The sequence below is a fragment of the Dendropsophus ebraccatus genome, chromosome 9 (assembly GCF_027789765.1).
Source record: "Dendropsophus ebraccatus isolate aDenEbr1 chromosome 9, aDenEbr1.pat, whole genome shotgun sequence".
Classification (NCBI taxonomy): Eukaryota; Metazoa; Chordata; class Amphibia; order Anura; family Hylidae; genus Dendropsophus; species Dendropsophus ebraccatus.
Genome location: NC_091462.1, coordinates 111,618,899 through 111,690,987, shown reverse-complemented (window position 1 = coordinate 111,690,987; position 72,089 = coordinate 111,618,899). Strand labels below are relative to the sequence as shown.

The 72,089-nt window shown below is 45.6% G+C and overlaps 1 protein-coding gene across 1 annotated transcript; it reads left to right on the top strand.

Annotated features, from left to right (window-relative positions):
- Window positions 1-21,865: 21,865 nt before the first annotated feature.
- Window positions 21,866-71,124, top strand: LOC138801510 (uncharacterized). Its single transcript, XM_069984419.1, has 13 exons — window positions 21,866-21,999; window positions 40,268-40,597; window positions 42,805-43,101; window positions 43,922-44,206; window positions 44,409-44,504; window positions 45,234-45,659; window positions 48,221-48,520; window positions 49,050-49,400; window positions 50,227-50,511; window positions 63,636-63,722; window positions 66,124-66,414; window positions 68,059-68,166; window positions 69,255-71,124. Exons 1-12 carry the CDS (start codon window positions 21,957-21,959, stop codon window positions 68,130-68,132), a joined length of 2,865 nt encoding a protein of 954 aa, XP_069840520.1. The 5' UTR covers window positions 21,866-21,956; the 3' UTR covers window positions 68,133-68,166; window positions 69,255-71,124.
- The last annotated feature ends 965 nt before the right edge of the window (window positions 71,125-72,089 follow it).

Below are 72,089 nucleotides of genomic sequence, written 5' to 3'. Positions count from 1 at the left end.
GTGTGCGATGCCCGCTGAACACAAGAAGGCGCACACAAGTCCATGGCTCGTATCAGGAGATCTCGGGTGCCAGATGTGGCCCGGCGGCTGGAGCTTCTCCACCCCTGCATAAGGCCTGTCCCATAGACTTTCGTTTGAGAATATCATTGAGTCTATGGGAAAGGCGGAACGGAATACTAGCGGCCTCTGCTTAAAATTTCCACTCATATTCCGTAGTGGGAAAATACCATTAGACAGTCCTGTTAGGCTGGTGTCACAAACTGCAATAATGAGGTGAAGCCAGACGTGGATCCAAACAGAAAGAGGAAAATAAAGGAAGGACGTTGACTTCTCCTTCCTGCTGGATCCACTTCTGGCTTTGGCTAAAATAACTACTGTGTGTCTAAAGTTTTAATTCTTAAAAAATGCTAGAATAATAAGGACAGACATGGAGCTGCTCTGATTTAAAACTGAAGTCTCATATGAGGATTCAGTGACTGTATTTATCCCCGTTGGCAAATATGAATATTAAATGGTGTTCTGTCCATTTCTATCCAGGCGACTGGTTTATAGTTGACAGTGAGAACAGGAAGACTCCTTTGCCTCAAATGTCACAGCAGCAACAGGGCTGACAAGTCATCGAAAAATTAGAAGCCTAAAGCAGGTAAATAGAATGCCAATATTCACTGTGGTCCCATCCATAGTATATACTGTATATAATAGGCTGCTCTTACACAGTGCAGCGCTGCATCAAAAACACAAGCAGTTATTAGTTACACAGTACAGCTAACATAAGAGTAATACACGCCACACTTATTGAGAAAACACAATTTACCCGAAACGTTACAAAACCAGGGGTAGAAGCCTCTGTTCTTAGGCCTCATTCACACGTCTGCAAAATTTGCACATAATTTATAGTCAATATGTTTCTACTTGCCTGTTCACATGTGTGAATGAGGCCTTAAAGAGGTTGTCCAGGGAAAATTAACTTGTCCCCTATCCACAGAAAGGCTATGTTCACACACTGTTGAAATTTAGTGGATGACTGGCATGTAATGGCAAATAACGGACGTTATTTCAAAACAACAGCAGTTGTTTTAAAATAATGGCAATTATTTGCCATTAAATGGCGGCCATTCACAAAATTTTAATAGTGTTTGAACATAGCCTTTCGGTGTTTTCAGTCCACTTCTGGTTTTGACTGCAAAATACTGACCAAAAATACTGAGCAAAAATACTGTGTGGGAACATGGCCGAAAGAGACTGCAGGGGGTCCACAATTTATTTATATAATTTTTTATTTTTTTTAACAGTTGATCTGACTGCAGATTGTTAATTTTGACTTTTTTATTTACTCCAATCTGCGGGGAAGGAGGAGACAGACCGAGTACCGTCTGGAATTCCGGGATTTAGCCTAGGTAATAGGATGTATCCCGGATTTCCAGGTGGTACCCGGGCTGTCTCCTCCTTCCCTGCACAGCATGGAAAAACATGCAAGTGCAAAATAAATTGTTTGGATGATAAGTGTGTCCCTAAGTGTATTTTAATGGGCTGTCTGTAGGATATAACTGATTATAAAAGAATTTTGTCCAAATTGCTTCTTTTTGGCCCGGGTGGTGGTTATAAAGAATTGGATAAAGCCCACATCTCTTCCAATAGAAGAGTGGGAAAACTTGGTTTCTAGAATTTTTTTTTAAAAGGTTTTATTTATTGCTTTTAAGATTTAACAGTAAAAGGCATAAACTAATAGCAACAGAGATAAAACATCCATACTAGTGAGCAAAAGGGTACAGCAGTAGTACATTTCAACCCTCAGATCAAAGGAAAATATGCAGGTCAACTCACTATTATATAGCGGCCTATGCAACAGAGTGTCTAACGAAGAAAGGGGGCCCAGGATGTGGCAGCAAGGTATAAACTAAATCAAAGTCCTCAACAACGTATATTGCCTGTTCTAGAATCTGAGGAAACACATGTACTAGTCATTCGCTCACTCCATTCACACATTGCCCGGGAGTTGTGCCTCATCCCTCAACCCAGCTAAAGTTGTTTTGGCAGATAACCAAGGTTCCCAAATGTGATAGAACCTTTTAGGGATGCCTCTAGCCGAATACGTAACATTATACATTTCCAAATCGTCATCTACCAGTTTCAGCCAGTGGGACAAAGTAGGACGCTTAGGAGGTTTCCAATTCAGTAGAATGGTTTTACGGGCATAATAAAGCAGGAACCTATACAGAATACGGCTATATTTAGTAGGTACCAAATCATTTACCAGACCAAGCAAACTATTTTCAGGTGCGCATACTCCCGGAAGCCCCAACTCCGCATTCAGTAAGTGATGCACTTTGGACCAGAAGTTTTGAATGACTGGACAAAGCCAAATCATATGGATCCATGTACCCTTCCCCCCACCACACCTAGAGCAAGTGTCCACTGAAAGGCTGCCCATCCGCACTAATTTAACTGGGGTAAGGTACACTCTGTGAAGCCACTTAACCTGGATCAGTTGGTCTCTAGCACATATTACAGATTTTTTCCAATAGCTTACCAATTCTTTAAGATGATGGTCTTCAAGAGAGGGAATATCAGCCTGCCATTTGGCAAATGAACTGTCAATCGGGGCACTCTGCATGGACATTAACGTTGAGTATAATGATGATACCGGTTTCTGCAGAGGGTCCCTACGTATCACCCCTTCAATGGGGCCACAATTCAATATAATGGATTCCCCCCCAAACTGTACTCTGCAAGCGTGTCTTAACTGAAAGTATCGGAATAAGGCAGACTGAGGAAGATTAAATCTTTGCTTAAGGTCTGCGAAAGTGGAGAAGACACCTTCTGGGTACAACTGGGCCAAATATTTAAGTCCCCGCTGGGCCCAAAATAGTTGGAAGACTAAATAGTTCTGGGAGATGGCCATTCATCCATAAGGGAATATAGGGCGACCAAGAATACTCCTCACCATTCCTGGGGTAAGGTTCAGCTAGTCTATTCCACACCTGAAGTGTGATGGCCATATTAGTAGTAGGGTACGGAATATACGCAGTGCCCTTTCTGTAAATAAGGTTTGTGAGCGCCTCATATGAACCAGCTAAGGCCGCTTCTAGTACCACTGCAGGGTTATTTGCATCTACTCTGACCCACCATGCTGCATATGACAACTGGGCAGCCATGTAGTATGCATACATATCGGGCAAGGCTAAGCCACCCTTTTCCCATGGGGCCTTCAATGTGGCTCTAGCTAGTCTGGGTGGGCGCCCGCTCCACAGGAATGGTGTCAGGAGTCTGTCCAGGGCTACAAAGTGGGCTTTTGGCAAAGGAATCGGTGTTGCCCTGTAGAGATACAACAACTTGGGTAGCAGAATCATTTTGGAAATATTGATACGACCTATCAGAGATAGTGGGAGAGTATCCCAGGCTTTTAATTTGCATGTGACCACCTGCATTGTAGGGGTGATATTCAGGGAGGCAAATAAATGTACATCTTTGTGTATTAGAATACCAAGATACACAAACTTATCAACCACCATAAGGGAGGAGGATGCTGTGATAGAGGTGGGATCCACAGAGTCCACCGGGTATAGTACAGATTTGGACCAATTCACTCGAAGCCCAGAGTAGGAGCCAAACTCATCAACCGTCTGTAGCAGTGCTTCCAGTGAAGGGCCCGGATCCGCCAAGTACACCAGCATGTCGTCGGCATAGAGAGACAATTTTTCAGTGATGCCAGCAATATTCCAACCCTCAATCGCCATGCTGCTATTGATCAGACTCGACAATGGCTCCATAATTAAAGCAAACAGCAGTGGCGAAAGAGGGCACCCCTGCCTGGTGCCACGACCCAGTGGAAAGGGATTCGACAGGCATCCATTAACCAGCACTTTGGCCCTTGGGCTTTTGTATAATACCTGAAGCCACTTAAGGAAATTTTTAGGAATACCCATCCGCTTCAGTGTTAGCCACATAAACTCCCATTCCACTGAGTCAAAGGCTTTTTCAGTGTCTAGAGAAGCGATCACTCTGTTGCCAGCATTGTCATGGCTCAATTGGAGGTTGGTATAAAGACGCCTAATGTTGATATCAGTCGTTTTGCCTGGCATGAATCCGGATTGGTCTGTTCCCACTATGGACAAGATCACTGCGCCCAATCTTATCGCTAGAACCTTTGCCAAAATTTTGGCATCCAGATTAATAAGAGAGATCGGACGGTATGAGCTGCATTGGTCCGGCGGCTTCCCAGCTTTATAGATCACCACAATAGTGGCCTCGTAGAACGAGTCTGGTAGGGTGGACGTCTCAAGGGCATGGGTGAACAATGTCAACAGTCTAGGGCTGTGTTGCTCCACATATTGTTTATACCACTCTGCCCGGAAGCCGTCCGGACCAGGAGCCTTGTGGGGTGCTAGTTGAGTGATAGCTCTCTGTATCTCTGCCTCTGTGACAGGGGCATTAAGGTCTAACCGGTCAGAAATAGACAGAGAGGGCAGAGCAACCCTGTCCAAGTAGGCAAGCAAGCTCTCCCTCGAGGCTCTAGCGCGCGAGGCATATAGCTGGGAATAATATTGTACAAATTGGTTACATATAACTTGTGGCTCAGTCACAACTGTACCATTTTCCAAGCGTAATGCTGCCACTACTGTTTGTGGTGTCTCGATCCTGGCCAGGAACGCCAACGTTCTCCCATTTTTGTCTCTCCCTGCAAATGCAGATTGTTTGTGTGCTAACAGCCGTTTCTGAGTATACTCAGTAAGGTGGATATTATATGTTTTTTGTGCCTGTAGCCAGTGTGCCTGATTTTCAAACGTGGGGTCCCGAATATATGCTGCCTCTGCTGTCACCAATTTAGATTCAAGTGCGGTGCGTTTAGAAGACAGTTCTTTCCTATGAGTTGCTATTGCATTAATCAGAACACCCCGTATTACAGATTTGAGAGCGTCCCATTCAATGAGTGGATTAGAAGACCCCTCATTGTCTCTCCAGTAATTATCAATTGCTTTGGACGTGTCCTGAGCAATGCGTGTGTCTGCTAACCAAATTGGGTTCAAACGCCAGGACCTGGGCAGGCCTCCATTGGACTGTGTAAGTATAACGAGCAAAGGGGCATGATCAGATATCCCCCGTGGCAAATAATCAACCTTTGACACCTGCGAGAGAAGATCTGTGTTTGCAAAGGCCAGATCGATACGCGAGAGGGAGCCTGCAGTAGCAGAATGGCAGGAATATTGGCGGATACAAGGATTTCGCCATCGCCAGATCTCTGTCAGATTATTGGCAGTAGCCCAATCCAGGAGAGATCTATTATGAGTGGCTGGGGGAACCAAACGGTCAAGAGACCTGTCTAATGTCGCGTTAAAATCACCCAACAGAAGAAAGGGCACAGGTAGGTATTGTGCAACCTTAGCCATGATGGTGTCTAACATGTCCCTTTTAAAGGGAGGGGGCACATAAATTCCTACGAAGATATATTCCTGACCTCTAATCTGCACATGTAGCAAAATATACCTCCCTGAGGGATCCAGATGTGTGGCAAGGGCTTGAAAAGGCAGGGCCCTCGTGGCCAAGACCGAGACACCCCTGGCGCAGTTAAAAAATACAGAATGGTAGGCAGCTCCCACCCAAGGTCTCTTTAAAGCTAGGATTTTCTGTCCTCTAAGATGGGTCTCCTCGAAGGTAGTTAAAAACTAGGGCCCGTTTAATCTTACAATTCAATCCCCTGACATTCCAGGAAATAATCCTACAGATGGCCATTTGTGATAGTAGTGGTAGTATAAAGAAGGAGGAGAGGAGAGGCACAGCTCCGGCAACATTCACACACACACAATCATACAAGGACAACAAATGCAATAACAGTCCCTTCCCACACCCACCCTGCTCAAACCCACCCAACATGGTCGAGCTTCAGCATCCCTAAACCAAAACCAATATAGAAAACACTTTCAAATGGTCAGTCTCTGGGTAAGTAGCAAAACATTGCGCAGTGACGCAATGAAAATATAAAACCAAAAACTCTAAAGTCACATAGTTGCTGTAGTCTGACTCCCGGCTTGGAGACAAAAGAAAAGACTCTTGAGGAGAATGGTACAGAGAAGAAACATCCTCACTCCCATGTCTGTGGGAGAAAAAAAACAATGCAACAGGCAATGAAAGGATAATCAGGCCTCCCGTGGAGACCGCGGACGACCATCTAACCAGACGGAGGCCTCCTCCGGGGTGGTAAAGAAGTGAGTGATGTCGCCAGGGGCGTAACTAGAAATGGCTGGGCCCCATAGCAAACTTTTGATTGGGGCCCCCTGCCCCCCCCCCCCTCTCGATCGACCACTATGCCATCAACACACTCAGCTCTACACAGGTCCTGTACACCATAGAAATTACAGTACAGTTACATCAGGTGACTTACAGGAGACGTCTTCTCTGATCGGAGTTCTTCCCTTTTCATTTTCTTTTCCATCTGTCCTGGGCCGTTATGAGAACTTCTCCGGGCCACGAATCCACAGAATCTGCCAGACAGACATATTAGGCTCCACACTCTGTCACCATCCTCATCTCTAACAACTGCACATCTGTATTGGCCCCTTTACACCCATATTTAGTGGGTAGGCTGACTCTATGTGATCCCATTTTAGTATATGGCCCTCCTCTCTGTCGCCCCTCCTTATAGATAGCTTCCTTATGTTGCCCCCCTCCGCTGTCCCCCTTATAGATGCCCCCCCATGTTGTCTCCTTATAGATGGTCCCCTATGTTGCCCCCCCTATAGATGGCCCCCTCTTCCCTTATATTGTCCCCTTATAGATGGCCCCCTCTCCCTTAATGTTGTACGTTTATATCCCCCTCTCCCCCTATGTTATCCCCCTCTCCCCCTATGTTCTCCCCTTATAGATGGCCTGCTCTCCCCCTATGGTGTCCCCCCCTTATAGATGGCCCTTTCCCCCCCCTTCCTTATAGATGCCCCCCTCCCCCCCCCTTCCTTACAGATGTCCCCCTCCCCCCCTTCCTTATAGATGGTCTCTCTCTCTCCCCCCTCCCTTATAGATGCCCCCCTCTCCCCCCCTTCCTTATAGATGCCCCCCTCTCCCCCCCTTCCTTATAGATGCCCCCCTCTCCCCCTTCCTTATAGATGCCCCCTTCTCCTCTCCCCCCCTTCCTTATAGATGCCCCCTTCTCTTCTCCCCCCCTTCCTTATAGATGCCCCCTCCTCTTCTCCCCCCTTCCTTATAGATGCCCCCTCCTCTTCTCCCCCCTTCCTTATAGATGCCCCCTCCTCTTCTCCCCCCCTTCCTTATAGATGCCCCCTCCTCTTCTCCCCCCCCCTTCCTTATAGATGCCCCCTTCTCTCCCCCCCCCTTCCTTATAGATGCCCCCTTCTCTTCTCCCCCCTTCCTTATAGATGCCCCCTCCTCTTCTCCCCCCTTCCTTATAGATGCCCCCTCCTCTTCTCCCCCCCTTCCTTATAGATGCCCATGCCCCCTTCTCTTCTCCCCTCCCCCCTTCCTTATAGATGCCCCCTCCTCTTCTCCCCCCTTCCTTATAGATGCCCCTTCCCCCCCCCCTTATAGATGCCCCTTCCCCCCCCCCCTTATAGATGCCCCTCCCCCCCCCCCCCTTATAGATGCCCCTTCCCCCCCCCCCCGAGAAAAGCAAGTTTAAAAAAAGAAAAAAACTCACCTAACAACACGCTCCCCCGTCGAGCCTGTTTCCTGTCACCCCCTTTCTGATGCGCGGCTGCCGTCTGATGCCGCGTCCTAGCCCCGGCAGCGCGCGTATCATAGAGTTCTGTGTGGGCCTGTAGCCGCGACTTCCGGCACACGTCTCTGTGCCGGAAGTCGGGGCCGCAGCACAAGCCCACACAGAACTCTATGATACGCGCGCTGCCGGGGCTAGGACGCGGCATCAGACGGCAGCCGCGTATCAGACAGGGGGTGACAGGAGCGCTGTGGACCGGTCCCGTGCTCCTCCTGGCCCAGTGACTCCTTTTCCCTATGGTTGGGGAAAGGAGTCTCCGGGTCGGGAGGAGCACGGGACCGGCCCCCGGCTACAGCACCCGGGAGGCATGCTCAGCCGCCGGGTGCTGCAGGATATGTCAGCTCCAGGGGCCCGCGTCACGGGCCCCTGATGCGGCGGGGCCCCGTAGCAGCCGCTACGGCTGCTACGGCGGTAGTTCCGCCAGTGGATGTCGCCATCTTGCACACGAAGCCTGGTGGGATAGAGCATGGCATATTTAAGTCCCTTCTCACGAAGACGTGCTCTAACTGCTGCAAACTGTCTTCTCTTCTTCTGGACTTCAGTGGTATAGTCAGGGTAGAAGGATAAGCGTGCATTCTCAAACACAACATTCCCTTTTCGGCGTGCCGCAGCCAGGATGGCATCTCTGTCCTTGTAATTAAGGACCTTCATGATGAAAGGTCTTGTGGGGGCACCAGGAGGAGGCGGGCGTGTGGGTATCCGATGTGCTCGCTCTATGATAAAGCAGGGGGATAGCACAGTGGGGTCCAAAACTCTCCTGATCAGATCCTCTGCAAATGCCTGCGGGTTTGTACCCTCAGCACGCTCAGGGAGGCCTAATATGCGCACATTGTTACGCCGATTCCGATTTTCGGCATCTTCGGCCCTTGCCTGAAGCTCCTTGACTTGTTGCTGCAAGGATCTAGACCTCTTTACTCACAAAGGAAAAGTACAGTTCAATAAGCAGCTTTCTTTCCAGGTACAAGTGCTGTCAGTAAGTATAAAGGTAAATCCAGCAGAGGACTCTGGTCAAGAGGTGGTTAATCACTGGTTTCTAGAATTTAAATAAATTAACAATTTTTTTTATTCTAATACTAAGAAAAACAAAAAGTTATATAGCAATTTAAGTAGACCGCAGTGTGGTAAATCCGGACATTGAAAGCCACAAGAACAAGACACATAATTGTTAATTATTGAATAATTTTTTTCTCTCTCTCCTTTTTTCGGGTGTGGGTGGGTATAAGGGGGATAAAAATAAAAATATAATTGGTGATCATTTAAATAGATTGTACACTGTCTCTGTCAATTGTAATGCCAGGTGAATAATGGAGTGTGTTGCTACTAATAAAGAAGAATTTAAAATAAAAAAAAAATATATATATTTTTATCATTTCTAGGTTAAAGTGACATGTTTGTTGATGAGTTCAGTGAAACGCTCAATCATCTACAATTCTAGCATAACTTTTGTTAAAATATAGACCATATAAAATATTTATATAAAAGCATAAATATATTTTTTTTATCGTTTCTAGGTTCCAGTTACATGTTTGTTGATGAGCTGCATGAAATGCTCAATCATCTGTAATGTAATATAACGTCATTCTGCCTTTTATACTGTGAGTATATAACATGTGACTTCCGTGCTCAGTAATATCCTTACTGGATCTTCATCCTTATATAACAAACCTGCGGCTGTACTGAGCCATAACCTGGTACATAACACAGGACCTGCTCCGCCAACCTCACACCGATCATACATGACCTGTGACCCCTGTGCTGAGGGGCTCTGACCGGCAGCTACTGTACTGGGAGGCAGCACTGTGTACTGTAATGTGATTGTAATAACTTTTATGTACATTTATACAATAAATGGTTTTACTGAAGAACATTATTTGTCTTTTTTTATCTTATAATTTGTATAAAAACATATAAATAATCCAAAATTATCCCTTAATCCCAACAGTACAATTTGTAATTACCTCTTAAAAAAAAAAAAAAAGAATAAACATTTAATTAAGTAGAATCTCCTCATACGTCCTTTGTATTTTACAATATCCTGAATAAGCTTATACAGAGAAAAGGAGACTTTTCTCCATTTTTATTTCTCTTTTAAATACCCTTTCTTTTCTCCTTAAAGGGCTTGTCCAGCAAAAATCTTTTTCTTTCAAATCAACTGGTGTCAGAAAGTTATATAGATTTGCAAGTTACTTCTATTAAAAAAATCTCAAGTCTTCCCATACTTATTAGCTGCTGTATGTCCTGCAGGAAATGTTTTATTTTCAGTCTGACACAGTGCTCTCTGCTGACATCTCTGGTCGAGACAGGTACTCTGTCTCGGTTTTCTATGAATCCCCATAGAAAACCTCTCCTGCTCTGGACAGTTCCTGACTCGGACTGAGATGTCAGCAGAGAGCGCTGTGTCAGACTGAAAATAAAACAACATTTCCTGCAGGACATACAGCAGCTGATAAGTATTTTTCGCCGGACAACCCCTTTAAACCCACCCCCACCCAGTAGAGGAGACAGAGGGGGGAATAGGAGTTGAGGAAGATAAAAACACACACACAAACAAAACCTCTTAACATTGTGAGGAGCTATTACCACCCATGGTCTCCATATTCTGCTATGTAAGCTTTTACTTTTCTTGCTTTTGGAGTTACATTTTTTTCTCATTCCACTAGTGGTGGTAGTTTCTCTAAACAATCACCCGGGCCAAAGAAAGCAGCTTGGAGATGAATCTCTTGTGTTCAGTTATATCCACATACAGCCTAATATATTGCACTTTGTAGTATATGGTATCTCTTATATCTATTCCTAGTTTCTATTCTTTCAACTATCCCTTTCCAAACACCCTGTATATTTGGACAGCCCCAGAGAAAATGCAAGTTGTCTGCATCTTCCGACTCACATTTGGGGATTCGATTTCTGTATGGTTTTGTGGAGTAGTGTAGCCTGTTCAGTATGCCTCAATGCCCAGGTCGTTTTAAGACATCAGTTTATGGGATCATAATGATCCAATAAGCTGATGTCCCTATGTCTGCCCCCTGCCACTGTTACAATCTTCTGACAGCGGCAGGGGAGAGAGGGGAGGGGGCAAAGCTCACGAGCGTGCGTCCCACCTTCCCTCCCCCCACCCGCCGGCCCTCCGTAGCCAGGAAACCGAAGCCTAAGGCTTCCGGTTTCCATGGCTACCATTGGGGCTCTGCGATCACTTCACAGAGCCCGATAGACAGCGGACAGTGAATTCGACCTCTGTAGAGGCAGAATTCTCTGTCAGGAGCCCTATAGATGCTGCGGTCGTGCTGACTGCAGTATCTATAGGGTTAACTCTCAGCACCAGAGCTTGCTGAGAGTTGCGGCGGGTCCCCGGTTATCACTGATAGCCAAGACCCGCCGCGGATGACACAGGCACAGCTTCTGCGCCTGTGTTATTCTGCAGCGTAAATTAACGTCACTGCATAGGCATAGGCTGGCATCACGTCAGGCATAGGCTGCATCAATGTTAATTTACTGCCCAGCAGCGGTGGAGGGTTAAACTGCAATATGCTATAACTCATATTAGTTGATGCTGCCCTAATCTTTCTTAGAGCATTCACTCACTCACTGTTTGTTAACTCTTCTATATCCATCTCCCATTTCCCCTTAGTTCCTATTAGGGATGGTCCGAACCTGCCGAGGTTCGGGTTCCTATGAACCCGAACGCTCGGCAGCAGATTCCCGCTGTCTGCCCGCTCCGTGGAGCGGGCGGATCCAGCGGGAGGACCGCCTGGAAAACTGGGATACAGCCTATGGCTATGGCTGTATCCCAGTTTTCCAGGCGGTCCTCCCGCTGGATCCGCCCGCTCCACGGAGCGGGCAGAAAGCGGTAATCATTACAGAGGTTTCGTACGAACCCGAACCGAACTCGGTTCGGACCATCCCTAGTTCCTATGTGTGTTGAGTCCCAAAACTCAGTATCTTTTTATACAGGATCCCAAGTTGTCATTTCTTGTTACCCTTAAAGTGTCACTGTCGTTTTCATCGGTCCGAGTTAGATAAAAGAGTCCGGCTCCATAGAGCTCCATAAGTCTGACTCTTTTTTTCTAAGGCTGCGTTCACACTGTGTTTTTGCAATCTAATTTTACCACCCATTTTTGCATTTGTGTGCATCCATTTTGATCCATTGACTTCCATTATTAAAAAAAAAAAAAAAATCAAGCCTTTGTTTTTTAACGTACACAAAAATAAGGTCGGCTACGTTTTTTGTGTAATTAAAAAGAAACTGATGCATTAATCCTTTTTTTATATAATGGAAGTCAATGAAAAAAACAGATCAAAACGGATGCACACAAATGCAAAAACGGATAGGAAAAAGCAGATTGCAAAAGCACAGTTGGAACGATCACTTCCCGATTGGTGTGGGTCTGAACAATCAGACCCAGACCGATCAAATCTTTTGACATCTATTACATGTCAAAAGTTTTTTGTAACAACAGGTACACTTTAGCCCCTTCCAAATGTACCAAAAAATCGTGTTCCTGTATAATAACGTGATTTGTATCTTGTGACCAAGTAACTGTAATAGTAGATAGTATAATAAGTGCTTCTCATTTAATACATAATTCTGTAAGAAATAATATTAGTCTTTGTCTAAATATAAATTACTTATTATATAATCTCCTTCCTGCTGGATGATCTTCTGCTTTTGGCTCAAAAAACTGAATAGAAAACTGCCACAAAACTGTTATGTGGGACCTGATGGTAATCCATCCCTGCTGGTGTAATGGCATGATGAAGGTCATCGATATTCTAGGATAATGGGGTTGTTGATTGAACCTTCCCCAGTATTATAGGGCAGTAAAAGGTTCCTTTTTTATGTCATAAAAATAAAGTGAATAGTGGGACCGTACTACTAGTGACAACTTTAAACATTCACAGCATCAGGGTTACCCCTCCGTCATGAGAACTAAGGAATTGTGGTGCAGCATTCGAAGATAATATAAGAGAGTATATAAATAATAAGTATATAATATAAAATTCAATGTCCATAAAAATAGTAAAGACTGGCTCCTCACCAAAAACATTCTTCGAGAATGCAGATTAACACTACACAGACTTTGTCACTCCCCATTCTTACGTACAATTATTTGTCTTTTTTTGGGGGAAAAATCGAATATCTAACCACCATGGGTAATAAAATTGCACCAAAACACCCCAACCTTGTCAAAACAGGGCCGTCGTGGCATCGTGCTCCTCTGGATTGATTATACACAATTAATGAAATTCTATGAAAGTTTTAAAGGGGTGATCCAGGATTAGAAAAAGCACAGCTACTTTATTGCAAAAACAGCACCACCCCTGTTCTCGTGCCGTGTGGTTTTACAATTTAGCCACATTTGCCTCAATGGAATTTACCTGCAAAACCCCATGTCAGGAACCGGACAGCAGGACAAGACAAGACAGTGAGCCCTAAGCTCAGCCCCGCCCACTGTCCTCTACCTACTTGCAACAATCCGCCCTAAGATGGCGGCGAGCAACTGGGCGGCGGTCCCTGCACTGGCTAGGTGGGACACAAATACAAGACAGACAGACAAACACAATGAAGAATAGTCCACAATCCGGGTCACAACAGTCGGGCAGCAAAAGTACAAAATCACAATCCTATAAACGTAGTCAAAGTCCAGGCAATATAGTCAAGGGCAGGCGGCAAGCAAGGGAGGTCAAGGAATAAGGCAAAAATCAGGGATAGCAAATACACAGAAGATGCAAGCGGGCAGAGACTAAGTCAATAAACTGAGGTTTGTTATATAGGAGACCAGGGCTCTGATCCAGAACGTAATTGGACCATCCCCCTGATCTCCAAGCACAGACAGCTGAGAACAAGACAGATCCACTGGCAGGATGACCTGTCAGTCACAGCAGAACCAGAACACAGATTAACCATGACATGGCCAGACAGAACTCAGCAGGTGAAGTCGGGTGTGTCTCCAAACCAAGGTGAGCATATAAACCAGTGTTCAGACACAGCAAAACAAAACACAGAACAGAATAAGAGAATATCAGCGCCTTCTCGGCCGCACAGCACGAGCAGAGGGACGCATAACGCTCCGCAGAGATACCATCCTGACACCCCACACCCAAACTTAACCCTTTGAGGACCAGGCCCAAAATGACCCAGTGGACCGCGCAAATTTTGATCTTAGTGCTTTCGTTTTTCCCTCCTCCCCTTCTAAGAGCTCTAGCACTTTCAGTTTTCTATCTACAGGCCATGTAAGTGCTTGTTTGTTACAGGAATAGTTGTACTGTGTAATGGCGTCTCTCATTTTACCATAACTTGTATGATGGAATTCCAAATATATTATTTATGAAGATATAAATAGGTGAAATCGTAAGAAAGAATGCAATATGGTAACGTTTGGGGGGTTCCTGTGTCTACGTAATGCACTATATGGTAACAGCGACATGACACTATTACTCTATAGGTCAGTCCGAACACAACCATATGCAGGTTACACAGATTCTCTAATGTTATATATATTTTTTTTTATGAAATCCTTTTTTTTGGCAATTAAATATTAATAAAATGGGCCTATTGTGACGCTTATAACGGTTTTATTTTTTCACCTATGGGGCTGTATGGGGTGTCATTTTTTCCGCCATGATCTCTAGTTTTTATTAATACCATATTTGTGAAGATCGGACGTTTTGATCACTTTTTATTGATTTTTTTTAATATATAATGTAACATAAAATCGGTAATCTGCGCACTTTTTCCCTCTTTTCGTGTACGCCGTTTACCGGTCGCAATGACGCTTGTTATATTTTAATAGATCGGACAATTACGCACGCTACGGTATATTATATGTTTATCTATTTATTCATTTTTATATGTTTTATTTATATAATGGGAAAGGGGGGTGATTTAGACTTTTATTGGGGGAGGGGTTTTGGGGTAGTGTGTTAGTGTTTTGAACTTTTTTTTTTTTACACTTTTGAAGTCCCTTTGGGGGACTTGTACATACATTACTTTGGTTTATACACTGATGAATGCTATGCCATAGGCATAGCATTGATCAGTGTTATCGGCGCTCTGCTCATTGAGCCTGCCTGTGCAGGCTTAGTGCAGCAGATCGCCGATCGGACCGCACGGAGGTAGGTAAGAGACCTCCAGCAGTCCGTTTCAACGATCGGGACCCCCGCAGTCACACTGCGGGGGTCCCGATCGGTAAGTGACAGGGGACTCCCCCTGTCACTTACACTTAAACGCTGCAGTCGCGCCGCGATCGCGGCATTTAAGGGGTTAATGACACGCGGCAGCGCGATCGCTGCAGCGTGTCATTACCGGTGAGGTCCCGGCTGCTCACTGCAGCCGGCCCCCACCTCCTATGAAGCGCGCTCCGCTCCGGAGCGCGCTTCATAGCGGGAATAACACCCATGACGTAAGGTTACGTCATGGGTCGTCTGGGGACAGACTTCCATGACGTAACCCTACGTCCAGGGTCGTCTAGGGGTTAAAGACTAGAGTTGTGCTGTTTCTGAAAGAAAGCAGCCATGTTTTTCTAAGCCTGGATAATCCCTTTAATATAGCTTTATTATTATTAGTTATACAGTAAAGAGGCATCAGCTATGACATTCCATTCGCAAGAGCATAACACAGAAAAAGGTACAGACCCTATACTATATAGTTATACACTGTGTTACACTAACATTCTAATAACACTCGGAAGATGTCCATCCATGCCATCAGCTAAGAGCTGGCAGAAAGATGGCAACGCAGGGTTGTACAAGAAGGAACTGGGTGCATATAAATGGCAGCAAGCGCTCTGGACTGATGAGTCAACATGGCTCAGTTGGCCCTAGCAACCAATCAGATTCCACCTTTCATTTTCCAAAGAGTCCGTGAGGGATGAAAGGTGGAATCTGATTGGTTGCTAGGGGTAACTGAGCCAGTTTCATAAACTTGATAAATCTCCCCCTGTATGCATATAGCAATGCTGTGATCAAGACTCAGAGTGAGCCGAAACGCGTCTAGAACTCTCACGTACCTTGCGTTTTTGTATGTAACGATTTTTATGGATTCTAAACAATAAATACCGGATTTTATCGGACTGCTGGCATCAGTTTTGTTCTTTCATAGTGATATTATACACTACTTAAGGCTATGTTCTCACAAAGTTAAAAATAGAGAAAAGGCGTCCGCTTTTGAAATTTAATAAAACAACCGTTATTGCAGCGATTTAACTGACCGCAATGCATTGCAGTTAATGGAAAGACGGACGTCCAATGCACACAATGTATTGGATAACGGACTTTATCACCATGGAAGTCAAAATAATGATCATGACAATTATTTTCGGACGTCTTTTGCAAACAGCAAAGTTGTTCACACACAGTTTTTCCTGTCACTGTCCTTTCTCCATTTTTACTATTAACTTCAATAGACTTTTCAATAAAGCCGCACCCAAAGTCCAGTTAGTAACCCCAAACTAGAATAATGTACCAACAGCCGTCATTGCAAAGGATAGCGACACAGCTAAATGACGTCCTCTATTTTAGACTCAAAATGACGGACATCATTTTAAACAGAGCTGAAAAAACTTTGTGTGAACATAGCCTAATACTGAAATTGCAAGACCAAGAAAGACAAGCTGTAAGGTTGTGCAAACTGTGTTGGGTATCTGACATCAGGATTGTATTTACAATTATCTGAGGGGGGGAAGGGCTTTAGGGCATCATACAGTATCTACAGAAACCAACAGAAGACGCTTGCATGACATTGGGCTATGAGCTAGATATCCAGCTGCAGGTGATCCACCACCTTACACCACCACTCTCAAAGGCTGTTGTGGTGCTGAACAAGACGTCAATCGAGGATGAAATGGAGGCCAGTCCACTTCAGTGATGAGCAACGCTTTTGTCTTGCAAGAAGAGACAGCCTAGAGTTTGGTCTGGAGACCATATGGCCAACACAATGACAAGGCCATTATAAGGTAAAACTGGTCCATCTTCTGGGATTATGGTGTTGGGCGACATAATAAACCCTTTAGTCAAGGTACTCTAAAAGCTTGAAGTTACGTGGTGCGGCCATTTCTCTTAAGAGTCTCAGAAGCCGAGACAACTCCAAACCAGACGTTGCCCGTGCTACTTTATGTAGCCTGAGCGGCCTAAATGTGCTACCATGGCTTGCAGAGACTCAGGACTTGTCTTCCATCAAACGTTGTTGGGACATTGTTGGTCAACAATAGCAAAGGAATCATTGTGCATGGATGAATTAAAAGATTTGAATTGAAGATTGTTGAAGATTGTTATAGGAATAAAAAAATCTGAGATTGTGTTCCGTGTTTGTAATAATCCTTTCTTCGAATATTATCTGTTCTCATTCTATTGCCGTAGATGTTGGAGCTAATTTCTTGTGGAACAGATTGTACTTTGTAAGGTCCATTTTGTTATGGAGAGGGATGGTAAAAAAAATCTGCTTATTTTTTACTTATTTAGTTTTTCTGCTGGTCACCATGCAGCATATCATGTGAGCTCAATTCTATGCATTACAATTAAAGGGACCCAGTCACAACTACTAAGGGGTCATTCACACGTCCGCAGAATTCTGTCCGTACGCAGTGTTCTGCAGACTGGTCCTTGGAGCTCCCAGCATCATAAATAGATTAAAAGTTTGCACTAGTGTAGTGACACAGCCAGGAGGCTGTGTCAGTACCCTAGCACAAACTTTTAGGCTGGGTTCATACTACGTATATTTGAGGCTGTATATTTCAGGCCTCATAGCAACCAAAACCAGGAGTGGATTGAAAACACCGAAAGGATCTGTTCACATAATGTTGTAATTGAGTAGATGGCCGCCATATAACAGTAAATAACTTCCATTATTTCAATATAACAGCCGTTGTTCTAAAATAACAGCAAATATTTGCCATTAACCTCTTAAGGACATAGGACGTACCGGTACGTCCTATGTCCTCATTAGCACTTCAAAGCGGGGCCGCGCGGCGGCCCCGCTTTGAAGTGCCGCGATCCCGGGTGCCGCGTGTAGCCCGGGACCGCCGCTATTAGCGGGCACGGTCCGATCGCCGTGCCCGCTAATTAGCTAATCGGAGGCAGCTGTCAAAGTTGACAGCTGCCTCCGATTACCGGAGGCAACGTTTCCCTGGTGTCTAGTGGGGGAGATCGCTCCTCCGGGACCTTGTCCCGGAGGAGCGATCTCCGTTACTGATGCCGGCCGGGGACGCGTCCAAGATGGCGCCGTCCTCGGCTCGGCACTCGTTTGCTTTCGGCTGCTGCAGCCGGAAACAAACGAGTGCCGATCTCATGGATCTCTGCAGCATATCTATGCTGCAGAGATCTCTATGAGAGATCAAAGTGTATATACTAGAAGTCCCCCAGGGGGGCTTCTAGTATATGTGTAAAAAAAAAACAAAACGTGTTGTTAATAGTAAAAATCCCCCTCCCCTAATAAAAGTCTGAATCACCCCCCTTTCCCCAGGTTTTAAATAAAAGTAAACAAATAAATAAATAAATAAACATGTTTGGTATCGCCGCGTGCGTAATCGCCCGAACTATTAATTAATCACATTCCTGATCTCGTACGGTAAACGGCGTCATCGCAAAAAAATCCCAAAGTGCAAAATTGCGCATTTTTGGTCGCATCAAATCCAGAAAAAATGTAATAAAAAGCGATCAAAAAGTCGTATATGCGCAATCAAGGTACCGATAGAAAGATCACATCATGGCGCAAAAAATGACACCTCGCACAGCCCCATAGACCAAAGGATAAAAGCGCTATAAGCCTGGGAATGGAGCGATTTTAAGGAATGTATATTGGTTAACAACGGTTTGAATTTTTTACAGGCCATCAGATAGAATATAAGTTATACATGTTACATATCGTTTTAATCGTAACGACTTGAGGAACATGCATAACAAGTCAGTTTTACCCCAGGGCGAATGGCGTAAAAACACATTTCCCCCAAATAAAAGAAATGCGTTTTTTTTTTCAATTTCACCACACTTTGAATTTTTTTCTGGTTTCGCAGTGTACTTTATGCAAAAATTCAGCCTGTAATTGCAAAGTACAATTAGTGACGCAAGAAATAAGGGGTCATGTGGGTTTCTAGGTGGAAAAATGCAAGTGCTATGACCTTTTAAACACAAGGAGGAAAAACCGAAAACGTAAAAACGAAAATGGGCCATGTCCTTAAAGGGTTAAATGACGGCCATCCACTCAATTACAATTCTGTGTTTCCAATCCACTCCTGGTTTTGGTTGCTATGAGGATCTGACTTGAGGACCAAATACAGCCTCAAATATACATAGTGTGAACATAGCCTTAAACTGTTTATTTAATCATGCTGGGAGCTCCACAGGTCCAGTCTGCAGAACACTGTCCGTGTACGGATGGAATTCTACAGATGTGTGAATGACCCCCTAAGGCCTAGAAACCCTCCTCAGTTGCTTGTAGGTTTTGATTTCCATGCCTTAGGGTTTCATCAGCTCCCTCGATGTGACTGCTGGTTATCAGTATAGTAACAAGAGGCCAGTGGAAAGCCTCCTTGGCCAACAAGTAACCTCTGTCGCAGGGTGATATCTAATTTTTAAAGGGGTACTCCGGGCGGTGGTTATTTTTAGGCTATGGCCGGGGAAGGGGTGGAAATAGAGGCCGCGGGTCACTTAGCTCCCTGGTTCCATCACCAAGGCCCAGATCGCGCCGCCCTGTTCTCCCGTCCGTCCGCCACTTCCTGGTCTGAGCTGCGGCTTGAGACGTGTCGTCTCAAGGCAGCTCAGCCATTCAGCGGTCGTAAGGCAGTCCTGTCTCAATCCTCAGCTCAGACATAGAAGTGACGGGAGAACGGGGCGGCGCGATCTGGGACCCGACGATGGAATCAGGGAGGTAAGTGACCGGCGGCCTCTATATCCACCCCCTCCCCGGCCATACCCTAAAAATAACTCCCGCCACGAGTAGCTCTTTAAGGGAGGGGTCAGCAGACATATTAAAGGGTGGAGTCAACCAAGTCATCTCATAATTGGAAGGCATGGTCAGCAGAATTTTCCCCTTCAACATGACAGCACCACCAGAGAGAGGGACTCTACCCCCTCCTCTCCATGCTTAGTGGTTTCCTGTCCCTGATGGGAAGCCTGGAGTGGGACGTAGTTCGTCCCGTACTAAAACACAGGCGCTGGAGCTAAGTACTTGTTCTGTGTGCTGGACCGGAGCTCTCACATGTCAGTGTATGACTGAGTGTGGCTCTTCCAGTCTGGTCACCAGGCTCCCAGAAATGACAGGGAGAATTTGAACAAAACGTGGGAAGTGCAAGTGGTACAGTGGGCCAGCGTTATCGTTCCTGAGACGCTGCAGTGTCGGCATGAGCATCAGCGGAGAGAAGGGGGATCCGGCATGTTTTTTATCTACTTGTATAATTGGTAGGAGGAGGATTCTAGAAGCTGAGAAGTTAGGGTCCTTTTACACAGACAGATTTAACTGTCAGATCTTTGAAGCCAAAGCAAGGAACAGACTATAAACAGAGAACAGGTCATAAAGGAAAGACTCCTCTTTTCAAACCCATTCCTTGGCTGAAGAAATCTGCCAGATAAATCTGTGTGTGTAAAAGGACCCATAAGGCCCTATTCCACGGGTAGTTTAGAGGAGCAATATCGTTCGTATTCGGCCGATATCGGCCGCAACGAACGATATTCGTCCCGTGGAATAGAGTGCAACGATCAGCCGACATCGTTCATGTCGGCTGATCGTTGCAGTCGCTTGTTTTTCAACATGTTGAAAAACAAGCGACTGATATAGCAGCGATCTGCTGCCGTCGCTCCGTTGAATAGGAGCGTCGGCAGCAGACGCTGCTGTATCCTATGGGCTGCCCGGACGATCAGCGATCCCCCGGGCAGCCCCCCCAGCAGCTCCCCGCCGCCCCTCCCGCACTCACCCGCTCGCTGACGCCGCGTTGAATAGCGGCGGCAGCGAGCGGGGAACGAGGAGCAAACGAGCGCTAATAGCGCTCATTTGCTCCTCCAAACGACTTGTGTAATAGAGGCATTACTCACCGGTAATGATGATTCAACGATTACATGACAACATTTCCACCCTTTCTTTTCCTTGCTTGACACTGGTGTAGAGCACTGGGATTTTCTGACCCTTGGGGCGGAGTCCCTCCATCTGGTGGTGCTGTCATGTACTCGGGGAAACATCATTACTGGTTAGTATCTACTGTTATCTCATTGTCATTAGAGGTTGGAGTCAGTCATCTCATCATTAGGAGGTGGAGTCAGAGTCATCTCATTATTGTTAGAGGGTGGAGTCAGTCATCTTATTATCATATGGGGGGGAGTTAGTCATCTCCTAAAAGAGGCTATTCAGTGCTACAAAAACATGGCCACTTTCTTTCAGAGATAACACGACCCTTGTCTCCAGTTCAGGTGTGCTTTGCAATTAAGCTCCATTGACTTCAATGGAACTGAGCAGCAAAACCCCACCTAAGCTAGAGACAAGAGTGGGGCTGTCTCTGGAAGAAAGTGGCCATGTTTTTGTAGCGCTGGAGAACCCCTTTAATATTAGAGGGTGAAGCCTGTCATCTCATTATTATTAGAGGGCGGAGTCATCAGGGTGGAGGGTCTATAACAGCTCCATTGTACTGCTGAGGCCTAGATGAGGCAGCCCCGTCACTCCCCGGTATCCATCACGTCATGGGGACTGTAAAGGCTCTTTCACAGTTTTAGAACATTACAGTGGTTTTATAGGATTAGAAAAACCTGGCTACTTTCTGGCCTAAACAGAGCTGAATTATAATATCACACACAACTTGAGAACGGGGGCGGAAGAAAGCGGCTATATCATGGTAAATACTTGTAATTAAAGTATTTTAGGAGTGATACCTTTATTGGCCAACAAAAAATTGTTAGAGCTGTGAGCTTTCGGGATTCACAAGATTCACAGAAGAAAGCGGCTGTGTTTCTAATCCTGGAAAACCCTTTAATTTGTATTCATTACAGCTGCCGTAAAGCGCACACCACATTACTCCTCTTCTAGATACTGAATATATTAAACACATTGATTAGTTTTGGCGGGAGAAGTCACATTACTGGTTGTACTGAGGTGCGGCCGGCGGGAAGAATCACAATCGTTTCCAAGAAAAGACTTTGGATTCTTTGGAGCTTGTTTATATTCCTGGGATGCAGCTGCTTCCTTTCACTTTCACTTTTCCAGCCTCCATCTTCACAGAACATTGATATTATAGAGGTGAGAAGGTTCCGGATAAATGCCATGGGCCGGATGGTATCCCTGCTGCTTCTCCTCGGTCACACATGTGAGTGATAGTGATGTCTCACCCTGTTTTATATAGTCAGTATATAGTCGCCCTCACTGACGGCCGCCACAGCCCCTCCCTCCCCCCGTCTCTCTCCCTCCCTCCGTCTCTCTCTCTATTGTCTGTATTCTTAACCCTCGGATTCTTTATTCATTACATCTCCAATAAGGCTTGTATATAGATACGGTGTACAATGTGTGGACACTGGGTTGATCTTGTATCTCTGCCATGATATTTGTTATACTGGGCTGCAGATATATCTGTATATTATCTGTGTCTAATATCTATTGTGTGTAGATAAACAGATTGTGCATTGTATGAAGTTGTTGTGGTTGTTTATATAGCAGATTGGCCGTCCTGTGGTTTACCGTCCAGGAACTGAGGTGATTTATGTATCAGTCCTGTCCCAGGAGGAAAAGCTTCATTCTAGACTCCAAGGCCTGTTACAGGGGGCGATTATCGGCCAGGATGTTTCTAAATACGGTCTAGCGAGGGATAATCGGCCCCTGTAAAAGTGACAGCAATCAGCTGAGGACGAGGAAAACGCCTGATCCTCGGCTGATCGTGTCTTTGAAATTTATCGTCATTGGGGGAGATTTATCAAAGGGTGTAAAATTTAGACTGGTGCAAACTGGCCACAGCAACCAATCACAGCTCAGCTTCCAGCTCTGGTGAAAGGAAAGAGGAGCTGTGATTGGTCGCTGTGGCCAGTTTACACCAGTCTAAATTTTACACCCTTTGATAACTCTCCCCCATTGTCTTTACATCTTCCTCTGTAAACAGGGTTATATGTGGCTGATAACAATAAAGGTGCAATGACAGCATCGATATGTATATAGGATATACTGAACATAGAGGATATGTATATAGGATATACTGAACATAGAGGATATGTATATAGGATATACTGAACATAGAGGATATATATAGGATATACTGTACATAGAGGAGATGTATATAGGATATACTGTACATAGAGGATATACATATATAGGATATACTGTACATATAGGAGATGTATATAGGATATACTGTACATAGGAGATGTATATAGGATATACTGTACATAGGAGATGTATATAGGATATACTGTACATAGAGGATATGTATATAGGATATACTGTACATAGGGGAGATGTATATAGGATATACTGAACATAGAGGATATGTATATAGGATATACTGTACATAGGAGATGTATATAGGATATACTGTACATAGGAGATGTATATAGGATATACTGTACATAGAGGATATGTATATAGGATATACTGTACATAGGGGAGATGTATATAGGATATACTGAACATAGAGGATATGTATATAGGATATACTGAACATAGAGGATATGTATATAGGACATACTGTACATAGAGGAGATGTATATAGGATATACTGTACATAGAGGATATGTATATAGGTTATACTGAACATAGACGAGATGTATATAGGATATACTGTACATAGAGGATATGTATATAGGATATACTGTACATAGAGGAGGTGTATATAGGATATACTGTACATAGAGGATATATATAGGACATACTGTACATAGAGGAGGTGTATATAGGATATACTGTACATAGAGGAGATACATGTATATAGGATATGATGTACATAGAGGATATGTATATAGGATATACTGTACATAGAGGATATATGATATACTGTACATAGAGGATATACATATATAGGATATACTGTACATAGAGGATATATGATATACTGTACATAGAGGATATACATATATAGGATATACTGTACATAGAGGATATAGGATATACTGTACATAGAGGAGAAGTTTATATGATATACTGTACATATAGGATATACCTATATAGGATATACTGTACATATAGGATATACATATAGGATATACTGTACATAGAGGATATGTATATAGGATATACTGTACATAGAGGATATATGATATACTGTACATAGAGGATATGTATATAGGATATACTGTACATAGAGGATATACATATATAGGATATACTGTACATAGAGGATATGTATATAGGATATACTGTACATAGAGGATATACATATATAGGATATACTGTACATATAGTATATACTGTACATAGAGGATATACATATATAGGATATACTGTACATAGAGGAGATGTATGTAGGATATACTGTACACAGAGGATATACATATATAGGATATACTGTACATAGAGGAGAAGTTTATATGATATACTGTACATATAGGAGATGTATATAGGATATACTGTACATAGAGGAGATGTATATAGGATATACTGTACATAGAGGAGATGTATATAGGATATACTGTACATAGAGGATATACCTATATAGGATATACTGTACATAGAGGAGATGTATATAGGATATACTGTACATAGAGGATATACATATATAGGATATACTTTACATAGAGGATATACATATATAGGATATACTGTACATAGAGGAGATGTATATAGGATATACTGTACATATAGGAGATGTATATAGGATATACTGTACATAGAGGATATACATATATAGGATATACTGTAAATAGAGGATATGTATATAGGATATACTGTACATAGAGGATATACATATAGGATATACTGTACAGTCATGGCCAAAAGTTTTGAGAATGACACAAATCTTATATTTTCCCATGATCTGCTGCCCCCTTTATGTGTGTTTGTCAGATGTTTTTATCACATACAGAAATATAATTGCAATCATATTATGAGTAACAAAAGCTTATACTGACAGATAGATGAGTTACTGCAGCAAGTCAATATTTGCAGAGTAGACCCTTCTTCTTCAGGACCTCTGCAATTCTCCCTGCTGCTCTCAATCATCTTCTGGACCAAATCCTGACTGATAGCCGTCCATTCTTGCACAATCAATGCTTGCATTTTGTCACAATTGTTGGTTTTTGTTTTTCCACCCGTCTCTTGATGATTGACCACAAGTTCTCAATGGGATTAAGATCTGGGGAGTTTCCAGACCATGGACCCAAAATCTCTATGTTTTGTTCCCTGAGCCATTTAGTTATCACCTTTGCTTTATGGCAAGGTGCTCCATCATGCTGGAAAAGGCATTGTTGATCGACAAACTGCTCTTGGACGGTTGGGAGAAGTTGCTCTCGGAGGACATTCTGGTCCCATTCTTTATTCATAGCTGTGTTTTTAGGCAAGACTGTGAGAGAGCCGATTCCCTTGGCTGAGAAGCAACCCCACACATGAATGGTTTCAGGATGCCGGTTACAGTTGGCATGATACAAGACTGGTGGTAGCGCTCACCTCGTCTCCGAATAAGTTGTTTTCCAGATGTCCCAAACAATCGGAAAAGGGATTCATCAGAGAAAATGACTTTCCCCCAGTCCTCAGCAGTCCACTCCCTGGACCTTTTGCAGAATATCAGTCTGTCCCTGATATTTTTTCTGGAGAGAAGTGGCTTCTTTGCTGCCCTCCTTGAGACCAGGCCTTGCTCCAAGAGTCTCCGCAGCCTCACAGTGCGTGCAGATGCCCTCACACCTGCCTGCTGCCATTCCTGAGCAAGCTCTGCACTGCTGGTAGCCCCATCCCGCAGCTGAAACACTTTTAAGAGACGGTCCTGGCACTTGTTGGTCTTTCTTGGACGCCCTGGAGCCTTTTTGGCAACAATGGAACCTCTCTCCTTGTAGTTCTTGATGATTCGATAGAGAATCTTTCTAGCTCCGATACTCTTCCCTGTTAGGCCATTTTTGTGCAGTGCAATGATGACTGAACGTGTTTATTTAGAGATAACCATGGTTAACAGAAGAGAAACAATGATGCCAAGCACCAGCCTCCTTTTAAAGTGTCCAGTGGTGTCATTCTTACTAGGGTTGGTCCGAACCCGCCGAGGTTCGGGTTTGGATGAACCTGAACGCTCGGCATCGGATTCCCGCTGTCTGCCTGCTCCGTGCAGCGGGCGGATCCAGCGGGAGGACCGCCTGGAAAAATGGGATACAGCCAATGGCTATGGCTGTATCCCATTTTTCCAGGCGGTCCTCCCGCTGGATCCGCCCGCTGCACGGAGTGGGCAGACAGCGGGAATCATTACCGAGGATTCGGGTTCATACGAACCCGATCCGAACTCAGTTCGGACCATCCCTAATTCTTACTTAATCATGACAGATTGATCTCCAGCCCTGTCCTCATCAACACCCCGCCTGTGTTAATGGAGCAATCACTGAAACAATGTTAGCTGGTCCTTGTAAGGCAGGGCTGCAATGATGTTGAAATGTGTTTTGGGGGATAAAGTTAATTTTCTAGGCAAATATTGACTTTGCAAGTAATTGCTGTTAAGCTGATCACTCTTTATAACATTCTGGAGTATATGCAAATTGCCATTTTAAAAACTGAAGCCGTAGACTTTGTAAAAATTAATATTTGTATCATTCTCAAAACTTTTGGCCATGACTGTACATAGAGGATATACATATATAGGATATACTGTAAATAGAGGATATACATGTATAGGATATACTGTACATAGAGGATATACATATATAGGATATACTGTACATAGAGGATATACTGTATATAGAGGGTATACAGTACATATATGATATACTGTACTGTACATAGAGTATATGTATATATCTGTGCTGTTAGTTTCTAGATCACCAGGCGGAACATACTTACCTAGTGCACTACTGCTTGTGATCAGCTGCTGTGCATTCAGGCCCCACCTCCTCCAAAATGATTGACATCTGGAGGAGGTGGGGCAGAAGTTACATGCAGCTGGAGGACTGAAGACACAGATGCAGGATCACGAGCAACGTAGAGGGTAAGTATACACTGCATGGGATCTGGAAACTCAAGAAGCACAGATGCTCGATTTGTCATGCTGTGTAAATGCACTGACCTTGCTGATCGGCACTCGATTGCAGCCGCCCGCAGCCAACAAATCTGTTACAGTAAATGCACCCTTACCCTCCAACTCCAGACCTATATGTCTCAATAAACTGGGGGCGGCTATGATCATTGTATTATCTAGTTATGTGTAACATTGGGCAGGTAAGCTGCTGTACAGGGGGGTGCAGTAACAGCTAAGGATGGGATTAGAGCTTTTTCTTAGGGTACTATTACACGGAACGATAATCGGACAAATCGGCCCGATTCGGCCGATTATCGCTCCATTTATCGATCAGCCGATGATCGTTGTCATCGCCTGATCGTTGATATAGGTTCTGACCTATAATCGCCGGGCGCCGACCGCGCACCGCTACATGTAATAGCGGTGCGCGGCCGACACTGACGATTAGCAAAGGGGAATACATTACCCATCCAGGTTGCAGGGCTCCTCTTCCTCTGTGCTTCTCTCCAGGCCGGGACCGCCGCGGCCAGTGATTGGCTGAGTGGTCTGTCAGCTAACACAGGCCTCTGAAGCTGGAGCGCGCGGACCCGGAGAGAAGCACAGATAAAAAGGAGCCCTGCAGCCTGCATAGGTAATGTATGGAGTTTAAGCAAGGGCTGCAATGACATCGTTACCGATGTCCTTGCAGCCCTTGTTAAATGATCATCGGGCCGTGTAATAGGCCCAGTAAACGAGCGACGATCTAGCAGATCAGCGCTCATTTACAGGTACTGTATTATTGGGCCCCCATCGGCCCGTGTAATACCACTCTTAGATGGAGATAGAAATCCTTATCGCTTCTGGTTGTTTCACTCAGTGTTTTTCTTGTGGTGTTTTTACCTTGAATTTGTTGTGAAAAAAACACTGCGGACGGTTGTTGGCTGTTTTTTTTTTTACCCAGTTGGTGGAGATTTTCTCCTATAGACCGCAATGTTTTTTTTCATGCTTAAAAAACAAATTTGTGTAAATGTGAGTTGTTGTTTTTTTGTGACGCTCCAAGGTGCACACAAAAAAAAAAAAAAAATGGTGTGAAGAAGGGTGTTCCAGAGGAAACAATGTTTTCAAGTCAACTAGTGTCATAAAGTTATACAGATTTATAAAACTCATGCCTTCCAGTACTTATGAGCTGCTGTATGTCCTGCAGGAAGTGGTGTGTTCTTTCTAGTCTGACACAGTGCTCTCTGCTGCCACCTCTGTCCATGGCAGGAACTGTCCAGAGCAGGAGAGGTTTTTAAAGGGGATTTGCTGCTGCTCTGGACAGTTCCTGACATGGATAGAGGTGGCAGCAGAGAGCACTGTGAGATTACACCACTTCCTGCAGGACATACAGCAGCTGATAAGTACTAAAAGACTGGGGATTATTAAATAGAAGTAATTTACAAATCTATATAACTTTCTGACACCAGTTAATTAAAAAACATTTTCTCTCCAAAGAACTCCCTCAAAGGGACTATTTGATTGATGGCCTTTTCTGTATCTGGTCAGTAGAGGCCTCAGTCCTGGCACCCCACCAATCAGTTGACTGAAGTGACCAATGCCCTCTGTAGTGGCTGTACTTGGTCTTGCTGCTGTCCCATTCATTTCAATAGGACAAGTCACTACCGAATGTATAGAGGTGTAGCTGTAGGACTCAATAATGTCAAATATTGATGACCTACTCTGAGGATGGGCCATAAATACACATGTCCTGGACAACCCCTTTAATTTTAGGGGATACTGGGCCTGTGATATCTACACTGGTGTAGTGGTAACAAGCACCGCAGTAAGGTGGTCAGGGATTTGTGCAGATTTTACAGGACCCTGGACCCTGAATAATCAATACACACTGTGTATGGGATAAATGTATAACCCATAATCCCATGAAGCTGCAATATCCCTTTAAGATCAATGTTTAGGTTGGAAGAACAGGGGAGTGAAGCTATCCAGAGATAAGAGGGGGGAGGGATGGACATGTGATCTACTGAGGGAAGAGGTTAAAGTGCAGAGAGTGCAGTATATACTGTGAGAGTACAGATAATGTCAATTGCTTATCTTCCCTAGTGACATGACTCAGTCCACTCAGCAGGAGAGAGTATGAGGGGAGGGGGAGGCTGCCTATGTGCCTTAACGAGGGAAGATAAGCAAGTGACATGACTCAGATGTTGCTCAGCCAATGGGAGCTGAGCAAGCAGAGTTACCTGACAAGGCAGGGGAGGGGGAGGCTGGTGTAACGGGAGCTAGAGCAGCGCTCCTGCTGATGACTCATCGTCACAATAAGGAGCTGAAAGAAGAACTTGGTGACGACAGTAATTAGGTATGTGTGAGTTTCCTACACTTTCTGGTGGGGGGTGGGGGGTGGGGGGAAAAGACAGGGAAGGGAGGCAGGTGATTGAAGAATATTACACAGTTATATAACTTTGTAATGTGCTTCAATTACTGGGAAAAAGGTTTTCATGAGAGTTGCCCTTTAAAAAAAATGAAACTTCTGCAAAAGCATATAGCATTACTTACCTGTTTGACATTACCAAAAATCCATTTGTTTTGTTTTTTTTTGTTCCGTATTGTCTTTCTGTACTTTCTTGTTGAGCAGTTCCCAGAATGCAGTACTGAAACATAGAAGAAACATAGAAGATTGTCGGCAGAAAAAGACCACTGGGTCCATCTAGTCGGCCCTTTTAGTATTTGCTTTCTTATTATCTTAGGATAGATGTATGTCTATCCCAGGCGTGTTTAAATTCTGTTATTGAACATTTACCACCCACATCTGCTGGAAGTTTGTTCCAGGTATGTACTACTCTTTCAGTGAAATAATATTTTCTCACATTGCTTCTGATCTTTCCCCCAACTAATCTCTCACTGTGTCCTCTTCTTCTTGAGCTCAGTTTTTTTTTACTAAAAACACTTCCCTCCTGAACCTTATTTAGTCCTGTAACATACTTAAAGGTTTCAATCATGTCCCCCCTTTCCCTTCTTTCCTCCAGACTATACAGATTTAAATCCTTAAGTCCTTACTGATATGTTTTATACCTGACACCCTCCACCATTGTTGTAGCCCGTCTTTGGACCCGTTCTATTTTATTAATATCTTTTATAGGTGAGGTCTACAGGACTGGACACAGTATTCCAGATGTGGTAAGTTAACAGCTATGACCTAGAAGGACCCAAAAAATCTCTGTGAGGCCTGTACCATACATCATGTGCTCTAGTCAAGGCCCTATGACAGCCTTAAAATGAGTCACCAGTGCAACCAGGCGGTGGGGAAAGCAAATCGTATGCTGGGGTGTATGTATATATATATATATATATATATATATATATATATATATATAATGATATGCTGGGGTGTATAGCTAGAGGTATAACCAGTAGGAAGAGGGAGATTGTGATCCCGCTGTATAGAGCTCTGGTGAGGCCACATCTGGAATACTGTGTCCAGTTCTGGAGACCTCACCTATAAAAGATATTAATAAAATAGAACGGGTCCAAAGACGGGCTACAAAAATGGTGGAGGGTGTCAGGTATAAAACATATCAGTAAGGATTTAAGGATTTAAATCTGTATAGTCTGGAGGAAAGAAGGGAAAGGGGGGACATGATTGAAACCTTTAAGTATGTTAAAGGGCTAAATAAGGTTCAGGAGGGAAGTGTTTTTAGTAAAAAACTGAGCTCAAGAAGAAGAGGACACAGTGAGAGGTTAGTTGGGGGAAAGAACAGAAGCAATGTGAGAAAATATTATTTCACTGAAATAGTAGTAGATACCTGGAACAAACTTCCAGCAGATGTGGTTGGTAAATCTACAATAACAGAATTTAAACACGCCTGGGATAGACATACATCTATCCTAAGATAATAAGAAAGGAAATACTAAAAGGGCCAACTAGATGGACCCAGTGGTCTTTTTCTGCCGACAATCTTCTATGTTTCTTCTATGTTTCAGTACTGCATTCTGGGAACTGCTCAACAAGAAAGTACAGAAAGACAATACAGAACAAAAAATAACAAAACAAATGGATTTTTGGTAGTGTCAAAACTGGGATAACAGCTGCTCCCCTTTGTGCACCTTTTAAGTGCACAAAGGTCCTGGAAAGTGACATTGGTCCTGGAAATGTCTGGTCACATAACAGATAGTAAATGCTGGACATGGAGATATTATAGTCTACTAATATTATATAATATGGGTGCAACCAACTCGTAGTATTGTAGACAAGACAGATGTTCGGCGACATTTTATCGGTACAGACGTCACATCTCACAGCAGAAATAAATGATAGAATGTGAATAAACTGGAAAGATGAGGAGCAGCAGATGAACAATCCAGCGCCAGATTCTAAAGCATCGATGTCGCCAAACTCTCATGTATAAGAAGTGAAAGGTTACAATGTAACACCTACACTTATAGCAAATTTAAAAGTTTTTCCCCATATAATATACACTCACCAACATAAATCCTACAGCGCCGTCTGTTTCATTCCAGCTCAGCTGCATCCATGTGATTCTTTGCTTCAGCTGGGTCATGTGATCAGTCATCTGACCTAGAGATAATCAGTCCGATGTGGATGTTGCTTCTATCTGTATGGAATCACGATATATGTATAGTTGTTATACACCTCCCCCAGGCTGTGTTTATTATCAGCAATAATTGCTCTGTTTTACAGCAGTTGTTCAAAGCACAAAACTAAAAATTAGCCATGTTACAGCAATTTTAGAATCACAACAAAAACACAATCAAAACGCAGAAAAAACATGTTTACTATTGGCTGAGTATACATGTAATCTGAATGTGGAGAGGACCACTGCCAGATACCTCTGATAGCAGCTTACATTATGTATTATGCATTATATGGTTGGTTGATCATAGGGTTTGGCCACATTATACCATTGCGTATGGCCAGCTTTGGGACGGGGTTTTCCTATCTCAACTATTGTAGGCAAACATATAGAGCCCATCAAATACCTTAATTTATAAAACTTGTCTCCTTCTCCGGATATGCCGCACTTTCTCTTCTATTGTTGACAGCTCATTGTCTAGGTTACAGACCACCACTCTGCTCTAAAAGCACTGGCCTAGCTTATGTATGTATATAAGAGTAGGGGAGGGGAGAGATATGGCATCCTTATGCCTACATGTAGACCATAAAAAAGTTGTAAGTTTGTGCAGAGACTGGGTCGTTTGGGAAAAATGTGCTACTTTTTGCCAGTGCGTAACCAGTGCTGGTCTCCCACAGATATAAATCATGGTCACTGCTTTAAGAGCTTTCAACAGTGGGAACAAAGGAGCAGCCATATCAGCAGAAGGAGGCAGGTTTGCTAAATGACTGTATTTGCAAGTTTAAAGGCAATTTATCAGGAGTAATTTATGTCCCAAACTGCTGACACTGTAGGGCTACATTCACACTAAGTGAAAAAACAGAGAAGAGGCATCCACTTCTTTTTAAAATTACGTCCATTATTACTGCATTTAAATTTTATAGATTGTAAGCCCTCGCAGGCAGGGTCCTCTTCCCCCATGTACCAGTCTGCCATTTGCCCTCATGTAATGTGTCCTGATCTTGAAATGTTCTTGTTTGTTACCCCTATCACCTGTATAGCGCTCTGGAATTAAGGGCACTTTATAAATAAATATTAACCCCTTAAGGTCAAAGCCTATTTTCGTTTTTGCGCTTTTGCTTATTCCATTTTAAGTTTAAAAGTCCATAGCGCTTGCATTTTTTCACCTAGAGACGTATATGAGAGCTTATTTTTTGCGAAACCAATTGTACTTTGCAATGACCGGCATTACTTTTCCATAACATATGCTGCGAAACTGGAAAAAAATCATTTGCGCTGTCAAATTGAAAAAAAAAGGAATTTGTTTTGATTTTGGGGAGTTTTGCATTTACGCCGTCCGTCCTATGGTAAAACTGACTTGTTATATATGTTCCTCAAGTCGTTACGATTACTATGATATATAACATGTATAACATATTGTATCGGATGGCCTGTAAAAAATTCAAACCATTGTTAACAAATATACGTTCCTTAAAATCGCTCCATTCCCAGGCTTATAGCGCTTTTATCCTTTGGTCTATGGGGCTGTGTCAGGTGTCATTTTTTGCGCCATGATGTTTACTTTCTATCGGTACCTTGATTGCGCATATGCGACTTTTTGATCACTTTTTATTACATTTTTTTCTGGATTTAATGCGACCAAAAATGTGCAATTTTGCACTTTGGAATTTTTTTGCGCTGACGGCATTTACCGTGCGAGATCAGGAATGTGATTAATTAATAGTTCGGGCGATTACGTACGCGGCGATACCAAACATGTTTATTTGTTTATTTATTTATATTTATAAAATGGGAAAAGGGGGGTGATTTGGACTTTTAATGGGGGAGGGGATTTTTTATTAATAAAAAAACATTTTTACTTTTTTTTTTTTTTACTGTAACTAGAAGTCCCCCTGGGGGACTTGTATATAAACAGCACTGATCTCTCATAGAGATCAATGCTGTGTATATACACAGCAAAGATCCATCAGATCGGTCATAGATTGCTATGGCAGAAGAATGGATCTCCCCCCCCCCCCCCCGCGATGAGATCCGACCCACTAGACACCAGGGATGCACGGAGGAAAGCCTCTAAGTGCAGCTGTCAGGGACCCGCGCCGGCTAATAAAGGCACTGCCCGGCGGGACCCCGCTCTGAACACCCCCCGCGGCACCATGACGTATCAGATACGTCATGGGTCGCTAAGGGGTTAAAGGCAATTTATCAGAAGTAATTTATGTCCCAAACTGCTGACACTGTAGGGCTACATTCACACTAAGTAAAAAAAAACAGAGAAGAGGCATCCACTTATTTTTAAAATGACGTCCATTATTACTGCATTTTAATTTTATAGACTGTAAGCCCTCGCGGGCAGGGTCCTCTTCCCCATGTACCAGTCTGCCATCTGCCCTCATGTAATGTGTTTTGATCTTGTAATGTTCTTGTTTGTTACCCCTGTCGCCTGTATAGCGCTCTGGAATTAAGGGCGCTTTATAAATAAATAATAATAATAATTAACCTGAATGGAATGGCGGCCGCCCAATGCACACAGTGTATTAAATGATGGACGTTGTTTGCATGACAATTATTCACGGACATTATTTTTTAGTTGTTCACAGTTTTTCTTTTTTCACCGTCCTTTCACAGTCTTTACTAATAAATTAAATCGACTTTTCAATGAAAGACACACCCAAAGGCCAATTAGTCCACCTGACCTAGAATAATGGACCAACAGCTGTCATTGTAATGACGGGCGTCCAAAATGCAAAATGACTGACCTCACGGACGAAAAAGCGTCAGATAAACATAGCCTTCGATAGCTGGAGACGCTTGGTACCTTTCATATATCTGCCTGTGCTTCCAGAACATAAACAAATGCTTTTATTCTTCAATATAAAGAGTCAAACAGGATTTCCAGCGCTTCTCATCTGCTGCAAGCTGTAACACCTCACTCCCCCTCCCATCCCTGACTCTGATTACCTGTCAGACCTGACAACCAAGCAGAGACCAGGATGGGAGAGGGAGTAAGGAGACGTTACAGCCCTCAGCGCTTGCACTTCCAGAGCTTGGGAAAGCCTCTTTGACTCTCTGCCTTGAAGAATAAAAATATTTTTCTATGTTCTGGAATCACAGATGGATATATGAAAGGTACCATGTTTTTTCCTTTCCTAGCTATTTAATAGTGCCAGCAGTTTGGAATGTAAATTGCAGCTGACAGCTTCACTTTAACTATATTATCTAAGATGGGAATTAGCAGAGCTTCTGTTTTCTCTTCTATTATAAGACACCGCAGTACCTTTCAGTAGTATCTCCAGTTGTGTTATGTATATTCCATATATATTGGCTTTTTCATATGTACTTTTCCAAAACGGACATCTCATAGATAATTATTGTTAAGAGGGAAGTGATATACCCCCCCCCCCCCCCCAGGCCTGTATTTAGAGTTCATGCTGCCCTAGGCACTTTGCACGCAGAGGCGCCCCCCCTCACCCCCCCCCCCCCCCCCCCCCCCGCCGTTACTGTACATGCATGGTATATACCCTGGCACTTGGGTGCCGCTCTGCTTGATGCCCGCTGTTCTCATCAAACAGACGTGATGGAGGAAGGAAGGAGGCCGGGGGACTGGTTCTGTCCAGTGTCGGACTGGGGTACCTGGAGCCACCAATATACAACCAGTGAGACACGACATGCTGACCCGCTCCTTTCCTGAATTCATCTGTATCTGTGACAAATCTCAGAACAACCTCCATTTATACAGCTCTCAGGGTATGCTGGGAGTTGTAGTCTCTGAGAGGACAACCCTGTAATAAATCACTGTGTGCAGAGGCTCCTGGTGGCTGCAATCTGTGGGTGACAACCATCAGCCCTGAAGGTCCAGTAATACATCTGTCTACAGCGGCAGTTATCATAGGATTGTACTACTGTACTACAACTCCCAGCATATCCTGAGGGCTGCAGACTGTCAGTACATGCTGGGAGTTGTGGTGCCTGCAGCTGTTGTAGTTGGGTCCTATACACTGAATGCTTTGTGGCATATAAGAATATATAGATCTGTGGGGGCTCAGTGCAGGGAAGTGACCCCAGAACATCACTAATAGGGGATAGAACAAAAACATCTCCCCCTATCCCCTATTAGTGATGTTCTGGGGTCACTTCCCTGCACTGAGCCCCCACAGATCTATGTATTCTTATATGCTACAAAGCATCCAGTGTATAATGCACCTAGGACCCAACTACAGCAGCTGCAGGCACTACAACTCCCAGCATATCCTGAGGGCTGCAGACTGTTCTGGGAGTTGTAGTGCCTGCAGCTGTTGTAGTTGGGTCCTATACACTGGAGGCGTTGTGGGAGATCAGAATACATAGATCTGTGGGGGCTCAGTGCAGGGAAGTGACCCCAGAACATTACTAATAGGGATAGGGGGAGATATTTTTGTTCTATCCCCTATTAGTGCTGTTCTGGGGTCACTTCCCTGCACTGAGCCCCCACAAATCTATGTATTCTTATATGCCACAAAGCAGCCAGTGTATAATGCACCTACGACCCAACTACAACAGCTGCAGGCACTACAACTCCCAGCATGTACTGAAAGTCTGCAGCCCTCAGGATATGCTGGGAGTTGTAGTGCCTGCAGCTCTTGTAGTTGGGTCCTAGTTAAAAAGTTTGCACTAGTGTACTGTAGTGACCGCAGGGCTGTGTCAGTACACTACCGCAAACAATAAACTGACCCTTATAGACCCCAATGGTACACAGGCTCTGCACACTATAGAAGTAATTACAGTGCAGTTACTAATGACTCACAGGTGACGTCTTCTCCGATTGCCGTCGCTAACTTTTTGCTTTCTTCTCCATCTGGCGCAGCATCATGAAGACTTCTCCGACCACAACTTGTCTGCAGGGGCAGCTGGGGGTGACTGGGAAAGGGAGGCAGCTGGGGCGACAGGGGGACTGGGGAAGGGGGGCAGCTGGGGGTGACAGGGGAAGGGAGGAAGCTAGGGGTGACAGGGCAAGGGAGGCAGCTGGGGGGGGACTGAGGAAGGGAGGCAACTGGGGGTGACTGGGGAAGGGAGGCAACTGGGGGAAAGGGAGAGCAGCTGGGGGAAAGGGAGAGCAGCGGGGGGAAAGGAAGAGCAGCTGGGGGGCAGGGGACCAGCAGGGAGGGGCAGCTAGGGTGGCAGGGGAGAAGCTGGGGTTCAGGGGGGGCTGGGGCTCAGGGGGAGAGGCTGGGGGTCAGGGGGAGCGGTAGGGGGGCAGGGAAGAAGCTGGGATTCAGGGGGAGAGGCTGGGGGTCAGAGGGAGAAGCTGTGGGTCAGGGGGAGGGGCTGGGAGGCTGGGGAGCAGCTGAGAATGCAGGGGAGAGAGGCTGGGGGAAGGAGAGAGGCTGAGAATGCAGGGGGGAGAGGTTGGGGACCAGGGGAGAGAGGCTGGGGTCAGGGAAGAGGCTGAGAATGCAGGGGGGAGAGGCTGGGGACCAGGGGAGAGGCTGAGGGTTAGGGGGAGAGTCTGGGGGGGGGGGCAGGGGAAAGAATGGGGGGCAGGGGAGAGGCTGGGGGGGCAGGGGAGAGGCTGGGGGGCAGGGGAGAGGCTGAGGGTTAGGTGGAGAGGCTAAGGGGTTAGGTGGAGAGGCTGGGGGGGGCAGGGGAGAGGCTGGGGGGCAGGGGAGAGGCTGAGGGTTAGGGGGAGAGGCTGGGGGGCAGTGGGAGAGGCTGAGGTTTGGGGGGAGAGGCTGATGGTTAGGTGGAGAGGCTGGGGGGAGCAGGGGAGAGGCTGGGGGGCAGGGGAGAGGCTGAGGGGCAGGTGAGAGGCTGTGGGGCAGGTGAGAGGCTGAGGGGCAGGTGAGAGGCTGAGGGGCAGGTGAGAGGCTGGGGGGCAGGTGAGAGGCTGGGGGGCAGGTAAGAGGCTGGGGGGCAGGGGAGAGGCTGGGGGGGCAGGGGAGAGGCTGGGGGGGCAGGGGAGAGGCTGAGAATGCAGGGGGGAGAGGTTGGGGACCAGGGGAGAGAGGCTGGGGTCAGGGAAGAGGCTGAGAATGCAGGGGGGAGAGGCTGGGGACCAGGGGAGAGGCTGAGGGTTAGGGGGAGAGTCTGGGGGGGGGGGGCAGGGGAAAGGCTGGGAGCAGGGGAGAGGCTGGGGGGGGCAGGGGAGAGGCTGGGGGGCAGGGGAGAGGCTGAGGGTTAGGTGGAGAGGCTAAGGGGTTAGGTGGAGAGGCTGGGGGGGGGGGCAGGGGAGAGGCTGAGGGTTAGGGGGAGAGGCTGGGGGGCAGTGGGAGAGGCTGAGGTTTGGGGGGAGAGGCCGATGGTTAGGTGGAGAGGCTGGGGGGAGCAGGGGAGAGGCTGGGGGGCAGGGGAGAGGCTGAGGGGCAGGTGAGAGGCTGGGGGGCAGGTGAGAGGCTGAGGGGCAGGTGAGAGGCTGAGGGGCAGGTGAGAGGCTGAGGGGCAGGTGAGAGGCTAGGGGGGCAGGTGAGAGGCTGAGGGGCAGGTGAGAGGCTGTGGGGCAGGTGAGAGGCTGAGGGGCAGGTGAGAGGCTGGGGGGCAGGTGAGAGGCTGGGAGGCAGGGGAGAGGCTGAGAATGCAGGGGGGAGAGGCTGGGGACCAGGGGAGAGGCTGAGGGTTAGGGGGAGAGTCTGGGGGAGGGTTAGGGGGAGAGTCTGGGGGGGGGCAGGGGAAAGAATGGGGGGCAGGGGAGAGGCTGGGGGGGCAGGGGAGAGGCTGGGGGGCAGGGGAGAGGCTGAGAATGCAGGGGGGAGAGGTTGGGGACCAGGGGAGAGAGGCTGGGGTCAGGGAAGAGGCTGAGAATGCAGGGGGGAGAGGCTGGGGACCAGGGGAGAGGCTGAGGGTTAGGGGGAGAGTCTGGGGGGGGGGCAGGGGAAAGGCTGGGAGCAGGGGAGAGGCTGGGGGGGCAGGGGAGAGGCTGGGGGGCAGGGGAGAGGCTGAGGGTTAGGTGGAGAGGCTAAGGGGTTAGGTGGAGAGGCTGGGGGGGGGGGCAGGGGAGAGGCTGAGGGGCAGTGGGAGAGGCTGAGGTTTGGGGGGAGAGGCCGATGGTTAGGTGGAGAGGCTGGGGGGAGCAGGGGAGAGGCTGGGGGGCAGGGGAGAGGCTGAGGGGCAGGTGAGAGGCTGGGGGGCAGGTGAGAGGCTGAGGGGCAGGTGAGAGGCTGAGGGGCAGGTGAGAGGCTGAGGGGCAGGTGAGAGGCTGGGGGGGCAGGTGAGAGGCTAGGGGGGCAGGTGAGAGGCTGAGGGGCAGGTGAGAGGCTGTGGGGCAGGTGAGAGGCTGAGGGGCAGGTGAGAGGCTGGGGGGCAGGTGAGAGGCTGGGAGGCAGGGGAGAGGCTGAGAATGCAGGGGGGAGAGGCTGGGGACCAGGGGAGAGGCTGAGGGTTAGGGGGAGAGTCTGGGGGGGGGCAGGGGAAAGAATGGGGGGCAGGGGAGAGGCTGGGGGGGGGCAGGTGAGAGGCTGGGGGGGCAGGGGAGAGGCTGGGGGGGGCAGGTGAGAGGCTGGGGGGGCAGGGGAGAGGCTGGGGGGGCAGGGGAGAGGCTGGGGGGGGGCAGGTGAGAGGCTGGGGGGGCAGGGGAGAGGCTGGGGGGGCAGGTGAGAGGCTGGGGGGGCAGGTGAGAGGCTGGGGGGCAGGTGAGAGGCTGGGGGGGCAGGTGAGAGGCTGGGGGGGCAGGGGAGAGGCTGAGGGGCAGGTGAGAGGCTGAGGGGCAGGTGAGAGGCTGGGGGGGGGGCAGGTGAGAGGCTGGGGGGGCAGGTGAGAGGCTGGGGGGGGCAGGTGAGAGGCTGGGGGGGGCAGGGGAGAGGCTGGGGGGGCAGGTGAGAGGCTGGGGGGCAGGTGAGAGGCTGGGGGGGCAGGGGAGAGGCTGGGGGGCAGGGGAGAGGCTGAGGGGCAGGTGAGAGGCTGGGGGGGCAGGGAGAGAGGCTGGGGGGGGCAGGGGAGAGGCTGGGGGGCAGGTGAGAGGCTGGGGGGGGCAGGGGAGAGGCTGGGGGGGCAGGGGAGAGGCTGGGGGGCAGGTGAGAGGCTGGGGGGGGCAGGGGAGAGGCTGGGGGGCAGGGGAGAGGCTGAGGGGCAGGTGAGAGGCTGGGGGGGGCAGGGAGAGAGGCTGGGGGGGACAGGGGAGAGGCTGGGGGGCAGGTGAGAGGCTGGGGGGGGCAGGGGAGAGGCTGGGGGGGCAGGGGAGAGGCTGGGGGGCAGGTGAGAGGCTGGGGGGGGCAGGGGAGAGGCTGCCCCCCAGCAGGGGGGCAGCTGAGGATGCAGGGGGGCCGGGGGGGCGGGCAGACGCTGTGGGGCTGGGGGGAGACGGGGCGGCCGGGAGCAGGCTGGTGGGCAGGCTGGTTCCCTCCCCCCATGCAGCGCCGAGGTCCGGGGTCCGGGGTGCGATGCAGGTGTTGAGCTTCCGGCACACACAGTCTGACAGAGGCCGGAAGCTCCCAGCTGCAGCCCCGCGTTCCTGGATCTTCTCTCCTGCTAGGCGATGACGTCACATCACGTGAGCGCCGCCGAGCAGGAGACAAGATCCGGGACCGCGGGGCTGCAGCTGTGAGCTTCCGGCCTCTGTCAGACTGTGTGTGCCGGAAGCTCAACACCTGCATCGCACCCCGGACCCCGGACCCCGGCGCTGCATGGGGGGAGGGAACCAGCCTGCCCACCAGCCTGCTCCCGGCCGCTCCGTCACACCTCCCCCCCCCCCCCCCCTCCCCCCCCCCCCCCCCCCCCCCCGGCGCGGACTAGGCACCCGTGGGCCGGTGCCTACGGACGTTTTTTTTAAAAAATAATAAAAAAAGTCTTCCCTTTCGGTGCCGCCCCCCCCAGGGCGCCGCCCTAGGCACCGGACCACGGGTGCCTAGTGACAAATACGGCCCTGCCCCCCCCTTGAAGTTAAAAAAGTCCCTTTAATATTCTTATTCCTCTTGCAGGTTGCGCACTTGAGGTCACAGTTTCTCCTTCACAGATTGTGACAGTTCAGACTGATGCAGTTTTGACTTGTACCTTCAAAGTAGACAAACCTCCGGTAAACCCACAGTTCTTGGCCATCATCTGGCACTTTGGAGAAAAGGAGATCGCTAGACATGACAGTAAAGGAACATTGTCAGCTTCACGATTCACCATCGATGAGCAGGCGATCCAGCAGGGCGATGCCTCTCTTACCATCCACAACGTGACCATCTCCGATCAGGGAACATACAAGTGCTCAGTGGTTTACAGCCCAAACTCTCAGCAAAAGTCAGTCCTGTTAAATATTCTTGGTAAGTGAATAATGAAATAAGTACGGACTCGAATGGGGCCACTTCTCAATTATCTTTGTGTCCAGGGAAACATAAAGAATATCTGGTATAAAAGCCATCATGCACACAGCAATAAGGTGTGCAGAGCCCAGTATGGCAGAGATTCTTTAAAGTGACTGTACCCACAATCTGACCCCCCAAACCACTTGTACCTTCGGATAGCTGCTTTTAATCCAAGATCTGTCCTGGGGTCCGTTTGGCAGGTGATGCAGTTATTGTCCTAAAAAACAACTTTTAAACTGGCAGCCCTGTCTCAAACAGCCGTGGCTTGGAGAATCTGTGCCCTAACTTTGCACCACCCCTCCGTCCCTCCTCCCCACCCTCTTCATCATTAGGAATGCTCCTAGAACATTCTTTCCATGCTGAACATTGCACAGGTGCCTTAACGTTCCAGCGCATGTGCCGTGCTGACACAGGTGAGGAATAGGAGACAATCTGCCTGGAGCATTCCTAATGATGAGGAGGATGGGGAGGAGGGACAGAGAGGTTGTGCCAGCCTAATGCATACACAGCCTAGTCCGCGGCCGTTGGGCACAGGGCTGCCAGTTTAAAAGTTATTTTTTAGGACAATAACTGCATGCCCTGCCGAACGGACCCCAGGACAGATCTTGGATTAAAAACAGCTATCTGAAGGTACAAGCAGGTTGGAGGGGTCAGATTGTGGGTACAGAGTAACTTTAAGATCACGTTAGAAAAAAACCCTCTGCTTATGTGTAAAATACAGCCTCAGTAAGACAGAACATGGGGAGTGTGTACCTGTGTGTGTGAGTGCCCATCTTTGCCATCTCTTATAGTGTACTGTATAAATCTCCCCACACACAGTGGTAGTCTGTTCAGCGCTTTGAGTAAACCTTGTTTCACCCTCCTGCGGTTTCTTTTATGTCTGCTCACATAGAACCTTGCAGAAAGCCAGTGCATCAGTAACCCTTGTTACTATAGTGCTGTAATGCGTACATCATTGGCCCAATACACTACAAGCCTGCTATGTGCACTTTTACCACCACTACAGAATACCAGAGGAGCATGTAATGTGTTGTGCTGTAAATGGGAAGAGAAGTAAGGGAGGCAGTACATGTGTGTGTACTACAGGGAAACAGCCCAGCCCTGGTCCAGCCCCATGAAATAAGGAGAATAAGAAATAGCTGTGCACCATGGAGGGGGCGTTCAGGGGCTCAATAACAGCAGTGAGGACGCTAATATCACCTCATTATGCTCTCATTTTGTATTGTTTCCATAAGATTATGTGTGACCTAGTCTAATAGAAATCAACGAGCTTCCTAAATAAAGCTACTTTTAACTTCTTGAGGACAATGCATCTTTGTCAGTGGGACTACAGCACTGGTCTCCTGTGCAGAATACTCAGCTGTTGTATGGCTGCAAGGCCACTGCTATAACTACCAGGAGCAGCATTGCGGCTTCTGTGCACCTGCCCCCCCATCAGCAGTGGGTGACACAATTTGGATGTGGGTGGGTTTCCATGACAGGGGGCTAATTAATGCTCCCAGGTATGTCATGTATTCACAGCAAAGTGGCCGTGCTGCCACCAAGATTGACAGAGTAATACCCTGCACTCTACTAGTAGTGCAGTGGGTTACATGAGCTGCCGGAAGATTGCAGTTTTCTTCTGGGACTTATAGTAAAGCGTTAAGTTTTACAAAATATAATTCATCATATTACATTAAAAAATTCCCTCATCCTCCTTCCAAAAAAAGTAAAAGAAAAAATTACAATTTACCTTACAATTTTTTTTAAAAATATAAAACATTCCGCCATATCCAGAATGACCTGAACTATATCCTACACATTATTCCAGAATTGTTTTATTTTGGTAAAATGTCCTCTGAATAAAAAAAGAGAAAGTGATCAAAAAGTCATATGTACCCCAAAACGGTGCTATAAAAGAGTACAAATTGTCCAAAAACAAGCCCTTCTATAGGTTTGACAACTAAATAATTAAAAGTAACGGCACTTGGAAGACCACAATGAAAAAAAAACAAGAAAACTGCTTGGTCATCAATTATCTCTTTAAATAGTTATATACCTATCAGATAGGAGAAAAGTTTGACTTCTGTGGCATTTGATGGAAGGCAAGGAGTTATGGTGATATGTTGTATCCCCGAGCAGAGGAATACAGTCACTGAAATATCTAATCTTTCTTTAAAATTCAGCTGTTCCAGTGGTCAAGATCCAGAAAAAAGCTATGGAGAGTGGTAAGCCAAGTGTTCTCCAATGTTCTATCGCTAACTTCTTCCCAAACGATATGAAGGTGACTTGGCTAAAGAATGGACAGAGCTTAAGTGGATCGGTAACAAGTGAGAGGATGAATGCAGATAACACATATACAGCGATCAGCAAAGTAAATGTCATGTTTCTTAAGGAACAGGGAAATCCAAACATGACTTGTAAGGTGGAACATCCGTATCTTAAAGATCCCATCAAGGATTTCTACATTGTACAGTATGGAGGTGAGTTCGACCTTGTCGAACAACTTATTGTATATTCCATATTTTGTCTTGAATGTTCAATATAGTATTTTAATTCTTGCTTAAACTCATAGGGGGACATTTTTCAAGGCAAAATGTGTATCTTTTGGCGTAAAATGGCCAGATGCGAATAAATAAATCTAAATGGGCCGGTGATCAGTTGATAAACTATAAATCTCACTTCGGCTGATTGGCCATTTAAGTGACTGCTAGTCGGTGGCACATCTTCCCATGTGAATGGTATTGTGCGGCTGACTATGATGACGTTAATAGGCCACAAGATTGATTGAGCCTTGTTGATTATACATGTGACAAGACATAGAGCCTCGTTTTTTGCTCTGTATAAGGACAACTATATAATCTATAGTCAAGGTCTGTATGTCAGACAGTCATATTCTACAGGTAAGTCTTTAGGAGGTGTTTCCTTCCAATAACTTTTAGCAATAAGACACAGCTTTACAGACAAAAATGTAGGATTTTTTTCATTTAAGTTAATATCACTTTACATTGGTTTATTGCCTTCCTTACCCCCCTCTACCCTTTGGTGACCACGTAGCCTTCTTTTTGGGTTTCAAAGATCCTCAATGAGATGTTTAGGGTTTCTTCATGATTATCCTCATCTGTCCTTTTGCTGGTCATGCTCTTATAGGGTTTTTTTTTTCTTTTACACGTAATGCTGTGGTGAAAAAAAAAAATTGGTCTGATGATTTTGTCCCAGAAGATTTGGCTTTTTCCAGTGGGTTTCCATAATGCTGGGTAAAATAGATTTTTCAGATTTTACGAATATAATGTCTCTTTCCAGTTGCCCCCACTGTCAATATTAAGGCTTCCAGGACTCCGGATGGTAAAGATCAGATTTACATGTGTGAAGCAAAAAACTACTTCCCGCAAGAGGTGACAATGAGCTGGTTGTTGGATGGGAAGAGAATCGATTCTGGTGGACAAAGTAACAAGGGACTTTTCAATAAAGAGATTTGTTACCGAATTGAGGTCAATGGAGAGAACCCACCGTCTGAGATCTCCTGTGAGGTCCAACATGAGATATTACAAAGTCCTATAATAACGACAGAGGAAATTAAATTGAAGCGTAAGTCAATCAACACAGTTATATATTGTATCACTACTAGATGAAGGTCATACATCATTACAGTGTACAAGTCCGTTGCACAGTAAAATCCCACTATGTCACAGTCCGGAGCGCTCTCATAGATGTGGGGGGAGTGGTGGTGGGGTTGTTTAGTACAGCAGCATTGGGGTAATTCTACTTTTTGTTCTCTTTGTACTTGCAGGTGATTGTTATAGATCGTGTCACTCTGGTATCATCGGTGTCATAGTGTTATTACTGATAGCTGCACTACCGGCGGTCTGGTATTTCACAAGGAGAGGTAGGAGACCTATACTTATAGAAACCTCTAAAAGTTTAAAAACTTTTTCACAAGATTATTAATTATGGTCTGTTGGCAAAGTTTCCAGCTATGGAATCTAACAAATAGGATTATGATGTTTGCACCTTAGGACCTCACACAGTTCTTCTAGCATCTTCCTGTTCTCATCCATCTTGGACACAGTAGTTTTGGAATCCCCAGATCAAATTCTAGTTCTTGCTTTCTCATCATTGATCGCTGTTGATTGCTGCCTGTATAACTTCATCATTCTTTGGTGTTCTGCCTACTGCAGGCCTCATCTGTCATTAGCAACATATTGTGGCCATCTTTGAAGTGACTGTGCCACTCTTTTATTTGTGCCGACATCATTTTGTTGTCCCTAAAAGCCTTAGGAAATGTTTTTTCTTAATGCACAAGGAAAGTTCATGCAACAGCCGCGCAGTACACATACTAATGAAAGACCCTGGGTTTGTGGAAAAATCCTACTTTTTGCACTTTTTTATGTAGTTTTTTTTATAAAACTGTTTTTTGTGTTTTATTGTAAAGCTCCATTTATTATAGAGTAAAATTTTTTTTGATCGGGGGCTGCATTATCAGATGTTCTTGATTATTGGACACTCTTAAAAAATGTGCAAAGAATATTATGGCTTTTGGTTAATCAGAGACATGTCCCAATGTGTCTTCTCTGCTTCTAGTAAATTCATTACTGATATGAATTACATTCCTCAGAGACTTCTAAAGAATCCCAGTGGTTCCAGGTTGGTCACATTCACATTGTGCACACCGGGGAGAAGGTCACCATGTACTGTACGGCTTCTAACTGTCCAGAAGAGGTGATGGTGACCTGGAGGATCACAGAGATTGATGGAAAGAAGATCGAAATCTCAGATGATAAGCAGGAAAGAGATGAAGAAGCCGCCCTCCTAGTCAGCGAAGATTATACAGTGGACACAGAGCGATCCCGCGATGATAAATTCCACCACGCCATCTCTGGTCTCAGCTTTACACCAGTTGTATCAAAGCACAAAGACATGGAGGTGTCCTGTATATTCCACTATAATAAGAATAGCCAGGAGAAGAATAGGAAAAGCCAGAAAAGCCAGGAGAAGAACAGGAAAAGCAAGGAGAAGAGTCTGAAGTGCGGCTTCTCATTCAGTAAGAGAATTCAGTGTCTGACAATTTTTTTTGTAAATTTCTTGTTGTGCAGCAATAATAATTTCTGTAAACTATATGAAGGTAACACACATACTCTGTATAGAAGCCTATAAAAATGATCACAAAAACTATTGAGCCAAGATGGTAGCCTTCTCAGTCCTCTCAGTTCTCAGTCCCCTTGGCCCCATCAGTTTTCCTTTCAGCTATAATTTACACCAATTTCTCATGTAAATTATAGTAAATCTGCCATCTCTTTCCTGATGTGCAGACATTTGCATTTAGCAACTTTGCATATTTGCATAATAATCTGTTGAATCGGGCCGATTCGGCCGATTCTCGCTCTGTGTAATAAAGACAACAATCAGCCGATGACCGATCGTGTATTGCTACGTGTAAAAGCGATGTGCAGCTGATGATTGCCCAAACACCTGACACCTTACCTCTCCCCGCTCCCAGTCTTCTCTCCTGTGCTTTGCAGCTTCCCGATCTCACCACCGGGAAGCTGCGGAGCAGAGGAGAGAAGACCGGGAGTGGGGAGAGGTAAGGTGTCATGTGTTTGGGCAAGGGCTACATGAACATCGCTATCGATTACTGGGCTATCTAATAGGTCCAGTAAATGAGCGCGATCTAGCAGATCGGCGCTCATTTACTAAACTGATTGGGCCGTAGTCGGCCCTTGAAATAGGACCCTAAGTCTCCACACGTCCTAACCATGTCCACTATTTCCTAAACAATAGGTGCATGATGTTTCTGATAATCCTGGCAACAATGCACGGCTATTGATGAAGAAGAAGGGCGTGGTTTTGGTCTTGTACAGCAGTGATTTTCAACCTTTTTTGAGCCGCGGCACACTTTTTATACTTAAAAAATCCCGGGGCACACCACCAACCAAAATGGCACAAAATGACACTAAAACAGTACATATTATACATATAGTTAATAATATAGATTCTAAATGTATTTATACTCACTCAGTGTAAAACCTGGGCCTGTTTTCTTCTCCCCCTGTGCTTCTCTCCAACATACTTCTCCCCCCCTACTTCTCTCCTGTGCTTCTCTCCACCATACTTCTCCCCCCTGCTTCTCTCCCCCCTGCTTCTCTCCCCCATGCTTCTTTCCACCATACATCTCCCCCCTGCTTCTCTCCACCATACTTCTCCCCCCTGCTTTTCTCCTGTGCTTCTCTCCACCATACTTCTCCCCCCTGCTTCTCTCCACCATACTTCTCCCCCCTGCTTCTCTCCTGTGCTTCTCTCCCCCATGCTTCTCTCCACCATACTTCTCCCCCCTGCTTCTCTCCACCATACTTCTCCCCCCTGCTTTTCTCCTGTGCTTCTCTCCCCCATGCTTCTCTCCACCATACTTCTCCCCCCTGCTTCTCTCCTGTGCTTCTCTCCCCCATGCTTCTCTCCACCATACTTCTCCCCACTGCTTCTCTCCACCATACTTCTCCCCCCTGCTTCTCTCCCCCTGCTTCTCTCCACCATACTTCTCCCCCCTGCTTCTCTCCTGTGCTTCTCTCCACCATACTTCTCCCCCCTGCTTCTCTCCACCATACTTCTCCCCCTGCTTCTCTCCACCATACTTCTCCCCCATGCTTTTCTCCACCATACTTCTCCCCCATGCTTCTCTCCTGTTTCTATCCAAAATACTTCTCCCCCCTGCTTCTCTCCACCATACTTCTCCCCCCTGCTTCTCTCCACCATACTTCTCCCCCTTGCTTCTCTCCTGTGCTTCTCTCCCCCATGCTTCTCTCCACCATACTTCTCCCCCTTGCTTCTCTCCTGTGCCTCTCTCCACCATACTTCTCTCCCCCCTGCTTCTCTCCACCAAAATTCTCTCCCCCCTGCTTCTCTCCGCTGTTTCTCTCCCCCATCCCCAGGTTTCTCTCCACCCCTTCCTTCTCACCTTCTCCGAGATGGTCGCCGCTGCTGTCCGCCTTACCTACTGGCCGTCCATGCTCCTCCAATCAGCGGAGACCGGGAGCGTGGATGCGCTGCGGCGGGCCGTAGTGTACACGTTGATTGGATGCGCGCATCACGGCCCGCCGCAGCGCACCACACAACCCCCCACATTATAATCCGCCACTGATCGCTGCGCATTGCCGGGGAACAAAACACAGGGGCACCATAGTTTGGGGAACTTTCCCTGCGGCACACCCGATCATGTGCCGCGGCACACTGGTTGAAAATCACTGTTGTACAGAATGTGTTCCAAATCCATTACAAACAAGGGCTTAAAATCAAGTGCACAGTCATGTAATCTCCATAATGCGGGCTGTCACTCTCATCTCTGGAGGGACAGGCTGCTCAGCCAATCAGTGTATGACTGAGATGGGACAGCACCACGGTCAGTGATTGGCTGAGGGGGCTGTCACTCTTGTCTGGGGAGTAACAGCCGTTTAGCCAAGCCCTGGCCACCACTGTCCTGTCTCAGTCAGTAATTGGCTGAGCGGGCTGAAGGTGGCTCAGAAAGGGAAACCATAAACGTAGAAGACAACTGAGACACAGAAGGGGATATCAATAAAGTGATCAATAATTGTGATGACTTTTTATTTACAGGAAAACCAGAAGTGTCAGGCCCGGTGCAGATGTCTCTGGGTGACAATGGAGACGTCATCTGCTCTTTCTCCCTGGAAAACTTTTTTCCTAAAGATATCAAGATACAATGGAGCGGCGGCCTTGGCCATTTCCAGGATGTACAGACACTTCATGAGACATTTACAAAGAATGATGACTTCACATTTAATGTCAGAAGTGAGTGTAGGCTTCCAGGTCATCTCTTCAAGGATCAAGAATACAGAGTACGAGCCACATGGAGCCATAAAACCGAGTCTGGGCAGCTGGAAGCGTCACTGACAGGTAACAAGACTCTTCATTACAACTAGGTTACTTTCATTTTAAAGGAATATTAAGGGTATGTGCACACTAAGGAATTCTCGCAGATAACTTGCTACGGATTTCTCCACTCGTCCCAGCGTGCTCCCGCTTCACTCTGCGCCCGTCCCATAGACTCCATTCTATGGTCAGGCAGATTCCGCCATCCGCCCAAAGAATGGACTTGCCGATCAGTAAATATGAAACACTTCTACCAGCATATGTGCTGGTACACTCGCTTGAGGTCAAAGGTTCAGTGACAATAGAGAAAGCAGCAAACATAAGGCATCATCACAGTGACTAGTATATCTGTGTCCCTGACCATAGCCTGAATCAGCTGTATAGAGCAAGTATGTCATTGTCACAGGGTATATCAGGGCTTCCATAACAGCTTAACTATTTAGTTATTGTCACTCCCAGAAATACTGCCAAGTGCTCCGCTGCTTCTATACATAGATATTATAGCCCTGACTGTGCCCATCTCTTGTATTTATTTCCTTACATTGTGTTACAGACTCTGGATGGCGCCCAGTGATGGGAGAGATCGAGAAACCTACATTCATATACGGTAAAGAGGCTAAACTGCTGTGTCCAGTCTCTGGCTATTTCCCTGACGCTCTGGATGTGAAGTGGTTAAGAAGAGAAGCAGAAAGTCAGGAATTCTATATTGTGTCTGATGGTGACAAATACAGGATCCCAATAGTGGAGGCCACACAGCAAGAGGATAAGACGTTCGCCTATACAGCCTGCCTGATCCTGTCTGTGTGTGCCGAAACAGATTCCGGGGCGGAATTCATGTGTCGGGTGAGACACCCCAGTCTGGTGACATCTCTGGAGAAGAGGACGGGAGAGAACAGGGTCATTGGTGAGTCTGCAAAATTAAATATATGTATCCCCTTCCCCATATATACATTATATAAATATATATACACACATACATTAAGCATTATCACTTTCGTAATGCTCTATACTATAAAACTATAATGTTTTATCCCCAAATAAACTAAGCCAGAATTCTAGAATAGATATACTATGTATATATATATATATATATATATATATATATTATACAACATCCACAAATACAATACAATGATAGTTTATTAAAAATCCTGGAAACCCCCTTGATGGTTTTGTGTTGCTGTGTGAATCAGTGTACTGCATTGCATAATAATGAGGGGACCCGTATTTTACAGATTGTATTTTATCGTCTCTTTCAGTCCCTTTTGTCATAGGAAAATGTCGATCATAGTGACAGCACAAACATGGAAGCTGTGGCTTCCAAATACAAGAAAAGGGGATCCTCCAAATGAGGGTCGGCAGCTTTACTAATAGGGAACTGATTATTTGATTTTTGTTTTCTATGAACATACCACCTCAAATATACATTGTTATGGAAACCTGGACCCTTTCTTATTGATGCATATGTATTTTATGTAACTATATTGTGCTAATGCTTCTGCGCTCGGGGATGTGACGTAGCAGGCCTGCTCTGTCATTCAGCGGCTATAGAGGTGTCCCGCCTCTGCTACTAAATGCTTAAGTGGGCCTGCTGTATCATGCCCCCGAACCGGAAAGCATCAGCACAAAGGAGACTGGAGCGGTTCAGTATGGCGGCGGCAGTGTGGGAGCCAAGGAGGTAAGTGTATGTTATTGTTTTCACTCACCACAACTCATTCCTTATTGTGCAGGGATCGGAGCTGTGACTGTGACGCTTCTGGATAAAGATAAACTGAGAGCAAAAATTTCACATTTCACCCCAAAAGATATCAGAATTGCATGGAGCCGAGACAAGGACAAGAAGAGAATACCTGTGGAGAATAAACATGTTACACTAATAATAGAGTCCAACAGTGATGGCACGTACACAGCTTATAGTGAGGCGATACTAAAGGATAAAAGTGATCACTATTACCTGGTTGTGGAACACGACGCATCAAAGTCTGTAATAGAGAAGACCGTCCTACGAGAAAAAGGTAAGGGACCCAAATACCAATAAGTGTTATATGCTTCAGTTGTGCTCTAAAGTTTTCATACCCCAGCAGAATTTTTGTTTTTTTTTGTCCTTTTTTGTGTATGAATGATGACACAAACTTTTTTCCACTCATGGTTAGTGGTTGGGTGGGTGTGGTTTAGTTGGATTTATTGTCACACTACTGGGTTTGACAATAATCCTGTGTATTTCCTCCTCTAACATCAATGACATCTTGGAGTCTTTTGTGGTAGTTGTGGAGGAGGTTCTTTATTTTCTCAGATGGTAAAGCTGTCCATTCTTCTTAGGAAAAAGCCTCCAGTTCCTGTAAATTCCTGGGCTGTGTTGCATGAACTGTGCTTGGGAGATCTCCCCAGAGTGGCTCAATTATATTGAGATCAGGAGACTGAGATGGCCACTCCAGAACCTTCACTTTGTTCTGATATCCAAGGAATGGATAATGCCAGTCAGGAGTGTTTAAATAGTGATTAACAAATGGAAAATCAGGGGCTCCGTACAAACCAAACCAGTCAGGTAGACCAACAAAAATTTCGATGACAACTTCCAGAAAAATTTTTGGTATGCAAAGAAAAACCCACAAATAACACCAGCTGAAATAAAGGACTCTTTAAAACCTAGCGGTGTGGCTGTTTCACAATGCACAATAAGAAGGCACTTGGAGAAAAATAGGCTGCATGTTTGAGTCGCCAGAAGAAAGCCATTACTGTACAAATGCCACCAAGTATTTTGTCCCCAATATTCCAAACCGCACAGAGACAAGCCTCAAAACTTCTGGAACAAGGTCATTTGGAGTGAGACCAAAATCAAACTTTTTGGCCACAACCGTAAATGTTACATCTGGAGAGGAGGCACTGTTAAGGACGGAGGTGGATGGCTGATGCTTTGGGGATGAGTGAGCTACAAAAGGCACAGGAAACTTGGTCAAAGTTGAAGGAAAGATGAGAGCAGCTGGTTATCAGCAAATACTGGAGGCAAATTTGCACTCATCAGCCCAGAAGCTGCGCATAGGAGGTACTTGGACCTTCCAACATGACAACGATTCAAAGCACAAGGCCAAGTAGACCTGTCATTGGCTACAGCAGAACAAAGTGGAGGTTCTGGAGTGGCCATTTCAGTCTCCTGACCTCATTATCATTGAGCCGCTCTGGGGAGATCTTAAGTGCACAGTTCATGCAGGAATTTACAGGAACTGGATGCTTTTGCCAAGAAGAATAGGCAGCTTTACCATCTGAGAAAATAAAGAGCCTCATCCACAACTACAGCAAAATGTATAGCGCAAGGCCTATAATAAGGCCCAAACAACAAGGAAAGCAGATAACACATAAGTGCATACTAACCAAAACAGAGTGGACATATCAATTCTCCAAATAAGCATGGATCAGAGTTATTTTGCAAAGGATGAAGAGGTCCATTTCTTCCAGTATTTTACAGTCTTCACATTAGGCAGTGAGACAGGGGATAGAAAAATCTCATGTGAATATTGTGAGTTAACACGATTAATAACTTCTGAAATCGTGGGAGGGTTGGGCGACCTCTATGAGTGTGCCAATGATAATCTGGCTGCAATAAGAATATGATGTACCACAGTTCTCATATGTGAAGGAAATAAGGATAGGTTTATGATATGCTAAGATAGCGAGGGCTTTATCTTTTCTACAAATGGAGGAAGAAACTTTGGATATTAACTCGAAAACCTCATTCCAATATTGTAATATAACGGGACATGACCACCACATCTTAATTTGGTTAGCAACCTGGTTGCAGCCTCTCCAACATCAGTTAGAGTGATTGGGAATAATATGAGCTAATCTCGCAGGTGTGAGGTACCATCTCTGATGAATTTTGTGCATGAGTTTTTGGAAATGTATTTAATTGCCGAAAACCATTGTTCACACATAAGGAGGAGTCCATTTTCTCTTCCCATTTCAGCATATATGACATTTTTGTCTTAGGTTCAATATCAACATTATCTGTTAGGATGTCATAGATATGTGTGTAGCCTTTTTGAAAACCACTCCAATTAAAGAAAAATTTGTGTACGTTGGTCAATTTCAGGGTTTTTTGGGAAATTTATGCTTGTTGATAAATTGCATAAACTTAGCAAATTGAGAAAGGAGAAGTGGGGTACAGGGAACCAAAGATGGTAAGTCAGAAGCAGATCAAGTATTTGAGGGTTTGCAAAAATCTGCCAAAGTATGATAACCGGCTTTATGACAACTGTCAATCTGCAAATCTGGAATGATCAGCTTAATAAACTTTAGGGGAATCTCCTCTTTAGTTATATATAACCAGTTTTTCTTTAGTATATATTTGTTCTGTAGTAGGAATGAGTCAGACATGGTTGTTAAAGGAACCTCTGGAATATTTATTTTGAATATAGAGGCCAACATAAAATATTTCATAGGGTAGTCAGGGATGATGTTATTTTCAATTTCTGACCATCTATGTAGGTTTGGGAAATTCCAACAAGCAGCAAGTGGTTCTAGGATCGCCGCCATGTTGCAAGCTGAGAGGTTTGGAACTCCCATAGCTCCAAATCGTAATTTTTTGTATAATAACAGTTTTGCTACCTTGGCTCTTTTTCCTCCCCAAATAAATTTTAGTAAAGTGGATTGTATCTTATTTATTATTATTTGAGGAATTAGGTAAGGGATCGTTCTGCAGAAATACAAAAATTTAGGTAGCAAAAGCATTTTCCCTACGTTTATTTTGGGAATCCAAGATAATGGTGCATTAGATAGTCTAGTGCATTCTTCTTGTATAGATGTGGAGAGTTCATTATAGTTTAAGTTTATTGTATCTAATGTAGAGGGGGTTAATTTTATGCCTAAATATTTATTACTTGATGATGCCCAAGTAAAGTTATATTTAAGGATTTTGGAGCGCATTAATGTAGAAATATTAAGGGGTAGAATAGATGATTTATTTATATTTAGTTTATAATAAGAAACATTGGAATATTCATGTATGATATCTACTATCGCTTTTAGTGAGGAAAGTGGAGATTGACAAATGAGTAAGACATCATCAGCATAAAGGCCAATTTTATGTTCGTAACCATTAATTTTTATTCCTTTAACTTTGGGGGAAGATCTGATATATTCTGCTAAGGGCTCCATACACAAAGTAGAAATAAGGGGGGAGAGGGGACACCCTTGATGGGTACTATTTGATATTGTTAATGTCTGTGATAGGAAACCTGAAGCCAAAACCCTAGCTGAGGGGGATGTGTATAGGGTTAGAATTGCAACTTTTGTAAAAGAACAGAAGCCAAATTTTCCTAAAATGAGTTCCAAAAAGTTTTTCAGCGTTGAGAGAGAGCAGAAAGGTAGGTGTTTTAGATTTATTTGCTAGTTCAATTAGGTCTAAAAAGCGTCTTGTACCATCTCTAGTTTGGCGACCTTGGACAAAGCCACCTTGGTCTGGCAATACACAATATTAAGAACTGGGGTATGTGAACTTTTGATCAGGGTCATTTGGATGCTTTTGGTTGTCATTATGATTTATAAAGAGAAAAAAGACAAAACACAGAAGTTTGACAATAAATGGCGTCACCCGACCTCTAACCATGAGCAGCGAAAAAGTTTCTGTGTTATCATTCGTATTCTCTGAAAAAAGGAAACAAAAGAAAAAATTCTGTGGGGTATGTAAACTTTTGAGCACAACTGTATATGAACTTACGAAATAACAGCAACAATAGTGCATACACTACTCACAAAAAGTTAGGGATATTTGGCTTGCAGGTGAAATTTATGGAAAATGTAAAAGGTTCCCCAGTGATATTATATGATGGGGCATTCAGTAGAAGCAGCAATGGTGAGTTCCTCATCTTAAACAGTTTACTGAAAGAAAGGCCAACCCCCGTGGCAAGTATACCCAACATGTCACAGTCTACAATTTGTCATGTGCCCTTGTGCTTCAATTACAGCTTGACACCAACATCTCATGCTTTTCACAAGTCACCTTATTGTCTGCTGAGGCATTGCTTCCAAATCTTCTGGAAGGGGCGGCCCTCACGGTCACAATCAGGGCTGTGAAGTCGGTAATCCGCAGCTCTGACTCAGACTCCTGAATTTTATCAGGACCGACTCCAACTCCAACTCCGACTCTTGAATTTTATCAGGACTGACTCAGACTCCCGACTACGACTCCTTCATAAATGGCCGGTCATATACCAGGGTAGTTATCTATCACACTGGCTCCGCAGCTTCTCCCTAATGTCCTACATGATCTTGGGGCGACTTCTGAGGGAATGAGGAAACATATACAGCAGCTTCTTCTGTGTGTGCAGTGGATGCAGCCAGTCTCCAGCCTCCATGTCCTGAACTACTCACAACTAGACTAGATGGAGCAGGTGGTCTTTTCCTGCTGACAATCTTCTATGTTTCTAACTAAATATTCACCATACAAAAAGAAACACTGCTAACAATGCCAAATACCTGTGATATAGAGGTCAGCCATAGTGATAAACAGGGGGTCACACATAGTGATATAGAGGGGGTCACACAGTGATATAGAGAGGGGTCACACATAGTGATATAGAGGTCACACAGTGATATAGAAGGTCACTGTGGGGGCACACACACACACACACCCACACAGCCTGCTGCGGCCATAGCACACATACACACAGCCTGCTGCAGCCATAGCACACACACATAGCCTGCTGCAGCCATAGCACACACACAGCCTACTGTAGTCATAGCACACATACACACAGCCTGCTGCAGCCATAGCACACACACAGCCTGCTGGAGCCATAGCACGGACACACACACACACACACACACACCTGCAGCCATAGAACACTGAAGAAAAAAACACAATCTTCTCCCAGAGAGAAAACACCACATTGAGCACAGAGGTTACTGCTACACTACTTATGTCTTCTCTTCCTTCTCTATATTACACAGAATATCTCCATATAACACTGCTGCTCATATACAGTCATCCAGCATCCAGGAAGAGAACAGCACTTTTCCCCGACCACCTTTACCTAATAGGGCCAGTGTCCTATTACTGATATATTCCCCGACCACCCTTATGTAATATGGCCAGTGTCCTATTACTGATATATTTCCCTGACCACCCTTATCTAATAGGGCCAGTGTCCTATTACTGATATATTCCCCGACCACCCTTATGTAATAGGGCCAGTGTCCTATTACTGATATATTACCTAGACTCCCCTTATCTAATAGGGCCAGTGTCCTATTACTGATATATTCCCCGACCACCCTTATGTAATAGGGCCAGTGTCCTATTACTGATATATTCCCCGACCACCCTTATGTAATAGGGCCAGTGTCCTATTACTGATATATTCCCCGACCACCCTTATGTAATAGGACCAGTGTCCTATTACTGATATATTCCCCGACCACCCTTATGTAATAGGGCCAGTGTCTTATTACTGATATATTCCCGACCACCCTTACCTAATAGGGCCAGTGTCCTATTACTGATATATTCCCCGACCACCCTTATGTAATAGGGCCAGTGTCCTATTACTGATATATTACCCCAACCACCCTCATCTAATAGGGCCAGTGTCCTATTACTGATATATTCCTGACCACCCTTATGTAATAGGGCCAGTGTCCTATTACTGATATATTCCCCGACCACCCTTATGTAATAGGGCCAGTGTCCTATTACTGATATATTCCCCGACCACCCTTATGTAATAGGGCCAGTGTCCTATTACTGATATATTCCCCGACCACCCTTATCTAATAGGGCCCTTGTCCTATTACTGATATATTCCCCGACCACCCTTATGTAATAGGGCCAGTGTCCTATTACTGATATATTCCCCGACCACACTTATGTAATAGGGCCATAGTCCTATTACTGATATATTCCCCGACCACCCTTATGTAATAGGGCCAGTGTCCTATTACTGATATATTCCCCGACCACCCTTATGTAATAGGGCCAGTGTCCTATTACTGATATATTCCCCGACCACACTTATGTAATAGGGCCAGTGTCCTATTACTGATATATTCCCCGACCATCCTTATCTAATAGGGCCAGTGTCCTATTACTGATATATTCCCCGACCACACTTATGTAATAGGGCCAGTGTCCTATTACTGATATATTCCCCGACCATCCTTATCTAATAGGGCCATAGTCCTATTACTGATATATTCCCCGACCACCCTTATGTAATAGGGCCAGTGTCCTATTACTGATATATTCCCCGACCCCCCTTATGTAATAGGGCCAGTGTCCTATTACTGATATATTCCCCGACCACACTTATGTAATAGGGCCAGTGTCCTATTACTGATATATTCCCCGACCATCCTTATCTAATAGGGCCAGTGTCCTATTACTGATATATTCCTGACCCCCCTTATGTAATAGGGCCAGTGTCCTATTACTGATATATTCCCCAGATCCCCCTTATGTAATAGGGCCATAGTCCTATTACTGATATATTCCCCAGATCCCCCTTATCTAATAGGGCCAGTGTCCTATTACTGATATATTCCTGACCACCCTTATGTAATAGGCCAGTGTCCTATTAGAATGTTGCTCATAATATATATTCATGAGCAAAACTTGTAAAATTCATATCAAAATTCAATTCTACTTTTTTTAAAGCTGGAGTCTGAGTCGGTACATTTTTTTTCCGACTCCGACTCCAGCCAAAGCTAGCTCCGACTCAGACTCCACGACTCCGACTCCACAGCTCTGGTCACAATGACCGGATGTTATTTAAGTAATATGGGCTTGACACTGTACCGTTCTCACAGTCTAGGGCAGTTCTGTATTAACTAGACAAACCTGTCCTGTACACTCTAACACCACCACCAGACACACCTGCCCTGTACAATGTAACACCACCACTAGACACACCTGTCCCGTACACTGTAACATCACCACTAGACACACCTGTCCTGTACACTGTAACACCACCACTAGACACACCTGTCCTGTACACTGTAACACCACCACCACTAGACACACCTGCCCTGTACACTGTAACACCACCACTAGACACACCTGTCCTGTACACTGTAACACAACCACCACTAGACACACCTTCCCTGTACACTGTAACACCACCACTAGACACACCTGCCCTGTACACTGTAACACAACCACCACTAGACACACCTTCCCTGTACACTGTAACACCACCACTAGACACACCTGTCCTGTACACTGTAACACAACCACCACTAGACACACCTTCCCTGTACACTGTAACACCACCACTAGACACACCTGCCCTGTACACTGTAACACAACCACCACTAGACACACCTTCCCTGTACACTGTAACACCACCACTAGACACACCTGTCCCGTACACTGTAACACCACCACTAGACACACCTGCCCTGTACACTGTAACACCACCACTAGACACACCTGTCCTGTACACTGTAACACAACCACCACTAGACACACCTTCCCTGTACACTGTAACACAACCACCACTAGACACACCTTCCCTGTACACTGTAATACCACCACTAGACACACCTTCCCACACTGTAACACCACCACCACTAGACACACCTGTCCTGCACACTGTAACACCACCACCACTAGACACACCTTCCCTGTACACTGTAACACCACCACTAGACACACCTGCCCTGTACACTGTAACACAACCACCACTAGACACACCTTCCCTGTACACTGTAACACCACCACTAGACACACCTGTCCTGTACACTGTAACACAACCACCACTAGACACACCTTCCCTGTACACTGTAACACCACCACTAGACACACCTGCCCTGTACACTGTAACACAACCACCACTAGACACACCTTCCCTGTACACTGTAACACCACCACTAGACACACCTGTCCCGTACACTGTAACACCACCACTAGACACACCTGCCCTGTACACTGTAACACCACCACTAGACACACCTGTCCTGTACACTGTAACACAACCACCACTAGACACACCTTCCCTGTACACTGTAACACAACCACCACTAGACACACCTTCCCTGTACACTGTAATACCACCACTAGACACACCTTCCCACACTGTAACACCACCACCACTAGACACACCTGTCCTGCACACTGTAACACCACCACCACTAGACACACCTGCCCTGTACACTGTAACACCACCACTAGACACACCTGTCCTGTACACTGTAACACAACCACCACTAGACACACCTTCCCTGTACACTGTAACACCACCACTAGACACACCTGTCCCGTACACTGTAACACCACCACCACTAGACACACCTGTCCCGTACACTGTAACATCACCACTAGACACACCTGTCCCGTACACTGTAACATCACCACTAGACACACCTGTCCTGTACACTGTAACATCACCACTAGACACACCTGTCCCGTACACTGTAACACTACCACTAGACACACCTGCTCTGTACACTGTAACACCACCACCAGACACACCTGTCCCGTACACTGTAACACCACCACCAGACACACCAGTTCTGTACACTGTAAAAGCACCACCACCACTAGACACACCTGTCCTGTACACTGTAACACCACCACTAGACACACCTGTCCTGTACACTGTAACACAACCACCACTAGACACACCTTCCCTGTACACTGTAACACAACCACCACTAGACACACCTTCCCTGTACACTGTAACACCACTAGACACACCTGCCCTGTACACTGTAACACCACCACTAGACACACCTGTCCTGTACACTGTAACACAACCACCACTAGACACACCTTCCCTGTACACTGTAACACAACCACCACTAGACACACCTTCCCTGTACACTGTAACACCACCACTAGACACACCTTCCCACACTGTAACACCACCACCACTAGACACACCTGTCCTGCACACTGTAACACCACCACCACTAGACACACCTGCCCTGTACACTGTAACACCACCACTAGACACACCTGTCCTGTACACTGTAACACAACCACCACTAGACACACCTTCCCTGTACACTGTAACACCACCACTAGACACACCTGTCCCGTACACTGTAACACCACCACCACTAGACACACCTGTCCCGTACACTGTAACATCACCACTAGACACACCTGTCCCGTACACTGTAACATCACCACTAGACACACCTGTCCTGTACACTGTAACATCACCACTAGACACACCTGTCCCGTACACTGTAACACTACCACTAGACACACCTGCTCTGTACACTGTAACACCACCACTAGACACACCTGTCCCGTACACTGTAACACCACCACCAGACACACCAGTTCTGTACACTGTAAAAGCACCACCACCACTAGACACACCTGTCCTGTACACTGTAACACCACCACCACTAGACACACCTGTCCTGTACACTGTAACACCACCACCACTAGACACACCAGCCCTGTACACTATAACACCACCACCACTAGACACACCTGTCCTGTACACTGTAACACCACCACCAGACACACCTGTCCCGTACACTGTAACACCACCACCAGACACACCAGCCCTGTACACTGTAACACCACCACTAGACACACCTGCTCTGTACACTGTAACACCACCACCACTAGACACACCTGTCCCGTACACTGTAACACCACCACCACTAGACACACCTGCTCTGTACACTGTAACACCACCACCACTAGACACACCTGTCCCGTACACTGTAACACCACCACCACTAGACACACCTGTCCCGTACACTGTAACATCACCACTAGACACACCTGTCCCGTACACTGTAACACCACCACCACTAGACACCTGCCCTGTACACTGTAACACCACCACCAGACACACCTGCCCTGTACACTGTAACACCACCACTAGACACACCTGCCCTGTACACTGTAACACCACCACCACCAGACACACCTGTCCCGTACACTGTAACACCACCACCACTAGACACACCTTCACTGTACACTGTAACACCACCACCACTAGACACACCTGCCCTGTACACTGTAACACCACCACCACCACTAGACACACCTGTCCCGTACACTGTAACACCACCACCACTAGACACACCTGTCCTGTACACTGTAACACCACCACTAGACACACCTGCCCTGTACACTGTAACACCACCACCAGACACACCTGCCCTGTACACTGTAACACCACCACTAGACACACCTGCCCTGTACACTGTAACACCACCACCACCAGACACACCTGCCCTGTACACTGTAACACCACCACCACCACTAGACACATCTGTCCCGTACACTGTAACACCACCACCACTAGACACACCTGTCCCGTATACTGTAACACCACCAGTAGACACACCTGTCCTGTACACTGTAACACCACCACTAGACACACCTGTCCCGTACACTGTAACACCACCACCACTAGACACACCTGCCCTCTACACTGTAACACCACCACCACTAGACACACCTGCCCTGTACACTGTAACACCACCACCACCACTAGACACACCTGTCCCGTACACTGTAACACCACCACCACTAGACACACCTTCACTGTACACTGTAACACCACCACCACTAGACACACCTGCCCTGTACACTGTAACACCACCACCACCACTAGACACACCTGTCCCGTACACTGTAACACCACCACCACTAGACACACCTGTCCTGTACACTGTAACACCACCACTAGACACACCTGCCCTGTACACTGTAACACCACCACCAGACACACCTGCCCTGTACACTGTAACACCACCACTAGACACACCTGCCCTGTACACTGTAACACCACCACCACCAGACACACCTGCCCTGTACACTGTAACACCACCACCACCACTAGACACACCTGCTCTGTACACTGTAACACCACCACCAGACACACCTGCCCTGTACACTGTAACACCACCACTAGACACACCTGTCCCGTACACTGTAACACCACCACCACTAGACACACCTGTCCCGTACACTGTAACATCACCACTAGACACACCTGTCCCGTACACTGTAACACCACCACTAGACACACCTGTCCTGTACACTGTAACACCACCACCACTAGACACACCTGTCCCGTACACTGTAACACCACCACCACTAGACACACCTGTCCCGTACACTGTAATACCACCACTAGACACACCTGTCCCGTACACTGTAACACCACCACCACCAGACACACCTGCCCTGTACACTGTAACACCACCACTAGACACACCTGCCCTGTACACTGTAACACCACCACCACCAGACACACCTGCCCTATACACTGTAACACCACCACCACCACTAGACACACCTGTCCCGTACACTGTAACACCACCACCACTAGACACACCTGCCCTGTACACTGTAACACCACCACCACCACTAGACACACCTGTCCCGTACACTGTAACACCACCACCACTAGACACACCTGCCCTGTACACTGTAACACCACCACCACCACTAGACACACCTGTCCCGTACACTGTAACACCACCACCACTAGACACACCTGTCCCGTACACTGTAACACCACCACCACTAGATACACCTGTCCTGTACACTGTAACACACCACCTCTAGTATACACACATGTCCTGTACACTGTAACACCATCACCAGACACACCTGCCCTGTACACTGTAACACCACCACCACCAGACACACATGTCCTGTACACTGTAACACCATCACCAGACACACCTGCCCTGTACACTGTAACACCACCACCACCAGACACACATGTCCTGTACACTGTAACACCATCACCAGACACACCTGCCCTGTACACTGTAACACCACCACCACTAGACACACCTGCCCTGTACACTCTAACACCACCACCACCAGACACACCTGCCCTGTACACTGTAACACCACCACCACTAGACACACCTGTCCCGTACACTGTAACATCACCACTAGACACACCTGTCCCGTACACTGTAACACCACCACCACTAGACACACCTGCCCTGTACACTGTAACACCACCACCACTAGACACACCTGCCCTGTACACTGTAACACCACCACCAGCAGACACACCTGCCCTGTACACTGTAACACCACCACCAGACACACCTGCCCTGTACACTGTAACACCACCACCACCACTAGACACACCTGTCCCGTACACTGTAATACCACCACCACTAGACACACCTGCTCTGTACACTGTAACACCACCACCAGACACACCTGCCCTGTACACTGTAACACCACCACTAGACACACCTGTCCCGTACACTGTAACACCACCACTAGACACACCTGTCCTGTACACTGTAACACCACCACCACTAGACACACCTGTCCCGTACACTGTAATACCACCACTAGACACACCTGCCCTGTACACTGTAACACCACCACTAGACACACCTGTCCCGTACACTGTAACACCACTACCACTAGACACACCTGTCCCGTACACTGTAACACCATCACCACTAGACACACCTGTCCCGTACACTGTAACACCACCACCACTAGACACACCTGTCCCGTACACTGTAACATCACCACTAGACACACCTGTCCCGTACACTGTAACACCACCACTAGACACACCTGTCCTGTACACTGTAACACCACCACCACTAGACACACCTGTCCCGTACACTGTAACACCATCACCACTAGACACACCTGTCCTGTACACTGTAACACCACCACTAGACACACCTGCCCTGTACACTGTAATACCACCACTAGACACACCTGCCCTGTACACTGTAACACCACCACTAGACACACCTGTCCTGTACACTGTAACACCACCACCACTAGACACACCTGCCCTGTACACTGTAACATCACAACCACTAGACACACCAGTTCTGTACACTGTAAAAGCACCATTAGACACTAATGAAAACCATGGTAAAACGATCACTGACCTTAGGGAGACCAGCTATAGAAGACACTGTAGGCTGCTAGTAAAGGTGCTCAACACAGTGAAAACCTAGGTACATAGCCTCCTGGGAATTACAAATATGCAAAAAGAGTCCATGAAGCCCCATTTAAGAGTCTCAAAACAAAAGAATGACCAGATATCCCTCCAGGATAGGACCCAGCCAAGTGGTGGCTCCTGTAATGAAACCACCACATAAGGTTGGCTATTGACGTATAGGGCCACTTAAGTCTCATGAGGAGCCATTGACTACATTGTTTTTTTTCCAGGTGAATTTTACTTAATTGACAATGAAAACCAGAAGATTCCTTTGTCACAAAATTCTGGGCAACAACACAACCATGCCCCTCCATCAGGTAAGAGTCTTCACCAGGTAAAGGCCATGTAATGTGATGCAATGTTCAGACCTCGTAAGAGACCGGCCATTCCATGTCCCGGCCGGGTCACGGAACGGCCGGGTCTCTGAAAAGATCATCCCGGCCGCTACTGCAGCGATCTTTGGCGCCGCTGAGTTCTGATGTGAGCGCATTCGGACGCGTCTACATCAGAACTCCCCACTGCACACAATGGAGCGTGCGGCCAGAGCCAGAACTGACAGGGCTTTCTGCATGTTAGTTTTTTGTGGCCCGCTAGGGATATGGCTGGAGTGTATACTAAGGGGGAGATTTATCAAAGGGTGTAAAATTTAGACTGGTGCAAACTGCCCACAGCAGCCAATCACAGCTCAGCTTCCAGCTCTGGTGAAAGGAAAGAGGAGCTGTGATTGGTTGCTGTGGCAGTCTAAATTTTGCACCAGTCTAAATTTTACACCCTTTGATAAATCTCTCCCTTAGTATTCGCTCCGGCTGGGATTCCATAAAGGGCAGCGCAAGATAAGTATCCTATTAATCACATGTGTTGTTGCCGATTTGCAACAACGGCAGTGATTAAAAGGATACTTATGTTGTGTGAACATAGCCAGATACTCTACGTACCTAGTGCATAATGCCAGTATGCAGTGTGATACCTGGTACATGTCGGGGTGCTCAAGTATGTTACAGTAGCTGCAAGGGGCAAGGCTGCACTTTGTGCTTGTCATTCACAGATTCTCAACCAGTACTGATGAAATACAAGTAAAGCACAGGAATACTACATGTAGTCACAGCTGCATTGTGTATATGCACCCCAATGACAGGGAACCTTCTAAGTAGAGGAAACACTATTATGTTACACAGTGTCAGGACCACCTCTCATATTATTGTGATAAATGTCTGCCCTTGCATTGCAATGTCTGCTCTTGTGTTGTCGTTTGGCTGGTCTCCCTGAGATCAGCGATCTGTTTGTCTTATGGCTCTACTAGGCATTGCTCCCACCTAGCCAGAATCCTGCTCCACACTGATGAGGGGCAACACCCCGAAACAGCTGTATGTGGATGGTTACCTGGCCTTGGTTTATCCCTTGTCATTACACTGACTTATAGGGCCACTTAATTTGGTGGTTTCCTAGTAGGAGCCGCCCCTCGGCTGGGTCCTTCCCGGACGGATATCTGGCTAGTCCTGTGTTTTGAGACTCTTCAATGAGGCTCCACAGGCTCCTCTTTTGCATATTTATGTTTCCCAGGGGGCAATGCACCTAGGACTTTACTGCATTGAGCGCTTTCACTAGCAGCCGGCAGTGTTGTCATTTGGCGGGTCTCCCTGAGTTCAGCTATCTGTTTCTCTTATGCCCTTGCATTAGATACAACATGTAGAGGGAGCAGTGAGGGATCAGAGAAGCTGCAGGTTGCTCCCTTGTAAGCGGATATACTGATCTCTATTACAGTCAGCTCCTCCATGCAGCCGCTCCCTCCTGCTCCTCTGTACTACCGCTACCTGACTGGGTTGGAATAAGGTGATGCAGGGCTCTCAGGTGCTCAGCTGTCAGTATGAAAGCCGGGCTCCCACTGTAGCTATAGGATCAGCCAATGTCACTAACCTTCCATGGGTATCAATGGCAGCGGGGGGGCTTTTGAAGTATGAAGAATATATTTATTACGTTATTTGTACTGCACACTGAATAGTGTAAAGTCATTATGCAAAATAAGAAAACAAAACTGTATTTACTTCTATTATTCCCTCAAGAAAGGGTTAATAAAAGTTACATGCATCCCACACTGGCGACATTAAAATGTGAAATTTATCCTGCAAAAAAAGCCCACATACAGTATGTTAAATTTTTTTTTTTAATAAAGTCATGCCTCTCTGTCATGATGAATTATACCCTCAGTCTATGGAGCATTATATGCTCAGTGTGTGTATGTGTGTGTGGGCTATATTATATATATAAATATATATATATATATATATATATATATCTATCTATTATATGCTCAGTGTGGGGGGCGCTATATATATATATATATATATATATATATATATATATATATATATATATATATATATACTCAATGTGGGGGGCTATATATATATATATATAATATATGTACAGACCTGTAAAAACCTGTACTGTCCCTGGCTACAGTTCTGACATGATTTGCAAACAATCATTGCTTGTTTACCTTAATTTTGCACATGGTAATGTCCAGAGGATCACCATGGCGTGCAGGAAGCCAATAATCCCCTCTACAAGGTTATCCCTATCATCAATGAAATGATGTCCCAGGTATCCCATGTGTGCAGCCAGAACCAAAGTGCCTGATCTGGAGCAGCTGAACCTAACATCTCATACCGGTTTGTCATGTATGTTACACAACTCACCATGACTTGGTTTATTGTGCAGGGTTCGGAGCTGTGACTGTGTCGCTTCTGGATAAACATATACTGAGAGCGGAAGTTTCATGTTCCACCCCAGAAGATATAAAAATCACATGGAGCCGCAAAACAACCAAGACACCAATACATAAATATGAGGAATGTAAAGACGCTACACGAACCAAAGAGAACAATAGTGACGGCAGCCACACAGCTCATAGTGACATCACACTAATGGATAAGACTGCTGGATACAAAGTGACTGTGGAAAACAAAGCATCAAAGTCTAAAGAAGAGAAGAAAGTCCGACACGAGAACAGTAAGGAGCATAATTATCATATTCTCCAGTAATAGGACACTGTGCAGACTGTATGACATAGATCTGTAATCCACTATGGCCTTTCCCCACAGAGGACAAGGGATCCATGTTTTCTCTTCTCTTATTTATTCTAATACAGTGCTTTTTGTAGCTATCTGGTGCAAGATGTCTCATTCTTCTCACCAGTCATAAATCTACCAATCATTGAGCACAGATGGATGCCACGTTAAAGGTTCCTTACCTTCATCCTCGGCGCAGTTTGTGTTATTAGGAGTTTATTGCCTATGCCAGTTAGGTGTTTTGGTGCACTGGGGGTGGGACTACAAACCCTTGGCGCACCAATTCGTCCCTGGCTGGCCCGCCCCTTTTAATGAGCATCAGCAGAGTGGGCCGGCGGAGGGAGGATCGTTGCATTGGGGACAGTAGACCCACCCCCAGTGCACCCAAATACCTAATTAGCCTAAATATTAAACTTCCAATAGCATAGAAACGGAGCAGAGGATGAAGGTAAGTTACCCTCATCCTCAGAGCCCTGTGCACTATATGGAGATAGCAGCTTAAAGGCTTCTAACCTGCTGATAATTTTTCTTCATGCTTATTATAGAGCAGGAGAAGCATGACACATGGTATTACTGCACAGGGCCTTGTGATCCTGAGCCTGTAATGTACAGAAACATCACATGGGTATGGCATGTCATATTTCCCTATTGACTCTCAATTAACATCTAGCTGCATTGTTTTTGAACAAAAAAAATCTGACACTTGTCAATTATGGGGTTTTTATTGGCTTGATTCCACCCTAATGAGATTTTTTATTTAAAAAAAACATTTTTCAATGATTTTTCTTTGTACCCTTCTTTAGTTCCTTAGGGAAAGGTCAATTCAATGCCATTGCACTGCATTGATCCATACAATCTGTGATCTGCCAGAATAGTCTGCCTATGTCAGGATGTAAGAGCAGATCACTGATGGCAGCCATGGAGGTTCGGTAAAGGTTTTGTGCTGCCTTAACAATGGATTGTCAATAGGAGTTAGAGGCCACTGTCAGCACTGACATCAGCATTTAAACAATTAAATAGCGACATTTGAGATCTCTCCATGTCCAGGTATTAGTGGTGGGTTGTCAGCTGTTCTACACACCCTTATTGGCCAAACACATGCATGGACAAGATTTGTCATTGAGGGGTTAAAGGGTTATTCCAAACCTACTTTATAATAGGTAGTAGCCAATGTATAAGACACCTAGGATTTTAAGAAGAATCTTCTTGCACTAGTTACGCTATATTCCATCACTTCAAAAGATCACTACAACAGACACCAAACAGTAGAAGACTTCAGCAGCAGAATTGTGACTCCTAAGACCGCAGGTGTCAAACTCAGACTCTCTGGCTGTTATAAAACTACAATTCCCATCATGCACTGTGTATATGTATAAAGATAAAGCTTTGGCTGCCCAGGCCTGATGGGAATTGTAGTTTTGCAACAGCTGGAGGGCCGGAGTTTGACACCACTTTTTGCTTCAGTCGCTGTGTCTGCAAGCAGCATGAAGGCAATGACCAACGTCTAACAGGAGCAGCCTATAGCTATATCATCAAGCAGTCCTGTATATTTATATTATATTCTCTTTTATCAATTTCTATCCAGGCGAGTGGTTTATAATTGACAGTGACAACAGGAAGACTCCTTTGCCTCAAATCTCACAGCAGCAACAGGGATGACATTTTATTGATGAAAATGAGGAGCCTCCAGTAGGTAAGCGTCTTCACCAGGTATATAAGATGAATTCACAATGTACAATCACATACCTGGTACATACTGTATAACAGTAACCTACAGACAGGGGCGTAGCTAGGATTCATGGGGCCCCATAGCAAAAACTGTATGGGGCCCCCCTCCCCTACACACTATAATATATATATATATATATATATATATATATATATACTCGGTGATGTGGCCAAAAAAAATATTCTCTTGTGGCCAGAGGCAGAATCCTGCGTGCAGCCACAACAGTGACTGGCAGAGAAGAAAGCCAATGTCTACTCGTTCTGTCCATCCACTGTATATAACTATAACAGCCTATTAGGAGCCTCATGGTTATAAACATAGTTGCATCAGCAGACTACCTCCTACTTAACCCCTTATGTACTGCAGTATGTAAGTGACCCAGTGTTCTCTTACATGCTGCAACACAAAAAAGGGTTAATAAGACAATTAGCTCTCTGCTGCACTACTCCTGCACTGATAACCCCTGACTTCTGCAGGAGCTCAGAGGACAGAGGTTATCAGAGCAGTGAAGCAGAGCTAATTGTTTTTAGATTAACCCTTTTTTGTGTTACAGCATGTAAGAGAACACTGGGTCACTTACACACTTCAGTACATAATGGGTTAAGCAGAAGGACACATGAGGCTCTTATCTTCCCTGTGCATGCACGGGCCCCATAGCAACTGCCTTCCCTGCCTCTATGGTAGCTACTCCACTGCCTACAGATCATATCCAGATGTGACTGCTTCTATGTGTCCTGTTACTGCCCATGGATGTCATAGACGGCAGGTGGGCAGTCACAGCTTTATGACCATTAGAAAAGAGATGATCCTACTCTTGAGGACTTAAAGAAACAACCATGTGTTATATAGTCATCCCCATTCATTTAGTTGTTACACTAAGTTCCGAACTGTCAGACAGGACCAGAGAACACAGAACAAGAGAGGGAAGCAGCTCCATAGCCGCCATGCCATTCCCCATCTCATCCTGAGCAATCAGCTGTTTCTAAATATGAATATAGATGTATAAGTAACTGCTGTATGTATGTAATGACTTGTGTATGTTCTTACTGCAGAGACAGGAAGGAGCAACATCTCAACTTATGAACAAGAAGACTAGAAAAGCTAAAGGAAAACTTTCACCATATAGTACATGAAGTTTTATAAGAACCTCTTCTCCTCCATTATAATTGATCACTGAGGGTAACCTATTCCTGAGACATATACTGGAGACTGGAGGTCTTCTATAGTGTGAGCACATCCTGAACTAACACAGCCTAACGTATAAAACTACATATTTTCTCGTCCTGGTAGAATAGGGTGTTTATCCAGAAGAGCAGAGATGATTCCTCTCTGACTCTGTAGGTTGGCGATAAACGGAGACAAAACAACGCTGGTAAAATCCTGGTTCCATCAGACTATTACATTGGGGTTTTTCTATTCTTCCCATTGGACTATTACATTTGGATTTTTCCATTTTTAGACATGTTTTTATTTCCTCATAGGAAATGCTTTTCCGTCACTGCTCGCCCTGTACTCTCACATATTACGGGGTGGCCGTGCTCTTCAGTAACAATCAGCCATGTGCTCCCGGCTGTAACAATGTGGAAACTAACGCGACACGTCAGATCTATCTTCTACCTCTCAGATGATGATGATGTCATAAGACACTCCTTCCTGGCAATGATGTCATTACATTTCTATACTGCCACTTACTGTCAGGACATTTCAGGTTTGACTGAATACGACTGATCTGAATCTGAAAGAAGCAGGAGGAGAAGATGCGGATGAAGATCATTACATGTTATGTATCATATGACACTTATATATCTGATAACATTTTTGTATTATAGCATTTACATAAGAACTGCCACTTCAGAAAACGCTTCACATGTTGCAGTATTCCAAAGCATTGACCATTGGACATTAATGCTGAGACCCCACCGGACACTACATATAGCCGGGTGAAGAGGGTGCTACGTGCCATCTGAGATCTGATTTATGTGAATTACAGAAGATTTCTATACTGATGTGTTGCAGCTGTACAGTGTTAGAACCTTACCCGTATAGGCACATTAGCTGCGTTCTCTTAGTATTAGGGCCCTATTCCACCGGACGATTATCGTTCAGAATATCGTTAAATCGTTCAAATCTAAACGATAATCGGTTGAAATGCAGTTAACGATTAACAACCGAACGAGAAATCGTTGATCGCTTTATAAGACCTGGATCTATTTTTATCGTTGCTCGTTCGCAAATTGTTCACATTGAATAAGACGTTGTTCGGTCGCTTGCAATAGATACAAACGCAATAGTGAATAAATAGCGAAGAAAAAAACAATCGCAATTACGATCATAAGTAACGATCATCGTTCCATGGAAATGAGTGAACGTTTTCAGGTCTTTCGCAATAGCGGTCGTTTGAGATCGTTAATCGTTAACGATTATGCAAACGATAATCGTCCGGTGGAATAGGGCCCTAAGGGATGTGGTGATGTAGTGATGGTGGATGACCAAGCAATGGTGGACGACCCTGCAGTGGATTGCTGGGTTCCTAAATCTCAGATCATATAAACACAGCAGGATGTAGAGAAATTGTCCTGGAAATACATTATAGTGTTAAAGTGAATCTGTCAGCCAGCTATAGTATATATACTGTAGTATTGGCTTGTAGCTCCATCTGGCCAGAATATGATTAGCCATCTAGTGACCGCAGCAGCTTGGCCAAATTTAACTACAAAAATCATTACCTAGACAACCCCTTTAAGTAGATAGAGAACAGGTTATAGGGTATATGCCTGATATGTGATCTGTGACATTGAGTTTGTAACTGTGAACGTTCTTACTTTATAAGTATATTCTTTTTGCTTTTACCTTTTATATTGTCATAAATTGTTTATTACACTACTATACAAAAAATTAATAAACTAATGTTACTCTATCGTGGTTTAGCCTTCTAATCCCATGTGCTCTTATTATGATTAGAGAGGAGTGAACATACAACCTATGCCTATGTTCACATTATGTAAAAATATCGGCCGTCTTTCAACAGCCGGAATTGTGGAAATAAAGTTATTTGCATAATGACTTCTGTTGTTAGGAAAGTTTTATGATCATTTTTACATAATGTGAATCTAGCCTGTGGCTATATCCATTTTTTTCCAGAACTCTCTAGGGCTACCTCCATCTTCTCCAGCCACCAGGAGTCAAATACCAAGCATTTGGGTTTGTGAGAACCTGCACTTACTGAATGTCCACTCATCACGAATTCTGATCATATACAGACGATCCTCTCCAATCTTAGATTTCTGGTCCATGCATCCAATGTTACAGTATCGCCTCTGCCTCATTGGGTATTTTTGTGGGTAGTTTAAAATTTATGTACAAATCAGCTGCTGCCTCAAGCGTTGTTCTTTGACTTCTTCACACTTTTTTCTATAACTATTTTTTTAAAGACTTGCTTGTTTAGTGTAATGAAATTTTACAAAACATTTCTCATTTCACGCCAAATTTTCAGTCATGTTTTAGATGTAGATTAGCGTCATGATTTAAGCCTGCAAGCAGGCGAAAACCATGATAAATGAGGCGCGGGATAAATGAAGCGCCCCAGCCCCCCAAGCAACTACAACCCCCAGCCCCCCAAGCAACTACAACCCCCAGCCCCCCACAACTACCACACCCAGCTCTTCCCACAAAAACCACCACCCCCAGTCCCCCAAACAACTACCACCCCCAGCTCCCCACACAACTACAGCCCCCCACACAACTACCACCCCGAGCTCCCACACAACTACCACCCGCAGCCACCCACACAACTACCACCCGCAGCCCCCCACACAACTACAGCCACCCACACAACTACCACCCCCAGCTCCCCACACAACTACAGCCCCCCACACAACTACCACCCG

Coding starts and splice junctions, on each gene's coding strand:
- LOC138801510 (XM_069984419.1), top strand. CDS start 21,957: ATGGGCCGGATGGTATCCCTGCTGCTTCTCCTCGGTCACACAT. Junction 44,207..44,408: donor AGAGGAAATTAAATTGAAGC/GTAAGTCAATCA, acceptor TTGTACTTGCAG/GTGATTGTTATAGATCGTGT. Junction 66,415..68,058: donor GAAAGTCCGACACGAGAACA/GTAAGGAGCATA, acceptor ATTTCTATCCAG/GCGAGTGGTTTATAATTGAC.